Genomic DNA, 72,089 nt, shown 5'->3' with positions numbered 1-72,089 from the left:
TCTTTTCTATACGTGTTGCGTTACACAGCTCATGGTATAGAAATGTTAAAACTGCACTACCCCAACTATAAAACTTTGCATTATCAATATCCCGGAGCAGTTGCAAAAACATGAGTCTAGCAGACAATCTTTGATAGTTAGGGAACAATATTCCTCCAATAATTATTAACGTTATGCAACGGATATGTTTCACAACATCTACTTCTGAATTATTATTATCAACAAGGTTAGACATGCAATGGTCGTGTAGTGCAGTCATAGACAAATGACCACCTTTTAAATATGTCGATGATGGCACAAATCCCAACAAATCCAAACATACATGTTGTCATTCATCAACTGTATGTGATACATCTATTCTAGTCACTACTTCACCATCAGTTGTTAGACCCAAATGATTGAAACATCTTGTAACGTGACATTTGCTTCACCACATGTAAAATGAAACGTGTGTGTCTCGCGTCGCCAACGTTCAAGAAAAGCAGTAATCAAATGATTATCAAAAACTTGTGAGCCACATTCTAAAATCCATTAAAAAAACCCCATATGATTCAAGTATGCAAGTACACGATTGTGTAGAAAATTATCAGTGTATAACTTCCAAATCAAATTGTCTGACCTCTTGACTTTGACAATATCATCAACGATTACGGAAGAAACTGTAGATTACATATGTGTCGCATGTAAATAGAGGACACTGGGAATCCGTGCTTACAAATAGATGCTGTCTACGGATGATGAGGTGACGTGGAGTGGAGAATCCGTGCTTACAAAGCACGGATGATGAGTATACGAAGATTCCACGTAGACAACATCTGTTTTTTTCGACAACGTTTTAAAGTAATTTTGAAATTTATTTTATTTTGAAGTATTTATGAAATATTTTTTTATTTTTAAATTAATAAAAAAAAAGCCAAGAGCAAGTGCCCAATATTCTAAGCTACATCTCTAATTATTAAGTTGACTTAATTTTAATTTATTATTATATGTACTTTAAAAAAATGTATATAAAAATAAGACTTTTAAATTTTGCTGTGGGCCATCTCAATATAGATATGTCCTGATGTGTGGCATGCCAACACTCATTAGTATTTTCAGTCATATTGAAGAAACAAACCAAATTCTTTTTTTGTAAAACAATATTTTTTAATGTCAGAATGAAATTTTTTAGATCATTTTAAATTATGAAAATATCCAAAATAATTCAAAATTTAAAAGTATGATCATTTTCTTCTTCGAATAGATCACTTATGAGATGGTCTTGAAAATCTATAACTACAAAACAGGTCTATTCGATTTATATTTTTTGACATACAAAATAATATTTTCCATGAGTTGTGTCGGGTCTGATCGAAAATAAATCTCATAAAATTGACTCATAAAATAATAGTCTTTCTTTTATGTTCACATCTTTAAAGAGAAAAAAGAAAGAAAAAATTCTAACCATCACTTTTGACATAACTACTTTACCTTATTAAAAAAATTATAAACTATTTAAACCATTAGAGTATTGATGGAATATTTATAAAGCTAATTTATATACTATTAATTAAAGTTAAAACTATTTATATTAATCAACTTTTGGTTAGTAGTTGAAATTTTTCATAATTCCGAAAATTTCTTTTAACTAATCAATTTTATATTTTTTATATCTTTTCATCTTATCTTTTATCCCATATCATTTGAATTTCAATACTCGATAACTTTAAGTTAGAATTGATGTTGTCCAACTGTACTGATATGTTGATCAGTTGACTCCTGATCAGTTAGTCACGTCATCAGTTGTAGTATCAGTTGACAGACTGACAGTTCGTACCAAAGCAGAACAGATGAAATAGAGCCGAACAGTCTGATACTTCGTACTACTGTCAGATAAGTCATATACTTGGATTAAACGACGATTCAAAGGATATTAGTCATAAAATGCATTCAATGTGACCGTTGGAATCATAAACTATATATAGCTGATCGATTCAGTTGAAAAAAGTTGGTGAAACATAATGAAGAAATTATCTACGATTATTAATCAGTTGCGATACACTCTCAACAATTCTCAGTTAACAGCTGTTATTTCATTGTATTTATTTGTAGCATTCAGGCTACTCTTTAAGAGAGATTCAATTATCTACTATAAGGTATTGAAAAACTAAGAGTTTCAGTTTGACAGTGTATAAGTCCAACTGATGTGGATTATTATAATATGTTGTAATACATTAGAGTCTTTTATTGGAAAACTTATCTTTCTGATAGATAGAGTGACGTAGGAGCATTTGAAAACTCCGAACATCCATAAAAATCGTGTGTTCTATTTTATTATATATTCAGTTTTTACAGTACATCATCTTTAGTATTCAATCTATATTTTATTCTAATTCCAAAAAATCATTAGTTAACTGATTTATATCGACAAACAAGATTTTATGATCAGTTTAATTAAAGAACTGATTCATATTCAAAAGATTTCAAAAAGTCAAAGTGTTTATCCAACTCCCTTCTAAACACTCCAACTGCATTAACTGATCCTATCAATTACGTATATTAATCATGATCATTAATAAATCGAGTTGATTCATAAAATTTTATTATAATTTTAAATTATTATTTGGATAAGGATCATTCAATTATATTATATATGTGATTTGTGTAGATAATATTGAATTTTTTAATTTTTAAATTATTTTAGATATTATAATTATGAGTAAATTATAATAAAAATATTAGTTATCTAAATAAATATGTTATTTTGTAAAAACTAATTGGTGTTATAAAATTGCAACACTAAGGACATCAATCTTTATATATACATATATATATATATATATATAGGCGGAAAACTTATCGTAAAGTGAGACTCATTTTGTATCCGTTGCATATTGAATTTGCTCTTTGGACTTTGTGTCTTGACCTTACGACTGCCTTTCTGGAACGTTTTTCTTTAATGCTCTGATGTAACGTCCGTTATTGTCCTTTAACTGGACAATTACTTTGTATCTTTGTGTATAGCTGGAATCTACTTATTGAGTTTGTGTTCATCTATAACTGAAAGATTCTTAACTGACACTCCGAACTAGTCAGCTGAACTGATCTTCAGTTGGGCTGATGAAATCAGTTGATTCATCAATTGAACTGATTTCACTCTCGTTCATCTGAACTGATCAGCTGGGCTTCTTCATCAGTTGAACACTCTTTCGGCTGGCCAGGCTTCTGAGGTTCTCCTGCTGATCCACCTATCAACTGGACGATCAGCTGAACTGCTCATTTGACATATCAGTTCGCCTGATTCAGTTTGTGCGAACAGTCGGGTCANAAGACTTGAAAGCTGTCGAAATACATTTCTTTTTCCATCAATTTATTTATTCTAACAAAAGTCGTTTTTAAAATTTATTATATTAAATAACAAGATTAACCCATTAAAAACGTCATTATCCAAATCTCATTACGTTCTCTCTATTCCCCTTGTCCTTTTGTACCTCATTCATGTGCATGAAATCCTACCACATAACAACACTACAAAATAATACTTTATCCTATTTCTAGATAGAATGAATTGTTTGAACAAAGTTTTAACTTACCTTTATTTTAAAATTTTAATTTTAATATTCTTTACATATTGAATATGCATTATAATATATAGAATATTACAATACTTAATAAGCCAAATCAATATTCTATTATATTATATTATTAATTATATCATACATAGTTGACTGATTGCTCACAATAATGTATATTATATAATCTCACAGGGACATAGAGAATGCAGACTATTTCTCAATACGTGATCAACAAAAATAATAATTTTTTCTATGTAATTTTTTATAATAAAAGAAATAAACATTGTTAGAATATTTTAATTGACAAATAACAATATCGACTGGCTTACAATCCAACCGTTTACTGGTTGTAATTACATGTTTTTTCGACCACGGGATCAAGTCTGACCATTCTGAAATTTATCAAAACTCAAGCTGTAGTTCATATGTCTTTTGACTTGACCATGTATTAAATAAATTGCTGAGCGCAAATTTTATATTCCAACCACACTGCAGCCGATCAGATATGAGCAAGTCAAGGAGGATACATTGAACTCAAGTCATTTATGTTAAAGTATTATGGGACAATATCCTACCAACTCCAAATGACATAATGTTTCCCAAATAGATGTCCAAAGTCAATCATCTTTTCAAAGGCTCTAGGGGCTAAAGCAGAAAAAAGCAAATGAACATTTATTGAAATTTATTACAGTGTACGACGATGATAGTAACAATGCCATTTTTTGGTTAACAAGTAACATGATTGTTGAAAAACAATATCTGAATTTGAAAATTTTCAACTATAAATATGCACTTGTGACCGAAGAAGCAGAAGAACAACGATTACATGCTTGCAAACATATTTCAATATGCATTATTTCAAGATATTTGAGCACACTTAAGCAATCATACTTAAAGCTACTCAACTTAGCACATGCATATTAAAATTAATCAGATCTTCAAGGATAAATTAGCGCTACCTATCTGTAGAGGTCCGTATTTTGTATTCGAAAATAAACTGATAAATAGGTTTAACTTTAAAATAACAGCGGAAGTAAATATTGTGTTCAAAAGCACAACTTAAAATAAATTCAACATATTAAAACTAAGTTTGAACATAAAAAGTAAATGATGAAATGTGAGGTCCTCGGGTTCCTACTACTGCTGACCCAAGCTAGCTCACTGGTCCCCGCCCTCGGTCTCGACCTCATCAGTACCTACAAAAATCAAGTCTAGTGAGTCTAAAGACTCAGCATGCATATATCGTGAATAACGAGTAAATGTATCATAAGATCGCATGCAACGTAAAAATAGCGTATCGTAAAGCGTAAGGTGAAAATCGTGTCATGGGTAAATATAATTACGTGCATAACTGAAAATCATACGTAAAAAATTTGCTCGATAGAGCTCTGTCATAAAATATCATACTGAGATTTTTCTGGTAGAGATAATGTTCAACGCAAATGGCCCGTTACATAACATGAACGTCTTATCAGACTAAACCACAGTATACTGGGCGGTATAGATCACCACAGCCCTTGGACTGGATGTCCGTACCCATACATAAACATAAACCGGTCGTAAGTCACCGGGTAGAGAGATCTCATAAGCGTGATGTGGCCACAAGACATATCGCATATATCTAAAAAAAATAAACATTTTATATTGTATGCACGTAATATAATTATAACCTTGTTTTTTACCGAATGAGTTTGATCGTTTGATAAGTGCAATTTATTGTACTTTTATTACTTGTTTTTAACTTAGAATTTTGTGATTCTTGAGCAGGTTTTATGTGATTTGTTGTTGTTTTTGTTGTTGTAGTTTGGAAGTTTAGAATAAGAGTTTGGAGTAGTAAAATGTTGAATTGGAAAGTGCAAAAGATAAAAATTTCAGACGCTCCAGCGCACCCGCGCTAACACCGGCTCCGCACCCGCGGTGGTTGACAGACAAAGTCCGGAAATTCTGAAATTTGTTGTGCTGCGCATGGGAGTTGATGACTTTTGTGTTTTGCGTGCAAAGACTTGTCTAGGACTATAAAAGGCTTCTATTATTCACTATCTAGGTTATGGGGGGAGCCAAGGAATGAGTGGAGGCTGCTGAAAAAGAATTGAAGATCAAGTTCATCAAGTTCTTGAGAAATCTTTTGCACAAATTCGGGGACAGAAACTGCACTTCAAACTCTTGTTCTAAGTTCTTCTTTCTTTTATTTTTCATTTGATATTTCTTGTTTTGTAACTATGTTTTGTTGTTTTGATTGTGTTCTTATGAACTAAGTTTTATTTCTAGAGGAATGATGGAACAAAACTAGAAACCATGTGTTGGAATCTATGACATAAGTTATTTAAGTTTTTCATCTTGTTCATTTGTATTATTCCAATCTTAATGCTTTCAATTTATTGGCCATAAGTTGAATGATTTATATGTTTACAATTTATCACTCGGAAGAGGAAATTATAAACAAGAACATGAACAAATACATCATTAGTATTTATAGAGTTCGGGAGGCCTATAATGCTATTGAAGCCTATAGAGAATCTAGTGCTTGAAATGTTATTTATTTATAGATTATTGATGGGAATGTCACAATTCATTTTTAGATAACCAATATATACTTATTACTTGGAAAAGAGAGTAAATAATATTAGGATTCTTGGCTAATGAATAAGAAGAATTTAGAATTTTTATAACATAGCTAATAGGAATTACACATGGTGGATAGTTGCGTGAAATCAAACCTCTAGATCTTTTATTCCATTGTTATTTGCTATAAAAAGTTTGGTGTTATATTTTACTTAAATCCATTTTCAATTTAGTTATTCTTGCAAACAAAATTTCAGCAGCCTCCACTCATTCCTTGGCTCCCCCCATAACCTAGATAGTGAATAATATGAGCCTTTTATAGTCCTAGACAAGTCTTTGCACGCAAAACACAAAAGTTATCAACTCCCATGCGCAGCACAACAAATTTCAGAATTTCTGGACTTTGTCTGTCAACCACCGCGGGTGCGGTAAAGATGGCACCTCGGGTGCGCTGCTATTTCGGGGAAAACTTTCATTTTCGAACTTCAGTGACCGCGGATGCGGTAGAACAAGGACCGCGGGTGCGGTACAGCTTCGGCAGAACTTCTGAAATTCCATTTTCAATTACCGCGGGTCTCTATAGGCTTAAATAGCATTATAGGCCTCCTGAACTCTATAAATACTAATGATGTATTTGTTCCTTTTCTTGTTTATAATTTCCTCTTCTGAGTGATAAATTGTAAACATATAAATCATTCAACTTATGGCCAATAAATTGAAAGCATTAAGATTGGAATAATACAAATGAAAAAGATGAAAAACTTAAATAACTTATGTCATAGATTCCAACACATGGTTTCTAGTTTTGTTCCATCATTCCTCTAGAAATAAAACTTAGTTCATAATAACACAATCAAAACAACAAAACATAGTTACAAAACAAGAAATATCAAATGAAAAATAAAAGAAAGAAGAACTTAGAACCAGAGTTTGAAGTGCAATTTCCGTCCCCGAATTTGTGCAAAAGATTTCTCAAGAACTTGATGAACTTGATCATCCTTTTTCAGCAGCCTCCACTCATTCCTTGGCTCCCCCCATAATCTAGATAGTGAATAATAGAAGCCTTTTATAGTCCTAGACAAGTCTTTGCACGCAAAACACAAAAGTCATCAACTCCCATGCGCAGAACACCAAATTTCAAAATTTCCGGACTTTGTCTGTCAACAACCGCGAGTGCGGTAAAGATGGCACCGCGAGTGCGCTGCTATTTCGGGGAAAACTTTCATTTTCGAACTTCAGTGACCGCGGGTGCGGTAGAACAAGGACCGCGGGTGCGGTACAGCTTCGGCAGAACTTCTGAAATTCGATTTTCAATTACCGCGGGTGCGGTGCCTGTGTTAGCGCAGGTGCGCTGGAGCTTCTGAAATTTTTATCTTTTGCACTTTCCAATTCAACATTTTACTACTCCAAACTCTTATTCTAAACTTCCGAACTACAACAACAAAAACAACAAAAAATCACATAAAACCTGCTCAAGAATCAAAAAATTCTAAGTTAAAAACAAGTAATAAAAGTACAATAAATTGCACTTATCAAACTCCCCCAAACTTAATATTTTGCTAATCCCGAGCAAAACAAAACAACACGAACAAACAAATCATGAAATATTTTAAAGAACTTGGCCTCAAGATAAATTAACAAACTCTTCATGCATTCACAAGTCAAATTAATCCAACCAATTTTTCATCCGGATAAAATCATGCAATCGGTTAATTTTCTTAACTTCTAATCTCTTCAACTCATGTTTCAAAACATTCTCAATCGATTTCAAAATTTTTTTTTTTTTTACAAACACAAATCAAGAGGTCTTTTCCGGTAAAGATTGGGTTCAAAGCCATATTCATTCAAGAAAGGAATACCCAATAAATATTTGATGCAATGAGGTGTGTGTAAAATTGATCAAGATTCATACTCAATGGAAGTGTTTATCGATTGTCCATAGGCTAGATCCTCCCAATCATTCTCCACTAGTATATTGGACAACTATGACTTGGTCAATAGGATTTGCAATGCTTGTAATGTTAGGCCTTGGCTCATGGCTACAAATGAAGATTATGAATTCAAATAAGGGAGTAAGTTGAATTTTATCTCTTTTGCAAACTCCATTTTTTTCTTTCATCTCCATTTTTTTTTGAATTATTCATTTCATCTCTTTTTCTCCCATTTTTCTCCAACTTCTTCGGAAAAAAAAAATTATTCATTTTTCTTTTCTTTTGTAGGAGAATTTCCTTTAAATTCTTACTCCCTTGAAAAGGTAGGAAATTTATGTTTAAGATATTCAACGGGTAGTAAATGTGGGATATTTGAAAGGATATCGAATGGGGGTCTTTTACACATATTTACGTGTGCCATTCGAATTCATATAGGCTACAAAGAGGTGACAAATGATAAATTAATTTTATTTGGTAGCTTGAAAGGCTCAATCGATCCAAAAATCACCTAAATCATTCCTAAATCATAGTTTGTCCGTATTTCGCCTCGAGTGTTGTTTGGATAGTTCTAGACAAAATCTCAATTCACCAACACAAAGTAGAATCTAATCATTGTGAAAAGTGGTGTCTCAATGCATCAAACAAATACATATATATTCAAAAGAAAAGTGCTTGGCTTCCAAGAAATTTCAAGAACACAATTATTTTCTCATATAGGCTCAAGAGGGCTTCAACTGAATATTTATGAACAATATAAATAGGTCCAAATAAAATCAAAGATTGCCTCAATCATATATGTGCTTAAAAAAATTTATTTCAATGTCAAATGAAAATCACAGAGTTGTATAGAAATTATAAGTCTCAAATTTACCAAATCTCATGATTGTTCTTCTAAATTTTTCAAATTGATCGATTAACATGAATGTAATACAAGACTTTTCTTCTTAACACAAAATTTTTTCTTTTCTCATCATTGGCCATTAAAAAAAAATATTTCATGACTAAAACACTACAAACACACAAGCAAACAACTCAAATAAAACTAAATAGATAAATAAACACAAATAATAAAATAAATAAAATAACATCTCCCCCAAACTAAAACATGTGCATCGTCCTCGATGAAAATAAACATGAAAAATAGAGGAATACACATACCTCGGGCAACGACCGTCAGTAGTCATTGCCATCCTCATCATCTGGTTCATCTTGTGGTTGTTGGAACTCCGGCGGTTGGTATATGGGTGGCCATTGTGGAGGAGGTGGGAATGGATTACCAGATGTTGAAGCTGCTGGAAATTGCTGAGCCAAGACAGACGTAAAATCCATCATATAGTCCATAAATGTATCGGTCCTAAACCGAAACGCATCCATGTCTTGACGTTGATTTCGCATTTCCTCTTCTAAATGGGTCAACCTATCTATCATATTTCCTGGTTGCGGTTGTGGTGGTGGTTGTGGATCTTGAGCTTGAGCATGGGCACGTCTTTGTGCAGCTCTTCTGTTGAATTCCCTTTCAGCTCGACGTGCCTCAGCTTGTTCACCTCTCACTGCCCTATGTGGTTGAATTAGCACAATGACATTTTTCGGCTTTAACAATTCTTCATTCACATCCCAATTCACTCCCGCATTCCGGCATAATGCAGTGATAAGAGAAGGGTGGAGGAGTCCACTAGGAAAGTTACCATTTGCATAATCAAGCATCAAACTCTGTAGCAATTGACCTAAATCAATTGTCCGTCCCGTCATGATGCAAAAAGTAAGGATAGCCCTCTCCTTGATGACAGTGGTGGTGTGTTCGGTAGGCTTAATCCTAGCAGAAATAAATGAATATCAATCTTTGGCAACACTTTTCAGATCAGACTTTGCTAGGCTAACATGCACATCTTCCCTCATTCTCCACTCCGCTCCCTCTATGCATATTGGTTGAAGTATATTATTATAATCAACTTGCTCAGCCCGGTATTCTTCATACTCATCATGCATAACTGGAGGGCTACCATATAACATATTGATCGTATGTGCATCAAAGGCTACCATTTTTCCTCTCACCAACACCTTCAATTGTTCATGCCTAACCTTGAGGTTAGCATAAAATTCTCTCACCAACGAAATGACAGCATCTTGTGGCTGCCTGCCAAACTCCTCCCAATGTCGAGCAGTAAGCATTAATCCAATTTCGGATCGGGAAAAACTCAGATCAAATCCCCTTTCTTTTATAATGCTTTTGTTCAAAATTCTTCCATAGTTTTCCTCCGCTATCTCGTTCCAAAACTTGTTTGCATCATAATTTGTAGATGATGATGCACCCTTTGCTTGTTTCTTTCTTGGAGACATTTTATCAAACACCTTCAAAACACCAACTTTCTCTTCACTCTAATTCACAAAACTAGATGATTCTGCACTCCTCCAAACTTGTTAACCACAATAACACCACCTCAACAATATACACACCAATATAATCCACAATATCAAGAATGTACTCCAATAAATGTCAATTTTTTTTCTTCCATAGTAAATAACACCAATAATTTTGAATCTCAACAAATGTACTATGGATTTGCTCACCTTGAGTGTAGAAATGTTTCTTGGAAGAACAAAATCGAAGCTCTAATCAAATCTTGATGAAATTTTCGAGCCCCTTTCAAATCCTAGGTTTGGTGTTGATTGTATGAAATGTAGATGGAAATTTTAGTGGAGTTTTTGAAGTTATGTAAGTGTGGAGTGTATTTTGAGTGGAGGAATGTATATTGAGTGGAGGAATTTCGAAGTGGAGGAGAGAAATTTGAGAAGGGTTCTTCGTTTATTCGTCATTTCTGCCCCATTCTGATTTTAAAAACCACGACCGCGGGTGCGCTCAAGAATATACCGCGGGTGCGCTTGGCTTTCGGGAAAGTTTCAGTATTTTGTATACACCACAACCGCGGGTGCGCTCCAGTTTTACCGCGGGTGCGCTTGGCTTTCGGGAAAATTTTTTTTTTTCCTGAAAAGAAAACAATTGGGATTCATTAAGATTTGGGAAAAAACAAGCACACAATAATTCAAAAATAAACAACCTAAAATAAGAATACAAGAAAAAAAACAAAACCGAAAACAAAATGCAGTAAAAAAAATAAATAAATAAAATTTGGGTTGCCTCCCAATTAGCGCTTGGTTTAACGTCGTCAGCCCGACTATACCAGTTTTGTTCACGGTGGTTCGCTCAACCCAATGATGTCAATGTTCCTTACTTCAGTCCCATAGTAAGGCTTAATCCGCTGTCCATTTACCTTGAAGGTTCTTCCTTCGTTGCATTTTAACTCGATAGCTCCATGATGGTATACTATTTCTACAACAAATGGCCCTGACCAACGCGACTTTAGCTTACCAGGGAACAACTTCAAACGAGAATTGAACAATAATACTTGTTGTCCTTGCTTGAAATCTCTTCGAAGAATATGCTTGTCGTGCCATTTCTTGGTCCTTTCTTTGTATATCTTAGCATTATCGTATGCATCATTTCGGAATTCCTCCATTTCGTTCAGTTGCAACAGTCGTTGCTCGCCAGATGCTCCCATATCAAAATTCAACTTTTTCACAGCCCAAAATGCTTTGTTCTCCAGTTCCAAAGGTAAATGGCAAGCTTTCCCAAAGACCAACCTATAAGGTGACATTCCGATAGGTTTCTTATATGCAGTCCTGTACGCCCATAACGCATCATCTAGCTTGATTGCCCAATCCTTCCGGTTTGTCTTCACAGTTTTTTCTAAGATCTGCTTGATCTCCCGGTTGGATATTTCTGCTTGCCCATTAGCTTGTGGGTGGTATGCCAGTGTCACCTTGTGATTCACATCATATTTGGCCAAAAGTGAGTTAAAAATTTTGTTACAGAAATGCGTACCTTCATCACTGATTATGGCTCTAGGTGATCCAAATCTTGTAAAGATGTTCATGTGGACAAACTTAACAACAACTCGAGCATCATTAGTACTGGTGGCAATTGCTTCCACCCATTTAGAAACATAATCAACAGCAAGTAAAATGTAAGATTGACCAAAAGAGGATGGGAATGGACCCATAAAGTCAATACCTCATACATCAAAAAGTTCCACTTCCAAAATATTTGTTAGTGGTAACTCATGGCGTCTAGAAATATTGCCAACTCTTTGGCATCTATCACAAGACTTTACTAAAGTATAACTGTCCTTAAACAAATTAGGCCAATAGAAACCTGACTGTAATACCTTAGCTACTGTTCTAGATGCTCCAAAGTGTCCACCATATGGTGAAGAATGACACTGCTCTAGAATCATCCCTGCTTCCTCCTCTGCTACACATCGTCTAATTATCTGATCAGCGCATCTCTTGAACAAGAAAGGGTCATCCCACAGATAAAACTTGACATCATGAAGAAATTTCTTCTTTTGGTGATAAGTTAAATCTGTTGGTAATTCTCCTGAAGCAAGAAAATTAGCTATATCTTCAAACCAAGGATGTGTAACATTTACCTTGATGAGTTGTTCGTCTGGGAACGACTCATTGATAACTCCACCTTCGGTCTTTTCTTCCAGCTCCAGGCGTGACAAGTGATCTGCCACCTGGTTCTCACAGCCTTTCTTATCTTTGACTTCAAAGCCAAATTCTTGAAGTAGGAGTATCCATCGTATCAACCTGGGCTTGGCATCCTTTTTGGCAAACAAGTAACGAATAGCTGCATGGTCAGTGAAAACAGTTACCTTGGTACCAATGAGATATGTTCTGAACTTGTCGAATGCAAACACCACTGCTGGCATCTCTTTCTCAGTAGTTGTATAGTTTTGTTGGGTTGCATTAAGTGTACGACTTGCATAGTAGATAGCCTTGAACATCTTGTCTCGCCTTTGTCCCAATGCTGCTCCCACAGCATAGTCACTAGCATCGCACATGAGCTCAAAGGGCTCCTTCCAATCAGGCACTATCATGATGGGTGCAAAAATCAGTGCTGTCTTGATCCTGTTAAATGCCTGCAAACAATCATCGTTGAAAATAAATGTAGAATCTTTCTCTAACAAATTACATAAAGGTCTAGTAATTTTAGAGAAATCTTTAATATAACGACGATAGAACCCAACATGTCCTAAGAAACTTCTTACCCCTTTCACATTCTTTGGCGGTGGGAGGTTTTCAATTGCCACAACTTTGGCTTTATCCACTTCCATCCCTCTATGCGAAATCTTATGCCCAAGCACAATACCTTCTGGAACCATGAAGTAACATTTTTCCCAATTCAGCACTAAATTCTTCTCTCGACATCTCTGCAAAACAAGCGTTAGATTATGCAAACAGTGATCAAATGATGAACCAAAAACAGATATGTCATCCATAAAAACCTCAATTATTTCCTCAACCATGTCAGAAAATATGGCCATCATAAACCTCTGAAAAATAGCAGGTGCGTTGCAAAGACCAAATGGCATTCTTCTGAAAGCAAATGTACCATAGAGGCAAGTGAAGGTAGTCTTCTCTTGATCCTCCGGTGCTATGAAAATTTGATTGTAACTTGAATAACCATCTAGAAAGCAATAATAATGATAACCACCTACTCTATCAAGCATCTGGTCAATAAAAGGGATGGGGAAGTGAACTTTCGTAGTCGCATCATTCAATTTCCTGTAGTCTATACACACTCGCCAACCAGTCACTGGACGAGTTGAAATCAATTCATTATTCTCATTTCTCACCACGGTTATACCACCCTTCTTAGGCACTATTTGTACTGGTGAAACCCAAGAACTGTCAGATATAGCGTAAATAACACCATCATTTAACAATTTTAATACCTCAGCTCTCACAACTTCTTTCATGGCTGGATTAAGCCTCCTCTGATGATCAACATACGGAGAATAAGATTCCTGCATCAAGATCTTATGCATACAAACAGTAGGGCTAATCCCCTTTATATCAGCAATTGTCCATCCCAAAGCAGATTTAAATTCTCACAACACCCTCAACAACCTATCTTTCTCATCACTAGTAAGAGCAGAAGATATAATTACCGGATATGACGAACTCTCGTCTAGGAATGCATAGCACAAATGACTCGGTAAATCCTTCAATTCAGGGGATGCTTTTGGTACCTCTTTACTTGTGTCTTCAAGTAACTCTTCATGATGTGCATCTACCTTTTCTTTAGGTAGCGTATTGAGAGCAAGTAATTCCTCTCGCACATCCCAATCCTATTCATCCAAAATAGAAGCTGATTCCAATAAGCATCTCTCCAAGGAATCTTTTGTCATCCTACCTACACCAATATGAGATACACATGAATCAATTATATCAATACTATTACAAGTACTTACCTCATTTGGTCCTCTGATGGTGTTGTAGATGTTGAACATGACTTCCACTCTACCTACTCTCAATGTGAGCTCGCCCTTGTGCACATCGATCAAAGCTTTTCCGGTGGCCAAGAACGGCCTTCCAAAGATAAGTGGCGTCTCCTGGTCTTCCTCCATATCTAGAATGACAAAATCAGCAGGAAATATGAAATTGTCTACCTTTACCAGCACATCCTCCACTATGCCTCGTGGATATGTAAGTGATCTGTCCGCCAGCTACAGAGTAATAGTGCTAGGCTTCACCTATTTTTCATCTTGTTCATTTGTATTATTCCAATCTTAATGCTTTCAATTTATTGGCCATAAGTTGAATGATTTATATGTTTACAATTTATCACTCGGAAGAGGAAATTATAAACAAGAAAAGGAACAAATACATCATTAGTATTTATAGAGTTCGGGATGCCTATAATGCTATTGAAGCCTATAGAGAATCTAGTGCTTGAAATGTTATTTATTTATAGATTGTTGATGGGAATGTCACAATTCATTTTTAGATAACCAATATATACTTATTACTTGGAAAATGGAGTAGATAATATTAGGATTCTTGGCTAATGAATAAGAAGAATTTAGAATTTTTATAACATAGCTAATAGGAATTACACATGATGGATAGTTGCGTGAAATCAAACCTCTAGATCTTTTATTCCATTGTTATTTGCTATAAAAAGTTTGGTGTTATATTTTACTTAAATGCATTTTCAATTTAGTTATTCTTGCAAACAAATCTTTTAAGTGATTTTTCTAAATAAAATTGAGACTATTTTAATTACAAGCATTAATATACATTTAAATACATACTCCTCGTGGGATCGATACTTGTACTCGAAAATACATTTTATTATAACTTGACGTCATGCACTTGCGAGCAATTAAGAAAACACGCAACATCGTTCCCAGGCTTGCTGCGACCTAATTCTAACATTAGAAACATGCAAATAATCTCAACTTGACAAAAACTTCATATCCGAACCAAAAACGAGACAAACGAGACCAACAATCTAATTTCCAACCATGACTCCGTACCAACATCGAACCACGTTTAGTCATGATCAAAATGCACCTAAGATACTGAAATAATATCCCAAAGGATTGAAATCCATGAAAATTAGTGAATGGAGGCCAAAATCATAAACGCTTTTTCGAGAGTCACTTTGGCACATTGCACCGAAAATTCTCGTATGACCTCTAAACTTAACCAAATCACAAACGGCCAAAAACATGACCTTCTTAACTCATTGAGGTACTATCCAGTCCAAGGCCATAGGCTAAAAGCAAACCAAGAACTCAAACATGACCTCTAAACCAAAGCCATGCTGCTGTCATAACACAGTGGCAGCAGCTGTGCTTGTTTGATCAATTTATGAAACCAATGGCCCTTGGGGCTTGAACCACCGACCAGAGTCTCTTACCAACATCCTAAGGTGTGGCTTGAACCATGACTAAGGGCACTAAAGCAACCACAATCCAAGCAAACACCTAGAACAACACAAAGCTTCAACCGAGAGCATCAAGATTCTGTGTTGTGCGATTATTTGAACTGTTTTGCTGTCTTGTATCATTCCAGTGGCCATATGATCGACCATGGCTTGATCTAGACATCATGAGGTATTGTATGAACCATGGTTAAGGGAAAAAAGACAACCAAGATCCACCCCAAACCCTCAAAGACGAAACTCACTCACACCAGAAACAATAAAACCGAGGGGCACTTGTGGTGTTGTTTAAAAAAATGCTGATGTATCCGTGAACCAAGGCTGGAGAGGCCATCTTGGTCACGTCTCAGTCGTGCTAAGGGAAGGTTCTAACCATGGTTACAGGCCCTGGACCAACCAAGATTCGAACCCTCACCTTAGACAACCAAACTCCAAGAATCGAGACTCAAACTTGCAACTATGGGAGAGTTGCTGTCAAGCCTTCCTCTTGCGTGCATGGGCTTGAGCCAAAGAACCAACATGACCCTAACACACTCTAGTACATGCCTAGATGTAGCCTGGAGTGCCTGGAACTGAGCCAACCTCCTGAAATCACAGAAACACCCAAACCGTGAAGCTTAAAGCCAAACGACAAGGAACCGAGAAGGGCTGTGCAGAATTCTTCTGTCTTTTTGCTGTCATATTTCGTTTGTTGCTTAAACCATGAATATATAATGTGTAAAAATATCTATAGGACTTGATTGAAGAGAAAAGAATCGATATATACATGCCTGAAATTTTGCTTAGAAGAAAACAGAACAATACGACGAATACGACGCGGCGGAGACGGAGTTTTCTTTTCTTTCTTGTTTTCCTGCTATTACACGATTCTTGCTGCTTGTTTATGCTGAGATTTTTGAATTAGAGGGTGGAGAGAATGCTAAGGAATGAAGGGGAAGATTACAAATTAAATGGGTCAAGAATGCATCTAGATGGAAGTTTCATATGAGGAGATTGAATGGCATTAGGAAAGGTTTTATTTTCCTTCTAGCTTGAACGAAATGTGAGGGATTTGCATGCTATGTCAGTGGGTTGGGGGAAAATTAAGTGAATAATGGTGCTAGTATTATCACTAATTGTGAGTTAAGGGTGAGGGAAAATTATCATTCCATAAAGGCAATTGAGGGGTGTTTCAAATGGAGAGTTGCCAAACATAAAAGAGTTTATTTAAGGGGTGGCCAAAATTTACTAGCAATTGTAAGGAAAAATATTGTTTTAAATCTTGTATTTTAAGTCCTTAAAGTTTACAACACTCAATATGTATTTTAGTGAATTAACAATTTATTTAGGATAAAGATATCTTGCATGGCATGGCTTGGTCTTAAAATAATTATTAAAAATGTTAGGTTATCATTTCTTGAATATATTAGGCCTAGATAAATTTTATCCCAATTANTCTTATCTATAATCTCCTAACTTCATTCCGGCCTCGCTTATTTATCCTAAAAGATAAAACTAAACACACGCGTTTAAAATAATTAATCATGACTTAACAAATTTTAAAATGAATTAAACACTTCATATATATATATATAAATAATTTTTAATTTAAATAATAGCAATTATGCATGACTTGTACGTAATCTGATTTTTCGGGTTCTACAACCTTCTCCCCTTAAAAGAAATTTCGTCCTCGAAATTAAAACTTACCGAATAACTCGGGATATCGACTCTTCATTTCTGGCTCAGACTCCCACGTAGCTTCCTCCTCCGAATGATTAAGCCATTTGACTTTCACTAGCTTAACCAATTTGTTCTGAAGCTTTTTCTCATGCCTGTCTAAGATTTGCACTGGTCTTTCCACATAGGCCAGGTTCGGAGTGAGATACAACGGCTCATAATTCAAAACATGCGAAGGATTCGTCATATACTTCCTCAGCATAGAGACGTGGAACACATTGTGTACTCCGGCCAGATTCGGTGGAAGAGCAACACGATAAGCTAACGTTCCAACCCTGTTGAGGATCTCAAATGGTCCGATGAATCTCGGACTGAGCTTTCATTTCTTCCCGAACCGCATGACACCCTTCATAGGTGCTATCTTCACGAAAACATGGTCGCCAACGGCAAACTCTAGATATCTCCTCCTCTGATCCGCATAACTCTTCTGTCGACTCTGAGCAGTCCTCATTCTATCACGGATCTTGACTACTAAGTCGACAGTCTGCTGAATAATCTCCAGACCCAATTCTGATCTCTCCCCTACTTCATCCCAATGAATAGGCGATCTGCATTTACGACCGTACAGTGCTTCATACGGAGCCATACCTATAGACGACTATAAAACTGTTGTTATAGGTGAAATCCACCAATGGCAGTTTCGACTCCCAACTCCCTGAGAAATCGAGGACACAAGCACGGAGAAGATCCTCCAAAATCTAGATAACTCTCTCTGACTGACCATCCGTCTGAGGGTGGAAAGTTGTGCTAAACAACAACTTCGTACCCATAGCTGAATGAAAACTCTTCCAAAAGGAGGAAGTAAATCTAGGATCTCGGACAGACACTATAGAAACGGGAATACCATGAAGTCTGACTATCTCTCGGATATACAACTCTGCATACTGAATCATGGTGAAAGTCGTCTTAATAGGCAAGAAGTGTGCTGATTTGGTAATAGCATTTGACCCTCTGACTGACTTCGGAAAACCGACAACGAAGTCCATGGTAACATTCTCCCACTTCCACTCGGGAATAGGAAGAGGCTTGAGCATACCTGCTGGTCTCTGATGTTCCGGCTTCACTAGCTAACACGTCAGACACTCGGATACAAAACGTCTGATATCCTTCTTCATTTCGGGCCACCAATACAACGACTGCAGATATTTGTACATCTTCGTACTCCTAGGATGAATAGAGTACGGCGACATATGGGCCTCAGATAAAATATCTGCTCGAATAGAACCGCCGCTAGAAACCCACATTCTGTCTCGATATCTAACAATACCGTCGCTAACTGTATACAAGATACTGTCCTTGGCCTCATCTCTCTGCCTCCACTTCGTCAACTGCTCATCTGCTGGCTGCCCACTGCGAATACGATCTAGAAGAGAAGACTGAATCGTCAAAGTAGATAGACTGGAAACTCTACCTCGAAGATATGTCTCTAGATCAAACCTCTGCATCTCAGACTGAAGGGGTCTCGGAATCACCAAATGAGCCATTACTGCGACTTTCCTGCTCAATGCATCCGCAACTACATTAGCTTTGCCAGGGTGGTAGCTAATGTCACAGTCATAGTCCTTCACTATCTCCAACCAACGCCTCTAACGCATATTCAGATCTTTCTGCGTAAAGAAGTACTTGAGGCTCTTATGGTCGGTAAAGATCTGGCACTTCTCTCCGTACAAATAATGCCTCCAAATCTTCAAGGCAAATACTACGGCTGCCAACTCTAGGTCATGGGTAGGGTAATTCTTCTCATGGATCTTCAAATGACGAGAAGCAAACGCTATCACCTTCCCATGCTGCATCAACACTGCGCCTAAACCGAGTTTCGAAGCATCGGTATACAAAACAAAACCTCCGGGCCCTGACGACATGGCCAATACTGGCGCTGAAATAAGAGCTTGCTTCAAATAATCGAAGCTCTTCTGACACTCATCGCTCCACACGTACTTAGCATTCTTCTTTGACAACGACGTGAGCGGAACTGCGATAGAGGATAATCCCTGAATAAACCTCTGATAATATCCTGCTAGCCCAAGGAAACTACGGATCTCTGATGCATTTTGCGGTACAACCCAATCTCTGACTGCTGCAACTTTCGCTGGGTCTACCTCAATACCGCTGCTAGAAACGATGTGGCCTAAGAACGCCACCTTCTCTAACCAGAAATCGCATTTACTGAACTTCGCGAATAGCTTGTGCTTCTATGAGGTCTGTAAAACTGCGGTCAGATGTCTGTTGTGCTCCTCATGATTCTTTGAATAGACGAGAATGTCGTCTATGAATACTATCACGAACTGATCGAGATACGGCTGAAATACACGATTCATGAGATCCATGAAGATCGGTGGCGCATTCGTCAAACCGAAAGGCATCACAAGGAACTCGAAGTGGCCATAACGAGTCCTAAAAGCAGTCTTGAGAACATCGGCATCTTTCACCTTCAACTGGTGATAACCAGAATGCAGATCAATCTTGGAGAATACCGAAGCTCTCTGCAACTGATCAAATAACTCTTCGATCCTCGGAAGTGGGTATTTGTTCTTCACTGTAACTCTGTTCGATTCCCGGTAATCAATACAAAGCCTCATCGATCCATCCTTCTTCTTCACAAATAAGACTGGCGCACCCCAAGGTGAAAAACTCGGGCGAATGAACTCCTTGTCAAGAAGTTCCTGAATCTGCTTCTTGAGTTCTGCCATCTCTGTCGGTGCTAATCGGTACGGTGCTTTTGAGATCGGTGCGGTACCTGGCATAAGCTCAATAGAAAACTCCACTTCTCGCACCAGTGGCATACCAGAGACGTCATCAGGAAAAACGTCTAGAAAGTCCCTGACAATTGGGACATCGGAGGCAGACTGACTGGGTGCTTCGGGAACAGATACAAAAGTTGCTAAAAACGCTCGAAAACCTCTATGCATGAGCTTCCTAGCCTGGACACAAGGTATAATACGCGGTAAAGGAATGTACATGTCTGGTTCGAATAAGAACTACTCTCTTCCACTAGGTCGGACTAGAACAGATCTCTGCTGGAAGTCAATCAAAACTCTGTTCCTTAATAGCCAGTCCATTCCCAGAATGATGTCAAACTCTGGCATCGACAATACGATAAGATCCGCATAAACAAGATTACCATGAAGTTCGAAGTCTCGGATCACATTAGCGGCTGCCAGCTCCTCTCCAGAAGGCAGTACTACCGAATACGCTATATCTAGCCCAATGGTCTTGACCTTGAGGAAATTTGCAAAGAACTCTTAAATGAACGAATGAGTAGCCCTTGAATCTATCAAGGCATTCGTAGCTGAACCAGCTACAAAAATTCTCCATGAAAGGTTGAAACATCATGTTGAACCCAATAATTACAAGAACTAAACTTATAGACATGCGAAGGTCAAAGTTCTCCTACTCTAAATTCCCGAAAATAACACTGATTAGAGCATGCAATCCTATCACAAATTCTAAGTTCGAAACCTTAACCCAGACTCCCAAAACATTGAATTTCAAATACAAACTTAAATCATTACGATACCTATCATGAGCATTGTCTCTGGGTTTGTCTCCGCTGCATGTAGAGAAAAAACTCTGCCTTGGGTAGGCAGACTCCCCTGAGGGCACTCCTTCAGTAAGTGGTCAGGACTACCACACTTGTAGCACTTGCCCGAACCATATCTACAAACTCCAGCATGACGGCGTGTGCACTTAGCACAGACTGGATACTCTGAGGTCCTCAGGACTACACGTCCCTGCTGCTGCTGTCCTCTGTTCCTGGATGGACCGTGGAAAGGCTTCTTACTCTGATGCTGCTGATGAGGAGGGCGGTGCGGCGCTTGGACTGGTCGCTTGCCCTGGCGATCTCTCTCAATATCATTCTGATCCTGTTCTGCAGCTAGAGCTCTGGAGGCAGCGACATCATAGGTGGTAGGGCCAGCCACCCTAACATCACGGCGCAAGATCGTCCGTAGACCATCCAGAAAATGCCTCAACTTGGCTCCAGCATCATTTGCAATCAGGGGTACAAAATAGCAACCCCTCTCAAACTTACGGATAAACTCCGTAACAGTCATGTCTCCCTGCCTCAGGTTCATGAACTCCCTGTTCAATCTGGAATGCACCTCGTCAGTAAATATTTAGAGTAGAATACCTCTGTAAAGCGCGTCCAGCTCAGAGTTGCCAAATTCAAGGCTACAGATGCTCCTTCCCACCACAAGCGGGCGTCTCCTACAAAAAGATAGGTCGCACAACGAACCCTATCCTCATCCCCAAGCTCCATGAATGCGAAGATAACCTCCAGGGATTTAATCCAACCCTCGTAAATCATAGGATCTGTCGTCCCTGAGAACTCCTGCGGTCTCGTCTTCATGAACCGCTCATAGGTAGCCTCAGGCCCCGTCTGCCTGGCTACCCCAGCATTGTTCCCCGCAAACTGTGCGAAGAATTGAGTCATTCCGGCTAACATCTGGGCGTTCATGTCCGGTGGAGGGGGTGGTGGTAAATCTCTCTCTTGCCTATGATCCTCACCGTCCTCATGACGATGCTCATCATCTCTCATGCGATCATGAATGCGTCTAGGAGGCATGTTGTTCCATATATAACCCATACGTAACCAACATGCATAATTCCATTATTTCTTTAAAATTAAACAAATACCGCATAATCATAATCTTGACATAAAACGTTTCATGAAAACACGCTGTTAAAATATTTCATGCTTTAAACGAAGTGCGTAAACGTAAAACTTACAGACCGAAGCCGTGACTTCATGAGCTTCTCGAGGTCAGTAGTAGTACAACCCTTTACAAGAACATAGACTCTGATACCAACTGTAGAGGCCCGTATTTCGTATTCGTAAAATAAACTGATAAATAGGTTTAACTTTAAAATAACAGCGGAAGTAAATATTGTGTTCAAAACCACAACTTAAAAATAATTCAACATATTAAAACTGAGTTTGAACATAAAAAGTAAATGATGAAATGTGAGGTCCTCGGGTTCCTACTACTCCTGACCCAAGTTAGCTCACTGATCCCCGCCCTCGGTCTCGAACTCATTAGTACCTACAACAATCAAGTCTAGTGCATATATCGTGAATAACGAGTAAATGTATCATAAGATCGCATGCAACGTAAAAATAGCGTATCGTAAAGCGTAAGGTGAAAATCGTGTCATGGGTAAATATAATTACGTGCATAACTGAAAATCATACGTAAAAAATTTGCTCGATAGAGCTCTGTCATAAAATATCATACTGAGATTTTTCTGGTAGAGATAATGTTCAACGCAAGTGGCCCGTAACATAACATGAACGTATGATCAGACTAAACCACAGTATACTGGGCGGTATAGATCACCACAGCCCTTGGACTGGATGTCCGTTCCCATACATAAACATAAACCAGTCGTCAGTCACCGGGCAGAGAGATCCCATAAGCGTGAGGTGGCCACAAGACATATCGCATATATCTCAAAAAAATAAACATTTTATATTGTATGCACGTAATATAATTATAACCCTTTTTTTTTACCGAAAGAGTTGGATCATTCCCAGGCTTGCTGCAACCTAATTCTAACATGAGAAACATGAAAATAATCTCAACTTGACAAAAACTTCATATCCGAACCAAAAACGAGACAAACGAGACCAACAATCTAATTTCCAACCATGACTCCGTACCATCCCGAACCACCATCAAACCATCGTTTAGTCATGATCAAAATGCACCTAACATACTGAAATAATATCCCTAAGGATTGAAATCCACGAAAATTAGTGAATGAAGGCCAAAATCATAAACGCTCTTTCGAGAGTCACTTTGGCACATTGCACCGTAAATTCTCGTATGACCTTTAAACTTAACCAAATCACAAACGGCCAAAAACATGACCTTTCTAACTCATTGAGGTACTGTCCAGTCCAAGGCCATAGGCTAAAAGCCAATCAAGGACTCAAACATGACCTCTGAACCGGAGCCATGCTGCTATCATAACACAGTGGCAGCAGCTGTGCTTGTTTGATCAATTTATGAAACCAATGACCCTTGGGGCTTGAACCACCAACCAGAGTCTCTTACTAACATCCTAAGGTGTGACTTGAACCATGGCTAAGGGCACTAAACAAACCACAATCCAAGCAAACACCTAGGACAACACAAAGCTTCAACCGAGAGCATCAAGATTCTGTGTTGTTCGATTATTTGAATTGTTTTGCTGTCTTGTATCATTCCAGTGGCCATATGATCGACCATGGCTTGATCTAGACATCATGAGGTATTGTATGAACCATGGGTAAGGACTAAAGCCAACCAAGATCCATCCCAAACCCTCAAAACCGAAACTCACTCACACAACAGAAACAATAAAACCGAGGGGCACTTGTGGTGTTGTTTAAAAAAATGCTGATGTATCCGTGAACCAAGGCTGGAGAGGCCGTCTTCGTCACGTCTTAGACATTCTAAGGGAAGGTTCTAACCATGGTTACAGGCCCTGGGCCAACCAAGATTCGAACCCTCACCTTAGACAACCAAACTCCAAGAATCGAGACTCAAACTTGCAACTATGGGAGAGTTGCTGTCAAGCCTTCCTCTTGCGTGGATGGGCTTGAACTAATGAACCAACATGACCCTAACACACTCTAGTACATGACTAGATGCAGCCTTGAGCGCCTGGAACCAAGCCAACCTCCTGAAATCACAGAAACAACCAAACCGTGAAGCTTAAAGCCAAACGACAAGGAACCGAGAAGGGCTGTGCAGAATTCTTCTGTCTTTTTGCTGTCATATTTCGTTTGTTGCTTAAACCATGAATATATAATGTGTAAAAATATCTATAGGACTTGATTGAAGAGAAAAGAATCGATATATACATGTTTGAAATTTTGCTTAGAAGAAAACAAAACAATACGACGAATACAGCGCGGCGGAGATGGAGTTTTCTTTTCTTTCTTGTTTTCCTGCTGTTACACGATTCTTGCTGCTGGTTTATGCTGAGATTTTTGAATGAGAGGGTGGAGAGAATGCTTAGGAATGAAGGGGAAGATTACAAATTAAATGGGTCAAGAATGCATCTAGATGGAAGTTTCATATGAGGAGATTGAATGGTATTAGGAAAGGTTTCATTTTCCTTCTAGCTTGAACAAAATGTGAGGGATTTGCATGCTATGTCATTGGGTTGGGGGAAAATTAAGTGAATAATGGTGCTAGTATTATCACTGATTGGTGAGTTAAGGGTGAGTAGGGGTGTCAAAATACGACACGACCCGTCAACACGACACGACCCAACACGAAAAAAATGAGGTTCGGGTTGGGGTTTTTCGGGTTCGGGTCGGGTGGGTTCGGGTTAGTGTCAGGTTAGACGGGTTTCGAGTTGGTTCGAGGGTTGACCCGAAAACTTTTTTTTTAAAAATATTACCTATATTTTTATATATTGTATGTTTGAAAAAAATTTATTGTATATTTATATGATAAATTTTCATCATTTAATATTTATTTGTATTTTTTATATTTTTTTAACAATTGTTTATTTGATTTAGTAAATATACTTTTAATTTTCTACAATTAAAATTTATAATTTAAATCGAAAATTTTGTTATTATGTGTTTAAATTAAAATATTACTATTATTTTTTATTTTTTCGAATTTTTTTCATTAATTTTTTTAAAAAAAAAATAAAAAAATTCGGGTTGGACGGGTTCGTGTTAGGGTTGGGGGTTTTCGGGTTGCTTCGGGTTCGGGTTGGGAAAAAAATTTAAAAAATTCACGGGTTGACCCGACCCACCCGACCCGATTGACACCTCTAAGGGTGAGGGAAAATTATCATTCCATAAAGGCAATTGAGGGGTGTTTCAAATGGAGAGTTGCCAAACATAAAAGAGTTGATTTAAGGGGTGGCCGAAATTTACTAGCAATTGTAAGGAAAAATATTGTTTTAAATCTTGTATTTTAAGTCCTTAAAGTTTACACTCAATATGTATTTTAGTGAATTAACAATTTATTTAGGATAAAGATTTCTTGCATGGCATGGCTTGGTCTTAAAATAATTATTAAAAATGTTAGGTTATAGTTTCTTAAATATATTAGGCCTAGATAAATTTTATCACAATTGGTGACACATTTTAATTTAGGATTTAATTAACTATTGAACATAAAAGAACTTATTTAATAACTTATATCCAATTAATTCAAATAAATCTTAAAACATTATTTATCAATAAAATAAATTATTCATTGGCTTAAATTAAATTTAGGAATATTTTCTTATTATTAATTTTTATCTCAATTCTCCAACTCCAGTCCGACCTCTCGTATTTATCCGAAAAGATAAAAAACTAAACTCGTGCGATTAAAATAATTAATCATGACTTCACAAATTTTAAAGTGACTTAAACCCTTCATATATATATATATAAATCATTTTTAATTTAAATAATAGCAATTATGCATGGCTTGTACGTAATCTGATTTTTCGGATTCTACACTATCAAACTCAACCGTCAAGGCGAGGGTTCTTAAATAATCAAAAACTATAAAGTGCTTACTAAAAGTTTCAATTTAGGCAGTGATAAATCCTAATTGAAGTGAGCTGTTACAAAAAATTGTGAAATCAAAGTATTTTATTAGATTCTTTCCTAAGTGGAAAAAGGTATAACATATGAATATTTATCTCCGAACATCCATAAATATATGTCCTATTTATATTACGTAATTTACATTTTTTCTTGTTTGCATATCTATTTGTTTCTTGTTAACTGTTGTTTCATTAAAAAAATATAATTTATCACTAATCAAACCAGATCGTTTCTGCCTTTGTTTATCTTTCAGTGGTCCATGAAGCTAGTCGTTTAAGAATTTGTCTTAATAGCCTAAAAATTGTTAAGGGCAGCTCGATTTCAAGAAATTTTTTAAAAGAATTTAATCACTCCCATTTAAACTATATTTCAATTCCAACAAACGGTATCAGAGAGATTTTTCTTGAACTCTGATAATTATATATTTAATGGCATTCTATAAATATTCCAATGTTTTCGAAAGAAGATTATGATGATTGAAATATTCAAATACAGGCACACCCGTCTGAATGGACTGTAAAAGACAAAAAGTAAGAAAATTTGGACAATGTGGTCAAGGACATCCTACAAAAAACCTTTGACAAGAATATGTTTAACTAAATCAAGACATGGTCAACCGGTAAAGAAATGTGGGAGAAGCTGACCCAACTCTGTGAGGGCAAAGATAAAACCAAAGAGAACAAGATAATCGTGACAACTCAGAAGTTCGACAATGCCAAGATGAAGCCAAACTAGACTCTCAATAAGTTTGATGAACTTTTTAGCAGTATTATTATTGAGCTTGCATCACTTGGTAAATAATACTCTAACCGTGAACTTGCATTGAAAATTATGATAACACTGCCAAGAGAATAAGATGTAAATACGATAGCTATGAGGGAGTCCAAGGACCTCAACAAACTCGAGTTGCATGATCTCTTTGCTTACTTTAAAACTTATGATTTTAAACTGAGGATTCGGATAGAAGATGAGTCATCCGCTCTACAACCCACCAAAGCTCTAGCCACCAGAACTTCAACTCCAACCACTAGCGAAGAAGCTTCCAAAAGAAAATCTGCTGACCTGATAAGAAATGAAACAATGTCATTCGTTAAAAAGTTTGACAATATATGAGAAAAAAAATAGTCTAAATTGAATTATTATCGTAAAAAAGATCAAACTGATCATATTCAAGCTTGTTTTAACTATGAGAATAAGGGTCATTTTACTGCAGATCGTAAAATGCCCAAGAAAGATGATAAGAAGTCATTTGAGAAGAGACAGTCCAAAGATGAGAAGATATTTTACAAGAAAAAGAAGGATCACAGGTGTTAGTTGCTAAGGAAAGAAATTGAAAATGAGTTAATTCAGATTCAGATCAATCAAGCTCAAAGACCTCAACTAGTTAGAGTGATGATGATAAGGTCCAATGTCTCATGGCTGATGTTGAGCTGAAGACCACGCCGCTCTTCGAATCGCCAAAACGTTTTCGTGCGTAAAACACCCAAAGGCACGCCTTAATCCTTTTTTCTCATCCTTCACGCCATAATATATACTTGATAGATGTTTGCATGCAAAAACATGATAAACTTGTTATATTTTCGTTTTTATGGATACCCAAGCATATAACTCATGATTTGGTGGTTCCAAACTTGATTTACTTAAGCCCAAAGGGGCTGTCATGGTAGGATAACTTGTAGGGACGTTTTTACAACGTGTTGAGGGTCCATAGAAGCCTAGACAAGGGCTGCACAAGTAAGGGAGATGACTTGAACGAAAACCGCATGCCTTGGGGTAGTAGGGTTTCGGCTAGGGCTTATAGGGGCATGCGGCTCCTTGCTGCTGATTGGGCACGACCAGAGGGCATCAGGGGGTTGCGTGAGGATCCTAGGCAGGCTGCACGGTGGCTGGCTCGAGGGCTAGGCACAAGCCGCGCCTTGGAAGGCCGCGCGAGGGGTCCTAGGGCACGGGTGAAGGGCTGCGACTTCTAGGTGGTTTAGCTTCTGTCCAGTAGACTGTTGGGGGTTTGGTTAGGGTCATAGGGTCGATGGTTAGGGGCTGGACTCGCTGGTTAGGGCTGGAGCCGAGGTATACTAGGATTCAAACCACTTAGAACTAGGACTCTTTGTGCAGAAAGTTTCAATAGGCATCCTAGGGTGTTCGAAGGTCTTACGAGGCTTGAATTGGGTTGAAAATAGTTTAATTATGTGTTTTTAAACTTTGGTCCAAGTTTGGTAAGTTTTGGTTAAGTTTCGAGTCAATACGAGTCAAAACCGGGATGTACGTCTAAGTTTAAAAACGAATCGAGGAAATTATCGAAAAGCTAAATTTGAAGCCTAAGGAATATTTAAGGGATTGTTTTAAGGTAATAGGTTAAGTTTGAAATGATTTAGGACGTCATTTCAAGGTCTAAAGATAAATATAGAAAGTTAGGGTTTCAGGGGCAAAACGGTCATTTTACACCTGAAAAATGTTAGACGTCCTGACAGTGCCCTGAATGTTGTAAATAATGTTGATATGTTTAGGAAATAATAAGATGAAATGTTAATGCTAAAAGACATGTTGCATGCTTGGTTTTAAAAAAAATTATTTATATATGCATGAATTTTTATAAGTGATGAAAATATAAAACATGAAGGAGGTGAACTAATTGCAAATAATTGTAAGGCCCCAAAGAGAGTCCGTTTACAGGAGAAGGCCCCAGAGTAAGCCCAACGATCATATTTCCATCAACATGATATGATGTTATGTACGGCCAAGACTTAGTTGACGGGTAAGAGTGTCGCTGATGTCTCCGCCGTCAAGTACTGTGGTTACACGTAGATAGATCCATCGACCTTCAGTTGATACGAAAGTCACAATTAACGATCCAAATTCAATAAAAGAAAACGTATACGTATATGATGAAAAAGAAAACGTATATGTATATGATGAAAAAGGAAAATGTATATGATGCAAGGAAAAATGTTTAAGTTTATGTATGTTCATGAAAAGCTATTTTAAGTAAAAGTATTTTCACTGTTGCATGTGATTGTATTTGTATTACTTGTTATCATAGTTAAGGGTTGCTGAGTCAATAGATTCATTAGGTGTGATCAATACAGGTGAGCTTGATAATAATGGATGTGTTGATCATTGAACTAGCTGGACTGAAGGTGCACACAACCCGAGGACCAACACTAGTTTTTCCGCACTTACGTTATGACTTCTGTTTATGACTTACGCTAATGATTTAAGTTATTTTTAAGTTTTTATAACTTATGATGATTTTGAATAGTTTTTGAGAGGGTGTTAGAGTTAATTTAGTTTTGAAAATGTTAATGTTAGGTTTGTTTGACGATTTACGATTTTATGCTTTGAATTTCTTTCTTTTGGATTTTTCAAATAATAGTTGGTGGAATTATTTTAAATGGGGCAAAAGTATTTTTTTTGTAAAATATATATGTATGTATATTGTAGTTCGGCCGAAGCTTTTTTTTCTAAAAAAAAATTCTAGTATTTTTTAAGAAAAGCGAGTAGTGTTTCATAGGCAGTGATATGTCCTTTTTATATTACGCACTTCACATTCTTGCTTGCTTGTATATCTAGTCGTTCCTTATTAACTATTGTTTTCATTAAAGTATATAACTTATCACTAGTCAAACTAGACTATTTCCTCACTTGTTTATCTTTCAGTGGTCCAATGAAGTTAGTCATTCAAGAATTTGTCTCAACAACCTAAAAAATGTCAAGAACAACTCGATTTCAAGAAAAAATTTAAAATAGTTTATTCACCCTATCTAAACTCTATTTCGACCCCAACATACATTTTCCTTAGCATCCACTTCCTCCAATATAATTCATGGAATTGAACATTTATTTTTATCAAAACGTGCATATGGTGTTGATTTGCCTATCAAATTTCGTAAATCATATAGAAACTCATATGCTACGTCTCGATTTGACAGTAACAATTATTGCTTCCCAACATCTCTCTAAATAAATTGTAGTGATAATCGAATCTGTGACTGACTTTGACATTTAGGTAATGTTTGCGAATGCTTAATAAAATAATTATGGACATTTTCTTTACAAATTTGCAAAACTTTGTAAAAGAAAAGTACATATTCAATTTTGTAAGTGATTACAAGCACTACTTAATTGTAATATCAAACACTTGTTATTTTATCAAAAGCTAAATTTGATCATAACAGTGTAATTTTCAATTTTTTTTTGTTTACAGCGGAATCAATTATCTAAATAAAAATGTAAATTGACTAATTGATAGATTAACAAGTTTAGTTGAGAGGATGGTTCATCACATTTTGAAGATGACTTTTTTTGCATTTGAATAATATTAAACTTTATTAGTCCACCAAAAAGTTATATTATCCTTTATTATTATTAATATTTTATTATTATTATTATTATTATTATTATTATTATTATTACAACATTTATATTTATATTTTTTATATAAAAAGAATGATGATGAACTAATTTAAGGAAAAAGTCACCAAAGGCTGTGGGAACGGGGGCGAGTCCCTACTGTAATAAATCCCACAAAAGAAAAATATCTGAAAATACGACCACTTAATAATGTCTACACCTCCCCTCGCCATTTGATCTTGGGAATCACTCACTATTTCTCCGATATTTTTTGTTTTCATTTTTTTCCTGCGCAATCTGAGACTGGTAGATGATTTTGTCAGTGAATTTTTGAGGTAGATTGATTAATTTTTTGTTCTCAATTTCCGGATTTTCCGTCTGGCTCTCTTTAATTTCGCAGAATTTTGTGATATATATATTTTTTGGGAATAAATGCTACATGTCAGCAACATTTTGGTATTCTTGTTTTTGGAGCTATTTGTGTTGATCTTGAATTGAATTTTTGGTATTTCGAGTGGTTTAGGTTTCAAATTCTTTGTCTGATATGACTCCGCAAGCAAATTTGATCGCTGGATTGGTTTCAATTTTCTGTAATTGATGAAAATTTCGAAGATCAGAATTTTCACTTACCATATTGGGCAGCTGCAAGTTTTAGTGAACTCCTTCACAAAACAGGCAGTTCCACTATCCTTCTTTATTTAGCAGACAAGCTAACTTCCATTTCTTCCATCTTATGGAATCAGCTCATAAACTCCTTTATAAGCTTCTTGTTTGATCTCCATAAACTATAGTCGCCAAATTTCAACTCTTTGAAATTTGAATATCTCAACGGGAATACAGAATCCGGTACTTGTGCGACCTTCAATGGTTCAGGGATACAGCTAGCAGTGGGTTCATATATCTATGTGATTCAGAATAACATTTATTCTTATTCGTGCTTATCCTAGTTAGCCCCATTCTTCTCATCAACTCCTTGATCAAGAATGTCAGAACTCATTTCTGATTGCACCCATCGTATCATGATAAGAGCGTCTAGTAGCATCGCCCCATGATCCCTTAGGTATCACTGATAGTGCCTACAAGAACCTTTAGTCATGGTTAGCGTACAATACGGTCCCTTCAACACATATATCCCGATCGAATACGCAACCATTGGTATATCGAGAGTTGCATATGAATTCGATAACTATACGATTTATCTTTGAGTACTAATAGTTGAATGGTATGTGCAACTAGGAAAACACCTTTCCCTAAAGCACATTTCTTGCTCTGGCCAGAGACTCCTTGCACTATTGACTCATCAGATCATATAGGATATCTTCACCCTTAAGCGAACGGTGAATCCCCAGCCGCAATGCATTTGCTCCTACGTATTTGGAACTACACCCAACCTCGCCATCAGATGACCCTCAATGGAGTCGGTAAACGGATCAAAGTGCATGCTAGTACGTATAGGCCCTACATTTTCCCGGGTCAAAAGACTAATGGTGTACAACCCTAACTACGGACTATTCCACTCAATAAGTGAGAACCACTTGTACAGTTCGAGTGAGGGTTGTTCAGTGCATCATCACATGATCACCCATCTGTGTGAAGGGACATCTCCATGCCCTTGTCAATGAAACATGCATTTACATCAAAGATGCTAGTCTCGAGCTCGAGCGACCTTTATCCTTGTTTTAGGCGACAGATTCGACTAAGAACCTATTTAGAATATACGGTACACTTCTTAATGAGTTTCATGATCTTGCGCTGCGACGCAGACCTCATGGTACCTATTGTATATTCAAAGACTTTATCTATGCAGCTAGCATGGGTATACAGATAAAGTATAATGCCTTAATCGAATAAAATCGTAAAATATTATTAAAATAAAGATTGTTTTACATTATAGTCAATAAAAGCCCTAGCCACAAGTTGGCTTGCCGAGCACTTATTCTAACATATATATATATTATGGGAAAAAAAATATGTAGCAATGATTTTTAAAAATTTTCAAGGGCCACAGAGATTTGCCATTATTAGGTAAATCAAGGGAACTCACCACCAATAAATATATATTGAAGTATATATATAGGAACTCACAACCGATAAATTAATTTTTATTTCATATTTTACTTTTTAAATTTTAATTTACAGTCCATAAATTAATTTTTTTTGATATTTTTCAATTTGATATGTCCACGCTTAAAATCAATACATCATAAATACAAAAGTCCAATCACTTCAATAAAAAGGTTAATCTGAGATTAATAATAGAGAATGAAATTGGTAAAAACAAATAGATTAACCCAAGATAAACAAATTTTTGGAACATTTCATGTTCGCAATCTTGATTTTGATTTTAACAAAACTTGTTATTTTGGTGCTAACGATTAATCGAGGCTTCGAACTGATCAGTTAATCGAGCCAAAACTAAAGCTTTCGAGAAGCAAACTGATAATGTCAATTGATTGTCCAGCTGTCAGGCAGTTCAGCAGAAGACTTTCAAAAGCCCGGTCAGCTGATGAAGTACTTAACTGATGAAGAGCCCAGCTAACCAGTTCAACTGAAAGAGTGAAATCAGTTCAACTGACGAGTCAACTTGTTTCACCAGCCCAACTGAATATTAGTTGAGATGACCAGTTAGGTACATCTGTTAGGAATCAATCAGTTGCAAATCAAGACAAGCTTATCTAAGTGGATTCCAGCTACGCACAACGATACAAAAGCTATTGTACAATCATAGAACAATAATGGACGTTGCAGCAACACTTAAAGACAAAATGTTCCAGCATAGATGTCAGAAAAGTCGAGACACAAATCTCAAAGAACGCATTCAAGCTACAACGGATAAAATTATTGAGTCTCACTGTACGATCAGCTTCCCGCCTATAAATAGAAGATCAGTGAAGACCAATAAGTGTGTGAAGATACAGAGAAAGAGCACGTATATTGCATATCAGCTTACTAGAAGCAATCATCCCAGAGGGAACACTTCATCGTGTTATCAGCTTAGATTAGAAGTATAATTCCCTCATTGTGTGATAACACTTTTGTGTTGTACTCAGATATCAGTTCTCACACACACATACACCACCACTCAAATATAGTCTTGCACAAAGACAATAAACTTGTGTATGTTGTATTTGACACACATGCGTTAAACAAGTGTCGACTGGAAGGTGCTGCCTTCAGTCTAGTCTAGGAGTTTAGTTAGGCAGTAGGGTAAGTCCTAAGCTGAGTGGGTTTGTATAAATCAAAGTCTTCTAGTGGATCCTACCCGAGGTGGTAGAAGGGGTGACGTAGAAGCGGTTGAAGTCTCCGAACATCCATAAACATATCCTGTGTTATTTAACTGTTTAACCATTGTTTTCAAACTGATTTTATCAGTTAGAGCATCCGTCAGTTCAGTTTCTACCATAACAAAACGGATATATGCCAACAAATGATTCTCTTAATCTTTCAGTTATTCAATTTCACAGTATATAAAATATATCAGTTTTTCTTAACGAGTGATTACTTCGAGTGTTTTCCGCTTGATTTATAATCAAACTCGATTTAATTCATCGGTGTAAACATTCTTAGAACACGAGCTATTGCAGCTCATTGATTTATTGTGTTAAAAGCACAAGGTGCCGAGCACACGATCCATCACAAATAAATTAAAAAATTGAAAACAAAATTGAAAATAGAAATAAGGCTATCAAACAACATACCTCTAACAAAGGGCAAGGGGTCTTTTTTATTATTAATTTAAAAACAAAAAAATATTTCAAAAGTACTTTCAAAATAAAATAAATTTCAAAATTACGTTAAAACGTTATTGAAAAAACGGATGCTCATCAAATCCGCCCACCTCAGCAAATCCGTGCTTACGAAGCACGGATGATCGCCAACACACCAAATCCTTGCTTCATCGTCCACCTCACCAAATTCGTGCTTCGTAAGGACGGATGTTCAATAAAACTCAATTATTTTTTTTGTTCTTTTGCGTTCAATAATTACACTAATTGGATATGCAATACGTTCATTTTGTTCATTTCATTGAATAATTGAATCTTTTGTCAAATTTTTCATGTGATTTCTGAAATATGTCGGATCAATCAGTGAAAATTATACAATATATTTTTAATTTTATAGACTCGTATTAAAATCTATAAAATATTGTGAACGCTGATGATTTTTCAATGAGTTGTAAATTTTATTTCATGAAAGATATCTTTTTCGAGCTTTCTGCTTAAATTTTCTCTCAAATTTCTTGGGCAAAATGTCTATTATTGATGTACTCTTATATTTTGGTGGTCACGTAGTTATCGATAATGGATCGGTCGAATATAGTATTTTATGTATTAGACCGATACGAGTATTACGATGTATTAATTTGTTGGAGTTGGTCAAATCATTTAATCATAATAAATTTCAAAATTCATTTAATCAGAATAAAATACTAAACAATCAATAATACCTCATTAATATTTATACGATCTAGAGAATCTCTTATAATTCTTACAGCATGTGTGGGCGAATGTGTGTAACTAAATCCAATTTTCCACCTACAATTTAACAAAAATACAATTACATATCAAAAAATTATATGAGACATACATGATATTACGACAATAAATTTTAAATATTATCGTGCACCATATGGAGAAACTGGAATAATAGCATCTGGGTCAATGGGAGGTACAACTAATGTTAACCCATCTCGGTCGGGATTAACACATTTAATCATGTTTCATGTTCATATCTGCTTATAATAATAAAAATAGTTAGACAAAAGTAACCAAAAAAAGTGTTAAATAATCACAATACATTATTTATACATACAGGATATATAAACGTCCAGTCAATGTAGTCTTTTCTATACGTTTTGCGTTAACAGCTCATGGTATAGAAATACTAAAACTGCACTACCCCAACTATAAGACTTTACATTATCAATATCCCGAAGCAGTTGCAAAAACACGAGTTTAGCAGACAATCCTTGATTGTTAGGGAACAATATTCCTCCAATAATTATTAACGTTACGCAACGGGTATGTTTCACAACATCTACTTTTGAATTATTATCACCAACAAGGTTAGACATGCAATGGTCGTGTAGTGCAGTCATAGACAAATGACCACCTTTCAAATATGTTGATGATGGAACAAATCCCAACAAATCCAAGCATATATGTTGTCATTCATCAACTGTATGTGACACATCTATTCCAGTCACTGTTTCACCATCAATTGTTAGACCCCAAATGATTGAAACATCTTGGAACGTGACAGTTGCTTCAACACATGTAAAATGAAACGTGTGTGTCTCGCGTTGCCAACGTTCAACAAGAGCAAAAATCAAATGATTATCAAAAACTTGTGAGCCACATTCTAAAATCCATAAAAACCCATATGATTCAAGTATGCAAGTACACGATTGTATAGAAAATTATCAGTGTATAACTTCCAATTCAAATTGTCTGACCTCTTGACTTTGACAATATCATCAACGGTTACGGAAGAAACTGTAGATTACATATGTGTCGCTTGTAAATAGAGGACACTGGGATCTTCTGAACCTCGATTATCTGAAATTCTGAAATAAGTGAGAGAAGAGAGTGATGGAAGAGAGAATTTTCGACGGTGAGTGAGAAAATAGAGTGAAGGAAGAAGAAGGAGATGGGTGAAGGAGATGGTGAAGGAGATAAGGCGTGGGTGGAGGATGAGGATGGAGCATTCGTGCTTTGTAAGCACGGATGTAATGTGGAGTGATGTAAGCACGGATGGTGGTGAGGTGGAATGGAGCATCCGTGCTTTGTAAGCATGGATGATGAGGTGACGTGGAGTGGAGAATCCGTGCTTACAAAGCACGGATGATGAATACACGAAGATTCCACGTAGATAGCATCCGTTATTTTCGACAACGTTTTAAAGTAATTTTGAAATTTATTTTATTTTGAAGTATTTATGAAATATTTTTTTATTTTTAAATTAATAAAAAAAAAGCCAAGAGCAAGTGCCCAATATTCTAAGCTACATCTCTAATTATTAAGTTGACTTAATTTAATTTATTATTATATGTACTGTAAAAAATTGTATATAAAAATAAAATTTTTAAATTTTGTTGTGGGCCATCTCAATATGGATATGTCTTTACGTGTGACATGCCGACACTCATTAGTATTTTTAGTCATATTAAAGAAACAAACAAAATTCTTTTTTTGTAAAACAATATTTTTTTTATGTCAGAATGAAATTTTTTAGATAATTTTTAATTATGAAAATATCCAAAATAATTCAAAATTTAAAAGTATGATCCTTTTCTTCTTCGAATAGATCACTTATGAGATGGTCTTGAAAATCTATAACTACAAAACAGGTATATTCGATTTATATTTTTTGACATACAAAGTAATATTTTTTCATGAGTTGTGTCGGGTCTGATCGAAAATTAATCTCATAAAATTGACTCTTAAAATAATAGTCTTTCTTTTATGTTCACATCTTTAGGGAGAAAAAAGAAAGAAAAAATTCTAACCATCACTTTTGATATCAACGTCCGTTATTGTCCTTTAACTGAACAATTTCTTTGTACCTTTGTGTATAGCTGGAATCCACTGAATGAGTTTGTCTTCATCTATAACTGAAAGATTCTTAACTGACGCTCCAAACTAGTCAGCTGAACTGATCTTCAGTTGGGCTGATGAAATCAGTTGACTCGTCAATTGAACTGATTTCACTCTCGTTCAGCTGAACTGATCAGCTGGGCTTCTTCATCAGTTGAACACTCCTTCGGCTGGCCGGACTTCTGAGGTTCTTCTGCTGATCCACCTATAATCTGGACGATCAGTTGAACTTCTCATTTGACATATCAGTTCTCCTGATTCAGTTTGTGCGAACAGTTGGGTTTTCAGTTTGCGATTTAGATTCCTCAAAACTGATCCTAACTTCTGCACACTTAAGANAAAATTTATTATATTAAATAACAAGATTAACCCATTAAAAACGTCATTATCCAAATCTCATTACGTTCTCTCTATTCCCCTTGTCCTTTTGTACCTCATTCATGTGCATGAAATCCTACCACATAACAACACTACAAAATAATACTTTATCCTATTTCTAGATAGAATGAATTGTTTGAACAAAGTTTTAACTTACCTTTATTTTAAAATTTTAATTTTAATATTCTTTACATATTGAATATGCATTATAATATATAGAATATTACAATACTTAATAAGCCAAATCAATATTCTATTATATTATATTATTAATTATATCATACATAGTTGACTGATTGCTCACAATAATGTATATTATATAATCTCACAGGGACATAGAGAATGCAGACTATTTCTCAATACGTGATCAACAAAAATAATAATTTTTTCTATGTAATTTTTTATAATAAAAGAAATAAACATTGTTAGAATATTTTAATTGACAAATAACAATATCGACTGGCTTACAATCCAACCGTTTACTGGTTGTAATTACATGTTTTTTCGACCACTGGATCAAGTCTGACCATTCTGAAATTTATCAAAACTCAAGCTGTAGTTCATATGTCTTCTGACTTGACCATGTATTAAATAAATTGCTGAGCGCAAATTTTATATTCCAACCACACTGCAGCCGATCAGATATGAGCAAGTCAAGGAGGATACATTGAACTCAAGCCATTTATGTTAAAGTATTATGGTACAATATCCTACCAACTCCAATTGACAGAATGTTTCCCAAATAGATGTCCAAAGTCAATCATCTTTTCAAAGGCTACAAGTGCTAAAGCCGGAAAAAGCAAATGAACATTTATTGAAATTTATTACAGTGTACGACGATGATAGCAACAACGCCATTTTTTTGTTAACAAGTAACAATGATTGTTGAAAAAAAATATCCGAATTTTATATTTTCAACTATAAATATGCGCTTATGACCGAAGAAGCAGAAGAACATCGATTACATGCTTGCACACATATTTCAATATGCATTATCTCAAGATATTTGAGCACACTTAAGCAATCATACTTAAAGCTACTCAACTTAGCACATGCATATTAAAATTAATCAGATCTTCAAGGATTAATTTGTGCTACCTATCAAATTCAACCGTCAAGGCGAGGGTTCTTAAATAATCAAAAATTATAAAGTGCTTACTAAAAGTTTCAATTTAGGCAGTGATAAATCCTAATTGAAGTGAGTTGTTACAAAAAATTGTGAAATCAAAGTCTTTTATTAGATTCTTTCCTAAGTGGAAAAAGGTGTAACATATGAGTATTTATCTCCGAGCATCCATAAATATATGTCCTATTTATATTACGTAATTTACATTTTTTCTTGTTTGCATATCTATTTGTTTCTTGTTAACTATTGTTTTCATTAAAAAAAAATATAATTTATCACTAATCAAACCAGATCGTTTCTGCCTTTGTTTATCTTTCAGTGGTCCATGAAGCTAGTCGTTTAAGAATTTGTCTTAACAGCCTAAAAATTGTTAAGGGCAGCTCAATTTTAAGAAATTTTTTAAAAGAATATAATCACTCCCATCTAAACTATATTTCAATCCCAACAAATGGTATCAGAGAGATATTTCTTCAACTCTGATAATTATATAATTAATGGCATTCTATCAAGATTTCAATGTTTTCAAAAGAAGATTATGATGATTGAAATATTCAAATACAGGCACACCCGTCTCAATGGACTATAAAAGACAAAAAGAAAGAAAATTTGGACATTGTGGTCAAGGACATCCTACAAAAAACCTTTGACAAGAATATGTTCAACTAAATCAAGACATGGTCAACCGGTAAAGAAATATGGGAGAAGCTGACCCAACTCTGTGAGGGCAAAGATAAAACCAAAAAGAACAAGATAATCGTGAAAACTCAGAAATTCGACAATGCCAAGATGAAGCCCAACTAAACTCTCAATAAGTTTGATGAACTTTTTAGCAGTATTATTATTGAGCTTGCATCACTTGGTAAATAATACTCTAACCGTGAACTTGCATTGAAGATTATGATAACACTGCCAAGAGAATAAGATGTAAATACGGTAGCTATGAGGGAGTCCAAGGACCTCAACAAACTCGAGTTGCATGATCTCTTTGCTTACTTTAAAGCTTATGATTTTGAACTGGGGATTCGGATAGAAGATGAGTCATCCGCTCTACAACCCACCAAAGCTCTAGCCCCCAGAACTTCAACTCCGACCACTAGCGAAGAAGCTTCCAGCAGAAAATCTGCTGACCTGATAAGAAATGAAACAATGTCATTCGTTAAAAAGTTTGACAATATATGAGAAAAAAAATAGTCTAAATTGAATTATTATCGTAAAAAAGATCAAACTGATCATATTCAAGCTTATTTCAACTATGAGAATAAGGGTCATTTTACTGCAGATCGTAAAATGACCAAGAAAGATGATAAGAAGTCATTTGAGAAGAGACGGTCCAAAGATGAGAAGATATTTTACAAGAAAAAGAAGGATCAAAGGTGTTAGTTGCTAAGGAAAGAAATAGAAAATGAGTTAGTTCAGATTCAGATCAATCAAGCTCAGAGACCTCAACCAGTTAGAGTGATGATGATAAGGTCCAATGTCTCATGGCTGAAGTTGAGCTGAAGACCACGCCGCTCTTCAAATCGCCAAAACGTTTTCGTGCGTAAAACACCCAAAGGCACGCCTTAATCCTTCTTTCTCATCCTTCACATCATAATATATGCTTGATAGATGTTTGCATGCAAAAACATGATAAACTTGTTATATTTTCGTTTTTATGGATACCCAAGCATATAACTCATGATTTTGTGGTTCCGAACTTGTTTTAATTATGCACAAAGGGGCTGTCATGGTAAGATAACTTGTAGGGACGTTTTTCCAACGTGTTGAGGGTCCATAGAATCCTAGACAAGGGCTGCACAAGTAGGGGAGATGACTTGAACGAAAACCGCATGCCTTGGGGTACTAGGGTTTTGGCTAGGGCTTGTAGGGGCCTTCGGCTCCTAGCTGCTGATAGGGCATGACCAGAGGGCACCAAGGGGCTGTGTGAGGATCCTAGGGAGGCTGCACGGTGGCTGGCTCGAGGGCTAGGCACAAGCCGCGCCTAGGAAGGCCGCACGAGGGGCCCTAGGGCACGGGTGAAGGGCTGCGACTTCTAGGTGGTTTAGCTTCTGTCCAGTAGACTATTGGGGGTTTGGTTAGGGTCATAGGGTCGATGGTTAGGGGCTGGACTCGCTGGTTAGGGCTGGAGACGAGGTATACTAGGATTCAAACCACTTAGAACTAGGACTCTTTGTGCAGAAAGTTTCAGTAGGCATCCTAGGGTGTTCGAAGGTCTTACGAGGCTTGAATTGGGTTGAAAATAGTTTAATTATGTGTTTTAAGCTTTGGTCCAAGTTTGGTAAGTTTTGGTTAAGTTTCGAGTCAAAACCGGGATGTACGTCTAAGTTTAAAAACGAATCGAGGAAATTATCGAAAAGCTAAATTTGAAGCCTAAGGAATATTTAAGGGAGTGTTTTAAGGTAATAAGTTAAGTTTGAAATGATTTGGGATGTTGTTTCGAGGTGTAAAGATAAATATAGAAAGTTAGGGTTTCAGGGGCAAAACGGTCATTTTACACCTGAAAAATGTTAGACGTCCTGACAGTGCCCTGAATGTTGTAAATAATGTTAATATGTTTATGAAATAATATGATGAAATGTTAATGCTAAAAGACATGTTGCATGCTTGGTTTTAAAAAAAATGATTTATATATGCATGAATTTTTATAAGTGATGAAAATATGAAACATGAAGGAGGTGAACTAATTGCTTGTAAGGATCCAAAGAGAGTCCGTTTACAGGAGAAGGTCCAGAGGGAGCCCGATGATCGTATTTCCATCAACATGATATGATGTTATGTACAACCAAGACTCAGTTGACGGGTAAGAGTGTCGCCGATGTCTTCGCCGCCCAGTACTGTGGTTACACGTAGATGGAACCATCGACCTTCACTTGATACGAAAGTCACAATTAACGATTCAAATTCAATAAAAGAAAGCGTATACGTATATGATGAAAAGGAAAATGAATATGTATATGATGAAAAAAGAAAATGTATATGATGCAAGGAAAAATGTTTGAGTTTATGTATGTTCATGAAAAGCTATTTTAAGTAAAAGTATTTTCAATGTTGCATGTGATTGTATATGTATTACTTGTTATCATAGTTAAGGGTTGCTGAGTCAATAGATTCATTAGGTGTGATCAATGCAGGTGAGCTTGATAATAATAGAGGTCTTGATGATTGAACTAGCTGAACTGAACGTACACACAACCCAAGGACCAACACTAGTTTTTCCGCACTTACGTTATGACTTCTGTTTATGACTTATGCTAATGATTTAAGTTATTTTTAAGTTTTTATGACTTATGATGATTTTGAAAATTTTTTGAGAGGATGTTAGAGTTAATTTAGTTTTGAAAATGTTAAAGTTTGGTTTGTTTGACGATATACGATTTCATGCTTTGAATTTCTTTTTTTGGATTTTTCAAATAATAGTTGGTGGAATTATTTTAAATGGGGAAAAAGTATTTTTTTCATAAAATATATATGTTTGTATATTGTAGTTCGGCCGAAGCTTTTTTTTTTTTTAAAAAAAAATTCTAGTATTTTTTAAGAAATCGAGTATTGTTTCATAGGCAGTGATATGTCCTTCTTATATTACGCGCTTTACATTCTTGCTTGCTTGTATATCTAGTCGTTTCTTATTAACTATTGTTTTCATTAAAGTATATAACTTATGACTAGTCAAACTAGACTGTTTCCTCACTTGTTTATCTTTCAGTTGTCCAATAAAGTTAGTCATTCAAGAATTTGTTTTAACAACCTAAAAAATGTCAAGAACAACTCGATTTCAAGAAAAAATTTAAAATACTTTATTCACCCTATCTAAACTCTATTTCGATCCCAACATACATTTTCCTTAGCATCCACTTCTTTCAATATAATTCGTGGAATCGAACATTTATTTTTATCAAAACGTGCATATGGTGTTGATTTGCCTATCAAATTTCGTAAATCATATAGAAACTCATAAGCTATGTCTCGATTTGACAGTAACAATTATTGCTTCCCAATATCTCTCTGAATAAATCGTAGTGATAATCGAATCTCTGACTGACTTTTACATTTAGGTAATGTTTGCAAATGCTTAAAAAATAATTATAGACATTTTCTTTACAAATTTGCAAAACTTTGTAAAAGAAAAGTACATATTCAATTTTGTAAGTGATTAATAGCATTACTTAATTGTAACATCAAACACTTGTTATTTTATCAAAAGTTAAATTTGATGATAACAGTGTATTTTTCAATTGTTTTTTTTTAATCGCGGAATCAATTATCTAAAAACAATTATAAAAATGTAAATTGACTAATTGATAGATTAATAAGTGCAGTTGAGAGGATGGTTTATCACATTTTTAAGATGATTTTTTTTTTTTGCATTTGAATAATATTAAACTTTATTATTCCACCAAAAAGTTATATTATCCTTTTATAATCTTATTATATTTATATTTATATTTATATAAAAAGAATGAAGATGAACTTGTTGAAGGAAAAAGTCACCAAAGGGTGTGGGAACGGGGGCGAGTCCCTACTGTAATAGTTCCCACAAAATAAAAATATCTGAAAATACGACCACTTAATAATGTCTACACCTCACCTCGCCATTTGATCTTGGGAATCCCTCCCTATTTCTCCGATAATTTTTGTTTCCATTTTTTTCCTGCGCAATCTGAGACTGGTAGGTGATTTTGTCAGTAAATTTTTGAGGTAAATTGATTAATTTTTTGTTGTTGGGTGTGGTATTGGTGGTGTTCTTGTGGGTCTTGGGCTGAATTCTTGTTTGTTTGGACGTAAAATTTGGTTTGCCGTTCTTGGGGGGTCTCAATTTCAGGATTTTTCGTCTGGATCTCTTTAATTTCGCAGAATTTGTGATATATATATATTTTTTGGGAATAAATGCTACATGTTAGCAACATTTTGGTATTCTTGTTTTTGGAACTATTTGTAGTTGATCTTGAATTGAAATTTTGGTATCTCGAGTGGTTTAGGTTTCAAATTCCTTGTCTGATATAACTCCGCAAGCAAATTTGATCGCTGGATTGGTTTCATTTTTCGGTAATTGATGAAATTCCATCTGTTTCTGATACTGTAGAAGTAAGCTGTTACCATGATTTTTGGTTCCATGATTAGTTTGAGACTTGGGGAGTTTCAGTCTTCCTTCTCTTTTTCCACAGAGGAGACCTCGAGCTTTTCTGAGACTGTGATATGTGGTTGACTTGTGACTGGAATAGTTAGTCAATAACAGCTAAAGCAAACGTGCAATCAATTTATAATTCTGGAATTTCCGTTGGATTTACCATCTTGATTATATGACGGGTTGCATTTTTTTCCATTAATGTGCTTTCGATGTCGAATTTAATGGTTTTTGTTCATTTGATGTGTGAAAGTGAAGGATGTTTATGTGGTTACATTGCTTAATTTTTAAGTAATTTCATTTGTTCTGATCATTGACTTTTTGGTCTTTGAAACTATCTAGGAATTTCGCCTGCACATGATATAAAAGTTGGTGGTGAGTTCTCTTTGTTTTCACTGATTAAAGGGTTAAGAAAGGAGTCGATGGGAGCTAGATTGAGTCTTAATAGTGACAAGGTGAGAGCCAGTGACCTCTTTGAGGTGTCCCAAATTGAAGCATGTAAGAGATTACGGAGATTTGACGGTTTTTGGGATGAAAATCCACGTTTGATTCCTAGTCTACCCGATGAGTTATCAATTCAGATTCTCGCGCGGCTCCCAAGAGTTTGGCATTTCAATGCAAAGCTGGTTTCAAGAAGCTGGAAAGCTGCTTTAACGAGTGGAGAACTTTATAAACTAAGAAAAGAACTTGGTGCAACTGAAGAATGGCTATACATATTGACTAAGATTGATGGTACTAGACTTGTATGGTATGCGCTGGACCCGGTCTCCAAGATATGGCAACGGTTGCCTCTAATGCCAAATGTTGCTGCTGAAGATGGAACGAGATGGGGCCTATCTGGTCTTCGATTGTGGAACATGGTCAATTCAAGCGTTGTTGCAGATGCCGTAAAGGCATTGTTTGGGAAGAAGGATGCATTAGACCAAATCCCTTTTTGTGGTTGTGCAATCGGAGCTGTTGATGGCTGCCTATACGTTCTTGGTGGATTTTCTAGGGCTTCAGCCATGAAATCCGTCTGGCGTTATGATCCTGTTGTAAATTCTTGGACTGAAGTGGCTCCCATGTCTACTGGCAGAGCTTATTGCAAGACCGGTGTCTTAAACAACCAACTTTATGTTGTTGGCGGGGTTACTCGGGGACGAGGTGGGCTTACTCCTCTTCAATCAGCAGAAGTTTTTGATCCGTGCTCTGGTATATGGTCCGAGGTACCTAGCATGCCGTTTTCAAAAGCTCAGGTGCTGCCAACCGCTTTTCTAGCTGATCTACTGAAACCTATTGCAACCGGGATGACCCCGTATCGGGGGAAACTATACGTTCCTCAAAGTTTGTATTGTTGGCCGTTTTTTGTTGATGTTGGAGGAGAGGTCTATGATCCAGAGACAAATTCTTGGGTAGAAATGCCATCTGGCATGGGCGAGGGTTGGCCTGCCCGGCAAGCCGGAACCAAATTAAGTGTCATTGTTGAAGAGGAGTTATATGCATTGGAGCCATCTAGCTCTCTAGATAGTGCCAGGATCAAAGTGTATGATCATCAAGATGATTCTTGGAAAATAATTGAAGGGGATGTACCCATTCGCGACCTTGCTGATTCGGAATCCCCATATCTACTTGCGGGTTTTCTTGGAAGATTACACGTGATTTGTAAAGACGCAAATCATAGTATATCAGTGATGCAGGCCAGTAGGCAGAACCGGCTTGATCTCACTCCATCTACCTCAAGGGCTAATCTAGGTGAATCTTTGCAAGAGTCCTCAGAATCTGTTTCAGGATCATGGGAAAATATTTGGAAGGTCATTGCCACTACAAATACTGGATCTGCAGAGCTAGTTAGTTGCCAGATCCTTGATATCTAGCTCCAGCACTCGACCAAGTAAAATCTGTGTCCTAATCTTGCACACTGAGCTTCTGAGCGGTCAGTTTACAAATTTTACATAATAATATGACCGTTGTGAAAAAGATTCAGGCACCTTAGAATAGTAAATATATATATCCTCGATGTCTAAATATATCGTCTCTTGGAATGCATTTTCTGCCCGATTTCCACGTCTGGGAGAGCTACATTTTTACTCGGGCTATCTTGATTTTGAATGACATTCTGAGAGAAATTGTATAGAGAGATGCATTCAAAGAGTTTATTCTAAAGATATTCAGTCGATATATGCACATTGATATATGCAAAGATACTATTGCAAAGATGAATATTTACATCTATGACATAAAATGGTCACCAAGCATTCAGTGAAATGACAGCCATGTCTAATTCATAACAAGCATATATAATCTTCTTCTGTCGACTCTTTCCATTTGTCTATGAAATAAGACTTCTCAGCCTCATTGAAGCTTCAATGATGTTTTCTATGTGACGAAATGCAGTAACCCTTATAAACTCTTTTCCTGCTGGTCCAAATCCAACCCCTGGACTGTTTTTATGCGTGCTTTCTCAAGTATTTCATTAAACACATCCGCAGAAAATGAACCCGGAAAATGAACCCAAAGATAAGGCGCATTTTCACCTCCATATGCCTTGAATCCCAATGATTTATAAGTCTGCAATAGTATCTTTGCATTCTCCTTATAGTAATCAACAAGGGAGAGTACACTCCGCAAACATCGACTTTTATGAACTGGTCCGATAGGCCGATAGGGGGCGGGCTCAAATATCTGATGGAGTAACTTAATGAATTCTAGGACAAAACTTGTATGATTTGGAAAAAAAACATAATATTTTATAAAGATAATATTTAGGAGTAGAGAACAAGTACCGCTTCTTGTATAAAGATAGAGTGGCGATAACAGATCTAAATATTCGGGAAACGGGGGACGAGGAGGGCAAGATAGAGCTATTGAATGGAATTTTGGAGGACAAAACTTGTATCTTTAGAAAAAGAAAATTAAATTTGAAATGAAAATCCACTCGACGGGTGGCAATCAACCTCTCTTTCACTCTTCGACAATGCCTAATTAGAAACCATACAAGGCTGAAAGACGTATAATACAAGGTCTTGCGAGATTCGATACAATGGACTCCTCTAGTTACTTTGTGTACATCCTTATTATGCAGATATGTTTAACCCATTTTCTAAGAGATGGTCTGATAAACTCATGCAACAACCATATTACACAAGGAGCAATTTTCCTTCTCAAGGAGAATAACATATCTAAATAAAGCTCGACGATTACCGGAAAAGTAGGATCTTGGGCGGCTACTGACATATTCGACCCAAATTGCAGCTGCAAGAAAATAAAAACACGAATTAACATCAACCAACAGAGAAAACCATGCACCTTCAACTCCTAGTTATATCCAATACATACCTGAAGGCGAGAGAGATCACATTGAGCACCATCCGATACAAATACTTCCATGTCATTTATACCCATTTGTCTATTGAATGTAATAGCCTTTCTTAGTTCTTGCAACATTAAAAACAAAATTTACACGACTAAACAAACATAAAAGGATTTCGAGAATTTAGCTTTCATTGTTGACCGATATGATAAAAATAAGAAATTCAACTAAATGTCACTACTTTTAACTAGCAAAACATATGTCAGTGAGTTCTTTTTACCTTGCATCCTTGTTCAGCTCCATAGCCTCTATAACCTGTAGGTGTCAGAAAGGCCCACTGCATACTGCAATATAGAGTGTCAAAAGTAAATTGTTTAAACCGGTTCAATGAAATTAATGACAACATAGTTGTCTCAACATAATGGAAAGCTAAAAAAAAAAAAAGAGATTTTGCGCGTTTATTTCGTACTTTATCACCAAATCTCCATTTTTATGTATGCATATGAGAGAGCAATCATAATTTTCAATAATTCCAATGGATCATCAAGATGAGAAAATCCAACAAATCAACACTCCAACATAAGAGCACAAAATGGAAATAGTTTGTTTTCTATTGCTGATATGGACGGTGATACTATCAAGCAAATTTCTGCTAAACTGCAGGACAAAAACAATTATGGATCCCTATGCTGCTTCCGTAGCAGCGCGAACCATCTCTAAAAGAGGAAGATTAGAAATCTTCAGAAAACTCAACTATTATCATTCGAGATTAAATCTGAGACATTAATGAAGCTGCAACCTTTTAAATGGGAAATTATTATGAAGGTTAATAAAAAGCCTTTAGAAAGATTAAGTATAGACTTGAAAGTTCTTCTTTTTAAGGATATACATGGGAGGAAAATTTAAGCTTACTCTCAAGTTAGATGCAGAGGTGAATTACTAAGATACTTTTGTTACTGAAAATCTCCTATATTTAGCATATTGAAGGAAGCGGATCATCTCCTCACTTTTCATTAATGAGTTGTTATGACCTTCCCACTTTGAGACCAAATTGGTAAACCAATTACAGAGCAAGTATTTCAGTCCTTGCATAAAAAAAATGCATGATTTCGAAACAAGAAGGTGTTAGAGTAGGTGTCCGGCAAGCCAACATGTGGCTAGGGCTTTTATTGACTGTAATGTAAAACAATATTTATTTTAATAATATTTTACGATTTCATTCGATTATGGCATTATACTTTATATGTATACCCATGCAAGCTGCATAGATAAAGTCCTTGAATATACAATAGGTACGATGAGGTCTGCGACTCAACGTAAAATCATGAAACTCATTAGGAAGTGTACTGTATATTCTAAACAGGTTCCTAGTCGATTCAGCCGCCTAAAACAAGGATAAAGGTCGCTCGAGCTTGAGACTAGCATATGTGGTGTAAAAGTCATGTTTCATTGGTAAAGGCATGGAGATGTCCATTCACATAGATGTGTGATCATATGATGATGCACTGAACAACCCTCCCTCGGACTGTCCAAGTGGTTCTCACTTATCGATCGGAATAGTCCACAGTTATGGTTGTACACAATTAGTCCTTTGACCCAGGACAATGTAGGGGCTATACGTACTATCATGCACTTTGATCCGTTTACCGACTCTATCGAGGGTCATCAGGTGGCGAGGTTGGGTGTAGTTTCGAAATACGTAGGACCAAATGCATTGTAGTCGGTGATTCACCGTTTTCCTACGGGTGAAGATGTCATATGTGATCTGATGAGTTGATAGTGCAAAGAGTCTTTGGACAGAGCAAAAATGTGCTTTAGGAAAAGGTGTTTTCCTAGTTGCACATATCATGCCACTATTAGTACTCAAAGATAAATTGCATCGTTATCGAATTCAAATGCAACTCTCGATATACCAATGGTTGCAAATTCGATCGGGATATATGTGTTGAAGGGACCGTACTGTACGCTAACCATAACTAAAGGTTCTTGCAGGCACTATCAGTGATACCTAGGGATCATGGGGCGATGCTACTAGACGCTTTTACCATGATCCGATGGGTCCAATCAGAAATGAGTTCTGACATTTTTGATCAAGGTGTTGATGAAAAGAATGGGGCTAACTAAGGTAAGCCCGAATAAGAATAAATGTTATTCTGAATTACATGGAGATGTGAACCCACGGCTAGCTGTATCCCTGAACCATTGAGGATCCCACAAGTATCGGATTCTGTATTCCCGTTGAGATAGTCAAATTTCAAGGAGTTGGAATTTGGCGACTATAGTTTGATGGAGATCAAACAGGAAGCTTATAAAGGAGTTTATAAGCTGGTTCCATAAGATGGAAGAAATGGAAGTTAGCATGATTGCTAAATAAGAAAGGAGAGTGGAACTGCCTGTTTTGTGAAGGAGTTCACTAAAACTGGCAGCTGCCCAATATGGTAAGTGAAAATTTTGATATTCGAAATTTTCGATTTTCATTATATGAACAATACTTGTATCCTTGGTACATCGGCGCTCTCGGATCGTCGATCGGGGTTCTAATGAGTTCGGAATCATTTTTTTTTGGTGAATTTTGAATTTACTAATTAAATGATTGTGCTAGTAGTGGTGACTACTAACATTCACAAATTCTCATAAATATTCTAGAGGAGTCTAGAATTAAATTAACCAAAGAGTAAGTTTATAAATTAAATAATTGTTATTTAATTTCATATACATATACATGTATATATTTTATATGGTGATATAAAATATGTGTATATGATATTATTATGTCATGTATTATTAAATGTTAATAAATACATTATATATTATTTATATGGGAGTTTAAATATAATGAAATTAATAGAGTCCTTGTGGGAGAGAACTCCTAATTAGATTAGGAGTCTCACTCTATAAATACACTATAAGAAGGCATAATTCAATAGAGATTTTATTCCATAAAATCCACAAAATTCCTTCCCCAATTGCATACACATGTCTCGGCCACCATCTTGAAATTTGGAAGAAAATTTTTGGCCAAAAGCAAATTAGATTTGCTTAATTATGGATTAAGAATCTATAATATTTGTTAATGATTCCTTAAGAATTAATTAACATAAAAACCATGATTTTGATTCATGGAGCTCTCGGCCATACTTTCAAAAGATTTGGAAAAATTTCGGCCATATGATTTTCTTCCACCGCTACACCGCTTCGTCTCCGGATTTTGGAAATTCGGATGCTATAGTCTCAACGCATAAATCTTTTGTGATTTCTAGTGCAATCCAAGCGAGGAATATAGCTTTCGATCGTGGACTTAATTAGGCGATCAAAGGAGAAGAGTCGTTCGTAGGAAATTATAAAAAGGACTATATCCGCCTAAACACCGGAATAGTTTGGAGTCTAGCGTTAAAAACGCAAATGTATAATTCTAAACACCTTATGGATGTTTTTAAACACACGACGCCCAAGAAACAAAATTTTTTAAACTTCCGCTGTGTCTTTGGTGCGAGAAAACGATGTCCCAACAGAAACTAGATGTAAGCGACATATGAGTTGTATTTGACGGATATGATTTAGATGGCTATTTTAGACTATTTATGAATCAACTTTAATTAATTTAATTGAAGAATATACAAGTTAGCCGGAAAATTATGCATAGAAACTCCAGAAATTGAATTATTCCATTATGAACTGTTAACTTGGATGATATAGATTGGTGCATGATTGACTGCCAATTTCAAATATGAGAGCAGGAATGATTAAGGTGCAAAGAACTATAGCCAACCTTCATTAAATTCTATTGAAAATAAATATAAATGCACTAGAAACTACTGAGTGCAGTCCACTTTGAAACTACTCCATCTCAAATCATGAAGATTGTATTAATATATTGCTGATTAATGAATGAAGTGCATACCATAAAGAGTTCCTTTAACGAAAAGGATTGCAAATAAACTTACATTATTGATAATATCCGGGTGAATTGGATATAAGATAAGTGGACAATCCACCGGATGATGAGGATAATTTTGTGTTTATGAAATTTGAGTAAGGATAATGGCTTCCACTGTAACCTGTAATCAAGCAGAGGAACTCGTGAATGGGCGCTGGAGGAGTGACCGGTGTATTCACTCCGATGCTTAAGTCAGCAGGTGGAGAAGAAAGGTAAAATAGCTTGTATATTTGAGAATATACGTGAGTGTTCGAGAATTCAGAATTTTCAGAATCTGTAAATGAGAAGTATGCTTGCTATTTATAGGAGAAAATCACATCATTTCCTTGTTTTCAGTGCCCACCTGTTAAGTATGGTAAGGTTGCTGCTCATACCCTACTTCTGATGACTTCTTTAACACGTCAAACCAATGTCGCTCTGACAGATAAGATTGCCCATACAGATACACTCGAGTGTGGTGCGTTTCTCGAGGTAACCCGGGTAGAGAGTTCCCGTGAACTTGAATGAGTGCCCGGGCTCCTGGTTGCCCGGGGAGATAACATCCCTGGCATCTCCATGCCCGATTGCTGAGGAAAGTACTCTGCATACAGCATACTGACTCTAATTTGGACTATACATTTAGTATCTCGGGTCATCTATGACCCGGGGTCTCATGGAGATATCAATTATATTAGCCATGCTCGAAGCTGTGACATTGGGCAATGGCTGTTTGGTGTCACCAATGCCGAGGCTTATGACTTTTGCATCAGGATGCTTTTTGATGTGTTGAAGATCACGTGCAGAAATCTGTGTAAGTAATAAGACTTTAGATTCATGATAAATAATCAGTAATTGAATATTTTCTGGTGATCTTTTATTGATTTGATGGCTGGTTTAATTGCAATCCATGAAATACCTGTAAGATAAAGGGTGATTGTAAGGCAATAACACAAGAAATTCACCAGATAATTGGGCCGATCAATCTCGATTATGTTTGGAAAATGAATTTCAAGCTCTGTTGCCATAAGAAGAATTTTTAGGATGCAACCAAAACAACACACAAGACTTTATCTCACTAAGTGGGGAACACATATGTGTTTATATTTGGAAAATTAATTTCAAACTCTACTACAAGAGAAGATCTCGCAGTTACTTTGCCCTTTAATAATCCGAAGTAGCAAGCAAAAACAGATTCCAACAAAAATTGCATGGACAAGGAATAGAACACTACCAACCGAACAAGTGGTTATTTTGCAGCCTCTCCAAATTTGGATTACTCTAAACTTTTGTGACCATGCATCAAAAGTTAGAGTAGATACCTTGCAAGCCAACGGTTGGCCAGAGAATTTATTGAATAAGTGTAATAAACAATCTTTATTTTAATATAATTTAACTTTTCATGGTTTCATTTTACTTTATCGTAATACCCATGCAATCACCATAGATAAAGTCTTTGATTATACTTTAATACAAATGAATCGTAATTCAATGTTGAAACTCATTTGAAAACACTGTATTATCTAAATTCGTTCTTAGTCGATTCAGCCGCCTAAAACATGGATAAATGTAGAGCCCAAAATCAGTACACATAAAACCCATGTAATTATTTAAATTGTTAAATTGTTTATTTAAGTTTAAAATGATTTTTAACGGTTTATGACTTACGATTTGCATTATTTTAAATTACTTATGTTTATTGATGCACGTTATAATGTTTTCTTGAGTTTCATGTTTCAAGCGAATATTCGATACGGGACCGGGAAAAGAGACTAGCGACGATTTAGACAATTTATGAAAAATATGGTATTTTATTTCAAGTCAATAAATTAGTATTTTAAATGATTTATGATGTTTTAAGTATTTTAAAACCTAATTTAATTATTAGGTGATTTTTAAGATTTTAAAGTTTCAAAGTTATCACTTGAGTATTTTATTATAAATTATGGGATTTTTAGTAAAGTTAATAGTGGGTTAGTATTGTTAATTAACAAGTTAATTATCAATTAAACCTTTAATACCCCACTAACCTACTAATCCACCACCTCATTAACACACACATGCACATATATACACACACACTTGGCCTTTGCTTACACACACATCTCTTGCACACTTTCATTTCTTTTTGGAGAGAATTTGGAGGGTTCTTAGGCTCTTTCTTCAGCAGCCCCATCTCCACCTTTCTCCTTCAAAATTTCAGCAACCACACGTTGATTTTAGTAGAAAAATCGTGCCTCAAGTCGCCCGGATCGCTTCCCGCACCGCGTTGCTTTGTTATTCATCGTATCATGAGTTTTAATGATCAAAGGCATGTATATTCTTTCATTTTCGCATCGATCTTGTCATAATAATTATTTTGATGTATTTTGTATGAAAAACATGTGTATGCTATGCAAAAGTTTGGGCAAAAATGTTTGAAACGATTTTGGATCAAAATTTTGGATCTCAAAAACTGAGTCTGCTTTATTTTTGAACACGGCGAAGTTTGGGTCAATTTTCTGGAAAACTTTCAACATGTAAAACATAGGAATTTTTGATTCCTTTGATTTGACAGTAAATTCATAATTTTTGGATGAGAAACGAGTGAGTTATGATCATTTTTGTGGGACTGCACAAGCTGTGAAATTTCTGTGTCATAAAATCCGTCACCTTCTGTTATTTTAAATTCTGCGACTTATAGGTTGGTTTTCTGGAAATTTTTCAACATATGATTTGTAGTACTCTGTGTTATCTTTGATTTGACAGTAAATTTGTAATTGTCTGATAAGAAATGAGATAGATATGATTTTTAAGTATGTTCGACGTGCAAAAAGAAAATGTTTTATGTTTTTGAGGTATGCGAAATGTCTCGTGACCAAATATGAACGGGTTTGGAAGTCGGTGAATGTGGCCGAGGACCTCTCCACCCCGGTAAAGCATGATCGAGTTTAGATCAGGATTGGAAAGTGGTAAAGCATGACCAAGGACCAATCCACTCGGTAAAGCATGATCGGAGATTTCATGTATGTGGTAGTGGACATCCCTGCCAGCTCAGTACTGTGGTTTAGTCTGATCAGGCGCATTTATGTTACGAGTCACTTGCTTTGAAATATTTCTCTACGCAAAATGATGTTATGCATGTTCAAATACGTATAATGCAAGTATGTTTGTGAAAAGTTTTACCATATGATGGCACGTCTATGTTTATGTAAGTATGTTCAAGTTTCAGTATGTATGTCCTATTTTAAAATAAATGTGGTTTTATTATGTACTACTTGTTATTCACAGTTTATACATGTTGAGTCTTTAGACTCACTAGACTTGATCGATGCAGGTGAGGACGAGTATGAGGAGACGAGAGGTGGGGACCAGTGAGCTGGTTCGGACTCCGCAGAGGCTAAACCCAAGGACCGCCTATGTTTTAAGAATTTATGTATGTTGATTCAAATACTCTGATTTTAATGAGTTTATTTTCCGATGTTTAAATGAATAACCTTTTTTGCAAACATTGGTGGTAACTGTTTTTATTCCAAATATTTTAGACGAGTAGTTTATTTTATCGTTCTTTTAAAGTTATTATTTATTTAAGAAATTTTTATTTTTCCGCAAATTTTAAGTAGTTCAAAAATACGGTACGTTACAGTTGGTATCAGAGTGGTGTTCTTGTAAAGGGTTATGCCTATTGCCAGTTGCGAGAAGCTCACGAAGTCACACCTCAAGCCCGTAAGTTTTAAAGTTTGAAATTCTTTCTAGTAGTAAGCATCAAGTCATGATTTCAGCATGTGCATGTTTAAGTTCAAATTGTGTGCATCTTATGATATAGATATTATGTTAATGCATGTTGGTTTATGTGTTGGGTAAATTTTAGGACAATATGCCCCTTAGACGTATGATTGCACATGGAGTAGGTGAAGAGAACAGAGAGGATCAGGACGAGGAGAGGGCCACTACTCCTCGTTCACCGCCAGATATGCAGCTCAGATGTTTGCAGGGATGACTCAATTCTTCGCATAGTTTGTGGGAAACAACGCTGCCGTAGATACAGGTGCGAGGCCCAAACCAGAGGCTGTTTATGAGCGGTTCAGAAGGATGGACTCAAAAGAGTTCTCGGGGACTACTGAACCGATGGTAGTTGAGGGATGGATTAAGTCCATTGAGGTGATTTTTGCTTTCATGGAGCTGCAGGATGCAGACAGAGTTAGATGTGCCACTTTCTTGCTGACAAGAGGCGCCAGACTGTGGTGGGAGAGCGCATCTGTGTCGATGAATTTGCAATCACTGACTTGGGATGGTTTCAAGGAGGTCTTCTACTCCAATTACTTCACTGAAAAAGTACGCTCCCGTCTGACTAGGGAGTGTATGACTTTGCGACAGGGGGACAGCAGCGTCGCAGAGTTTGTCAGGAAGTTTGAGAGGGGATGTCACTTTGTGCACCTAATTGCTAATAACGCCCGGGAGAAGTTGAGGCACTTCATTGATGGGTTACGGTCGATCTTGCTCCGTGATGTGAAAGTTGCTGGTCCTACCACCTATGCCATTGCCGTGTCGAGAGCTCTGACGGCGGAGCAGGACCAGAGGAACATTGAAAATGACAAGCAGAGCAAGAGGCTCTATCAAGCACCTCTGCAGCAGGAGCAGCATCAATTTAAGAGGTCTTTCCAGGGACAGCAAGGGAAGAGGCCATTTCAGGGACCCCAGAGAGGTAAGAGTCCTATTCCACAACAGAAGGCTCCTCAGAGGCAGGAGTACCCAGTGTGTCCGAAGTGCAACCGTCAACACATGGGCCAGTGTTTATGGGGTTTGGGCAAATGCTTTAAGTTCAGAGCCAGTGATCATATGTTGAATGACTGCCTGCATTGGAGGCAGCCTACCCAGGGGAGAGTGTTCGCCATGCAGGCTGAGGAGGCGAACCCAGATACGACTCTTCTGACGGGTAACCTATATAAGTCAGCAACGTACTATTTTTGCTATGCATATTTTGAATTTGAGTTGTGATTATTTGTGTGCTAGTTAGTATTTTTGGTTACTTGTGTAGAGATTTTCTATTATGCTCGAGAGTAAGATTAGTATTTTGGGATATAAGTTTGGTGTGTTGTGCTAACGTCTCTCAGGAAATATTTTCATAAAGAGAGTAGCCACAAAGGCCTTGATAGATTCCGAGGCCACTCACTCTTTTATCTTGGAGACGTTCGCTAATCATTTGGACGTCAAGTCCATTGAACTCGACGTGAACTATTCAGTGACAGTCTCATCAGGGGAAGAGTTATCAGCTACTAGCGTGGTCAGAGACATCGATCTTGAGCTGCAAGGTCACCTAGTGTATGCCGATCTGATTGTGTTGCCGATGCCAGAGTTTGACATTATCTTGTGAATGGACTGGCTAACGAAGAACAGAGTTCTTAATTATTTTCAAAAAAGATCAGTGTTGATAAGACCATTGGGCATGGAGCAATTTTTCTTTGAGCCGAACAGATGGAGAAATTTCCCTCGCATGATCTCTTGCATGCAGGCACGGAGACTTATTCACAAGGGGTGTCAGGCTTTCTTGGCCAGCATTATTTCCGCTCTTGGCGTACCCACTCCATCAATATCTGATGTACCAGTAGCCAGAGATTTTCCGGACGTTTTTCCTGATGATGTCACAGGTCTTCCACCAGAGAGAGAGGTGGAGTTTACCATTGACCTTGTGCCAGGCACTGTGCCAATCCCTAAGGCACCGTACCGTTTAGCTCCAGCTGAGATGTTAGAGCTAAAGCAGCAAATTCAGGAGCTCTATGACAAAGAACTCATCCGCCCTAGTTTCTCACTATGGGGCGCACCAGTGCTCTTTGTAAAGAAGAAGAATGGGAGCATGAGGTTGTGTATCGATTACCGAGAACTGAACAAGGTAATGATCAAGAACAAATACCCATAACCAAGGATCGAGGACCTATTCGATCAGTTGCAGGGAGCTAGAGTGTTCTCTAAGATAGATCTACAATCTGAGTATCATCAACTAAAGGTAAAGGATGCAGATGTTCATAAGACAGCCTTCAGAACCAGATATGAGCACTACGAGTTCTTGGTGATGCCGTTTGGACTGATGAATGCTCCAGAAATTTTTATGCACCTCATGAATCGAGTATTTCAGCCCTACCTAGATCAATTCTTCATAGTATTTATTGACGAGATTGTTATTTGCTCGAAAAGCCATGAGGAGCACAGTCAGTATTTGGGTATAGTTGTAATGCCCGAGCTTTTATTTCGTTAATTTGAAATGAATATTTGATTCATTGATATGATTATAGATAGAGCACGTTGAACTTGGATTGGAGTTATTGAGTTGTAATTATGTGCGAGGACAGAAGGTCTCGCGCATATGCGCGGCTGGTGGGCGCGCATATGCGTGAGCTGTGTGATTCCAAAATGTGCCGAGACGAAGGTCTCGCGCATATGCGCGACAAGAGGCGCGCATATGCACGAGTTGTCCAGAGTAGTGGGCGCATATGCGCCGAGAAGGGGCGCGCATATGCGCCGGCAGATTAAATGGTTATATGCCGAGACAGTAGGTCTCGCGCATATGCGCCGATTGAGGTCGCGCATATGCGCGAGACGTGCAGACCAAAAATGAAGCCACTTGTCCTAGCCATGCATATATAATGTGTACTTAGTTTCATTCCCTCACCATCTCAGCAGCAAGGACCGAGAGAAGATCTGGAAATTCCTACAAGTGCATCCTAGCTTGGAACTTAACTTGTGCAAGATATATTCATCCGATTTTCAATCCGAGTTCAGATTTGTGTTGCTCTCATCAAGCACTTCAAGAGGATGCAAGTTTTATTCATTTCCTAGATAGTTTGAAGTTTAGATGTTGGGGAAATTTGGGTATGATTGAGATTATATGTTCTTATGATTACAAGCAACGTTTATTTGCAATCGGATAGAAGAACGGATAGGATATGTGATGGTTATGAAATTCCAGTTTATATGTGTATGAAAATATACAGATTTTGAGCCGTGTGGATTGATGTTGTTGAGGATTATGATTGATTGTTATTGAGTATTGATATGTGAGTTGGTCGGTATCGAGAAGCTATGCCGTTATGCCGTCGAAATGTACCAAAATGAAATAGTGATAAGTACATGTGTTGATTTGAGTTAGAGATTGATAGAATGCATCTTGAATGTATCATTTCAGATTTATATTGACAAGATTCGACTTCAAGATTTCGATCACGATAAAGACTGTGCAACGAAAGGTATAATTCATGTTGATTCGGGGAGATATAACTCGAATTAGATCTGATTTGAGTTTCCCAGAATCACATACTAGATTGTTATCTTTTTATATGCTGATGCTTTGTTTATAGATTTGTATTCAAGCATTTAAGATAGGAAAGACATTGGTAGACTTGCCAAGCTAGACGTTCGGTGATATCGACGCATAGGAGCGGAATTGACTCCGATTGTAGACATTCGATACAGACATGACCGAAGTCTAGGAATAAGACGTACCGTCACCTCGATTGGGAGGGTAGGTGGCAGACTGTGACATCTTATTCACACCGGGATCCCTAGAGTTAGAGTCGAGTCGAGTCAAGATATGATTTCGATTTCATTTGCATGCTGATATTGATTTGGTTTCATAGACTATGGAACCTAATGCCATTGATTCTATTCATGATAGCATGTTTCATGATTTATATTGTGTATATGCATGTGTACCATGTTTTATACTGGGATTTGTTCTCACCGGAGTATCCGGCTGTTGTTGTGTCTGTATGTGTGCATAACAACAAGTGGGGCAGGATCAGGGTCGAGACGAGGATGATTGAGAGGTGATAGCGTGGTGATCACGGGCGTAGCAGAAGAAACTAGTTGTTGTATCAGACATGTATTAATACTTTTAAACACTAGTTTGATTGTATGAACGAAACAAGACATGTATTTGTTTTCATGAAATGCAATAAAGCTTATGTATGTGTAGTATGTTAAAAGCAAAATTTTGACACACATTTTCTAGCAAAGATCCAATTAATCCCAAAGATAATCGAATTAGAGCCCGGGTCCCCACAACAGTTTTGCAGGTCTTGCCGAGTCGCAAGTTGTTTGCAAAATTCAGTAATTGTGAATTCTTGTTCGAGAAAGTAGCATTTTTGGGTTATATAATATCTAGTAGTGGTATTGAGGTGGATCCAGCTAAGGTGGCAGCAGTTAAGGAATAGGTTGAGCCAAAGAACGCATCAGAGATCCGCAGTTTCCTAGGCTTGGCAGGCTACTACAGGAAATTTATTCAGGGATTTTCCTCGATTGTAGTGTCACTCACTTCATTGACTAAGAAAAATGCTAAATTTGTATGGAGTGATGATTGTCAGAAGAGCTTCGATACTTTGAAGCAAGCTCTTATCACAGCGCCAGTTTTAGCCATGCCATCAGGGCAAGGCAATTTTGTGCTATACACCGATGCATCTAAGCTCGGTTTAGGCGCATTGTTGATGCAGCATGGTCGGGTCATAGCTTATGCCTCCATACAGTTGAAAGTGCATGAGAAGAATTATCCGACTCACGATCTCGAGTTAGCTGTCGTTGTCTTTGCGTTGAAGATTTTGAGACATTACTAGTACGGCGAGAAACGACAAATATTTACGGATCACAAGAGCCTCAAGTATTTTTTCACGCAGAAAGAGCTGAACATGAGACAAAGACGGTGGTTGGAGTTGGTAAAAGACTACGCTTGTGAAATTAGCTACCATCCAGGGAAAGCTAATGTTGTGGTAGATGTATTGAGCAGGAAAGTAGCAGTCGTAGCACAGTTGTCAGTGCAGAAATATCTTCAGTCAGAGATTCAGAGGTTTGGCGTAGAAAAAGACAGAGCACCCAAGTTGTCTAACCTGACAGTCCAGTATTCTTTGATAGACCGAATCCAGAGAGGTCAACCTTCAGATGAACAGTTACATAAATGGAGACTGAAGGATGAGGACAAAGGCAGTGTACTCTATACAGTATCTGATGGTATTGTGAAATACAGAGGGAGGATGTGGGTGCCCAATGTTGATTCGATCAGAGAGGATATTCTGATAGAAGCACATGCATCTCCGTATTCTGTTCATCCAGAGGGTACCAAGATGTATAAGGATTTGCAGATGTTGTATTGGTGGCCAGGTATGAAGCGAGACATCCGCCGATTTGTATCTGAATGTCTCACTTGTCAGAAAGTGAAAGTAGAGCATCAGATACCAACAGGTATGCTTAAGCCACTTCCTATTCCCAAGTGGAAATGGGAGAATATCCCCATGGATTTCGTGGTTGGTTTGCCGAGGTCAGTTAGAGGATCCAATGCCATTTGAGTTATAGTGGATCGACTTATTAAGTCAGCACACTTCCTGCCAGTAAAGACGACTTTCTCCATGACACAGTATGCAGAGATCTATATTAGGGAGATAGTCCAATTACACGGGATCCCAGTTTCTATTGTGTTCGACAGGGACCCGAGGTTCACATCGTCCGTTTGGAAGAGCTTACATGCAGCCATAGGAACGAAGTTGCTATTCAGTACAGCATTCCACCCGCAGACAGATGGCCAGTCTGAGCATGTGATTCAGATATTGGAAGATTTGTTGCGAGCCTGTGTGATCGATTTTCATGGGAATTGGGAATTGAAGCTACCTCTAGTGGAATTTATCTACAACAACAGTTTCAAATCGTCGATAGGTATCGCTCCCTACGAAGCATTGTATGAAAAGAAGTACAGATCGCCGATTCATTGGGATGAAGTCCGTGAGAGATCAGAACTTGGCCCAGAGATTGTTCAGCAGACCGCAGATGTGGTGGTCAAGATCCGAGCCAGAATGAAGACCGTCCAGTGAAACGTCTGCTACTCGTTTTCTTAAAATGTGCTAGAATTATTTTTTTTTACTCCTTAATCTCCATAATTCAAAATATACATATATATAAATACTTTAAAATATCTTGTCACCATTTTAAAAATAAACATCCAACTAACATTTAAAAATCCAAAGGAAAATATTTTAAAGCATAAAATCGTCAAACGTTTTACCAACCTAAAAATATTATTTGAAAAGTATAGACCATACTATAACATCTCAAAAACCACTCATAAACATAAATAAAAAGTCATAAAAATATCTTTAATATAACTTAAAATTATAAATCCATAACTAGTGCGGAAAACTAGCGTCGGTCCTTAGGTTATGTGTTCTTTCAGTCCAGCAAATTCAACCATCAAGACCTCCATTAACATATTATAATAATTACCTCCATCAATCACACCTAGTGAGTCTAAAGACTCAACACACCATAATCTTGATAACAACATAATGCGTATACAGATCACATAAAACAGTGAAAAATACTCATACTTAAAATATCTTTTTCAGGAAGATGCATAAATTTTAAATAAAAATATTTTCATAATAATGCATAAACTTTAAACATAAACATTTTCATAAACATGTAGAATCATAAACCTTTTCATATTATCATAAACATATCCATATCATCATCAACATATACATATTCATATTCATGTTCATATACGTGTTTTGTTGAATTCAGATCGATGGATCCATCTACATGTAACCATAGTACTGAGCGGCAGGGACACCAGCGACACTCTCACCGATCAACTAGGCCTTGGTCTATCCTCATAATATGGAAATACGATCGTCAGAGCTCCCTCGAGGGCCTTCTCCCATAGACGGGCTCCCTCTGAAGTCTTTTCCCACGCATGGGCTCCCTCTGGGGCCTTCTCCCGAAAATAGGCTCTCTCTGTGGCCTTTTCCCCTCACATTATCCCAAAGCATATCATCATATACATATACATATCCGTATCCAAGGAAATACGATCGTCGGGCTCCAACTGAGACCATAACCCTCACGATATCTCCAACATATCATCGTATTAATCACAATCTCTTCACGTCCTTCAACATGTTATCATCACTTAATAAAAATCATGCATTTAGATATCATTTTGATTTTTCGAAACCAACCATGCAACATGTTTTTTAATTTCCATATTAAATCATAAAAATCCATAATCATTTAAACATCATAATTTAACATATAAAAATTCATAAACATTTAAAACCAACATTTTTACATATGAAAATCCATAAACATTTTAACATACCCAAAATCCATAAACATTTTAAAATAAACATTTTAACATATTAAAATCCTTGACAAGCCATAAACGTTTGAAAATAAACATTTTAACATCATAAACATTTAAATCATACACATTTAAAATAAACGTTTTGGTATATTAAATCATGAAAACATCCATAAACATTTAAAATAATCATATTAGCATATAAAATTGCATTCAGGACACTTTCATGACGTTTACTAATTTTTAGGTGTGAGAAGACCGTTTTACCCCTAGACGTAAAATTTCATGTTTTTGACTTTTTCTTAATTCCATTGACTCTAACATGTCCCAAATAATTATTTAAGCCTACATGAATTTTTTCATATTTTTATTTGTCCTAAATCGATGACTTTTAAATTAATATTTAAATAAGACGTATTACTGCGTTTTAATCTCGAATTAAACCAAACCTTAATATAAATTCCAAAATTAAAAACTTGGACTTTTAATAATTATTTAAGTTTAAACCTAATTTTCCATAATTTTATAAAGTTTAAAACCAGGCTTTTCGTTAAATTCATCGATTCGTTTTTAAACTTAGACGTACACCCTGGTTTTGAGTCGTATGGACTCGAAACTTAACCAAAACTTACCAAACTTGGACCGAAGCTTAATAACACATAACTAACCCATATAAAACCAAATTCCAGCCCATTAAGTCCCTTGAATATGCCTAGGAAGCTACTGAATTTTTCTGCACAAGAGTCCTAGTCTTAATATGATTCGAACCTAGGCTAGCTTTGTCTCCAGCCCTTAACCACCATGTCCAGCCTTTAACCACCATGTCCAGCCTCTACCCATCCCTCCTATGCAGCCCACTTAAGTCTAGTGGACCCTCCCTAACCGCAGCTAGCAGCCGTGATCCTCAAAGACTCCTAGTCGAAGAGTCCTTTCCCTTAAAGAGTCTATTTTCGTTTTTATTCCTTCTCTATTTTTTTTAGCCTTTAAACATACACCTAGGGACCCTTAAACATGTGGAAAAACATCCCTTCAAGTACCCCTACCATGACAACCCTTTCGTGCATCATTATGAGGAGTTTTAAAAGATGAAAACACTAGTTTTGTGCATGTATAGCCATAAAAACGAAAATATAAAAGTTGCATCCTGTTTTTCATGCAATCATGTATCAAACAATAATATGGTGTGAAAGATGAGAAAAAGGAGATTAAGGCGTGCCTTTGCGTTTTTAACGCATGAATTCTCGTTGATGATCGCGAAGAACGGGGCAAGAACCTTGGCTTGAACTTTTCCTTGAGCTTTTCTCGATTTTTCTTCCATTTATTGTGTGTGTTGTGTGCTGTGTACTTTGAGTGATTTGGGAGAGAAAAACTCAGAAAGTTGGTGTATGATTGTGTGAAGGGTTTGGGGTGATTAACTTATTTAAATACTGATTAATTCCCTAAATAAGGCTTAGGCCTATTAAGCTAACAATTTAGGCCCATTAGTACTAGATTAGGATTTAATTAAAATATTAAAATGGTTTTGTTAAAATAAGTTTGTGAATTTATTAGCCGGGTTGCCAAAAAGTTCGGATTTTTGTTGAAAAACCAACACCGATAAAATTTACGTCCCGACGTATAAAATCACCTCAAAAACCTCTTATTTTCCAAAAATGTGAAAAAGCATCACCCTTAATTTAAATAATTAAAAACAATTATTTAATAAAAATATTTTCTATTTTTCAGCCCTCGATCTCCGTTCTTCGATCGCAACTCGAATTACCTTTTAAAAATACATTTTAATGCAATAATGTAGAAAATTATATTTTAAACATGTAAATATGCACAACATAATTAATTAATAAAATTAAAATATTTAATTAAAATACAAGAGAATACCAGAGTCGCCAAAAGGGTTATGCTGACAAGAGAAGAAGGGATCTTGAGTTTGCCGTAGGAGATCACGTATTCATGAGAATAGCTCCTATGAATGATGTTATGAGGTTTGGAAAGAGAGGCAAGCTGAGTCCGAGATTTATTGGACCATTTGAAATTTTGACTGAGTTGGGACACTTTCTTATCGTGTAGCCCTACCTCCAAATCTTGCCGAAGTACACAAAGTATTCCATGTCTTAATGCTAAGGAAGTATACAGCAAATCTTCGCATGTCTTGAGTTTTGAGCCGTTGCAGTTTGCTCCAGATCTGTCGTATGAGGAAAGACCTGTCCAAATTCTAGACAGACAAGAGCGGAGGCATCGGAACAAGGTGACCAAGTTGGTCAAAGTTCGGTGGCTGAGTCAATTAGTGGAGGAGGCCACTTGGGAGGCCGAAGCAGACATGAGAAGCCGCTACCCGGAGTTGTTTGGTAAGGTTTAATTTCGAGGACGAAATTTATTTAAGTGGGGGAGGAATTGCAGATCCCAAAATCAGTACACGTAAAACCCACACAATTATTTAAATTGTTAAATTATTTATTTAAGTTTAAAATGATTTTTAATAGTGCATGACTTACGATTTGCATTATTTTAAATTATTTATGTTTATTGATGCACGATAAAATATTTTCTTGAGGTTCATATTTTAGGCGAATATTTGATGCGGGATCGGGAAAAGAGATTAGCGACGATTTAGACAATTTACGAAAATTTGTTATTTTATTCCAAGTCAATAAAATTAGTATTTTAAATGATTTATGATGTTTTAAGTATTTTAAAGTCTAATTTAATTATTTGGTGATTTTTAAGATTTTAAAGTTTCAAAGTTATCACTTGAGTATTTTATTCTAAATTATTGGATTTTTAGTAAAGTTAATAGTGAGTTAGTATTCTTAATTAGCAAGTTAACTATCAATTAAATCCTTAATGCCCCACTAACCCACCACCCCATTAACACACACACGTTACAATCACACACACACACACATATATACACACACACTTGGCCTTTGCTCACACACACATCTCTTGCACACTTTCATTTCTTTTTGGAGAGAATTTGGAGGGTTCTTAGGCTCTTTCTTCAGCACGCCCATATCCACTTTTCTCTTTCCAAATTTCAGCAACCACACGTTGATTTTAGTAGAAAAATCATGCCTCAAGTTGCCCGGATCTCTTCCCGCACCACGTCGCTTCGTTATTGGTTGTATCGTGAGTTTTAATGATCAAAGGCATGTAAATTATTTTGTTTTTACATCGATCTTGTCATAATAATTATTTTGATGTATATTGTATGAAAAACATGTGTATGTTATGCAAAAGTTTGAGCAAAAATTTTTGAAAAGATTTTGGATCTCAAAAACTGAGTCGGCTGTACTTTCGAATACTGAGAATTTTGGATCGATTTTTTGGAAAAAATTTCAACTTGTAAAACGTAGGACTTTTTGATACCATCGATTTGACAGTAAATTTGTATTTTTTGGACAAGAAACGATTGAGTTATGATCATTTTTGTGGGACTGCACAAGCTGTGAAATTTCTGTGTCATAAAATCCATCACCTTTTGTTATTTTAAATTCTTTGACTTATAGGTTGGTTTTATGTAAATGTTTTCAACATATGATTTGTAGCACTCTGTGTTATATTCGATTTGACAGTAAATTCGTAATTTTCTAATGAGAAATGAGAGAGATATGATTTTTATCGTAAACCCACTCAAGATGTAAAAATTTGTGCGTGTTCTTCATGTTTTCTCAAGTTTTGGTTGCAGGCTTCGTTGGGATCTCCTGAATCTTTGCTGCTTTGTTTAGGACAGCATGTCCAACGAAGCCCTCGACGCTTTTAAGTATGTTGGACGTGCAAAAAGAAAATGTTTTATGTTTTTGAGGTATGCGAAATATCTTGTGACCAAATATGAAGGAGTTTAAAAGTCGGTGAACGTGGCCAAGGACCTCTCCACAGCGGTAAAGCATGACCGTGTTTAGATCAAGATTGAAAAGCGATAACGCATGACTAGGGACCAATCCACCCGATAAAGCATGACCGGAGATCTCATGTATGTGGTAGTGGACATCTCTGCCAGCCCTGTACTGTGGTTTAGTCTGATCAGGCGCATTTATGTTACGGGTCACTTGTTTTGAAACATATCTCTACGCAAAATGATGTTATGCATGTTCAAGTATGGATGTTGCAAGTATGTTTGTGAAAAATTTTACGATATGATGGCACGTCTATGTTTATGTAAGTACGTTCAAGTTTTAGTATATATGTCCTACTTTAAAATGGATGTGGTTTCATTATGTATTACTTGTCATTCACAGTTTATACATGTTGAGTCTTTATTCTCACTAGACTTGATCGATGCAAGTGAGAACGAGTATGAGGAGATGAGAGGTGGGGACCAGTGAGCTTGCTCGGACTGCGTGGAGGCTAAACTCGAGGACCGCCTATGTTTTAAGAATTTATGCATGTTGATTCAAATACTCTGATTTTAATGAGTTTATTTTACGATGTTTAAATGAATATCCTTTTTTGCTAACTTTGGTGGTGACTGTTTTTATTCCAAATATTTTAGACGAGTAGTTTATTTTTTCGTTATTTGAAAGGTTATTATTTATTTAAGAAATTTTTATTTTTCCGCAAATTTTAAATAGTTCAAAAAGACGGTATGTTACTATAAAAGTCGCTTGAGCTCGAGACTAGAATCAGTGATGTTGTGTACCGCGTTTCTTGGTAAGGACGTAGAGATGTCCAAACATGCAGATGAGTAGTCATATGATGAATATATCGAACTACCCTCCCTAGGACTTTCCAAGTGGTTATCATTCATCGAGAGGATAAGTCCGTGATTATGATTGTACACTATTAGTCCTTACGACCCGGGACAACACTGAGGCTCTATATGCTAGGACTATGCTTTGACTCGTTTACCGACTCCAGGAGGGTCATCAGGTGCCGAGATTGGGTATAATTGTGAAACATGTAGGAGCCAGTGCATTGTAGTCGAGGATTCATCGCTCACCTACGGGTGTTGATATCCTATGTGATCAAACGAAATAATAGTGCATGAAATCTCTGGTCAGAGTGTGAGATGTACATTAGAGAAAGAGTTATCTAGTTGTACATGTGATGACACTATTAATGTTTAATGATTGTATCACATAACTATCAAATTAATATGCAACTCTCGATGAACCAATGGTCGCAGATTCGATCGTGATATATGAGATGAAGGGAACATAGTGTACGTTAATCATAAGCGAATGGTTCTTGCAGGCACTATCAGTGATACCTAGGGAATCATGGGGCGATGCTACTAGACACTCTTACTATGATTCAATGGGTTTAATCAGAAAATGGTTTCAGGCATTCTCATGATCAAATGTTGGTGAATGAAATGTGGGCAAATTGGGGTAAACCCGAATAAAGGAAATTGTCCTGAATCACAAAGAGTTGTGAACCTATGACTAGCTGTATCCTTAAACCATTGAGGGTCACACAAACATTGGTTTACTTGTTCCCGTTGAGATAATAAATTCAATGAATTGAATTTATAAGAAATAAGTTTGATATGATCAATCAATAAGCTTATAAATAAAGTTTATAAAAGCTTATAGAAATTTTGAGGGCACGACTGCTAAAGACAGTCAAAGAGAGTGCACTTGTCTTATTTAGACATTAGTGATCTCGAAATTAAAGTGTGCATCATAATAACAAACAAGTTAAAATTGTAACATCGATGATATTGGATCGTTGATCGAAATTATGATGAGATTAATGTAATGGGAGTATGGATCATGGACTTGTAAGAATATAAGCCCATCATGCTAATTTATTAAATTTCAAATGGACTTTAATAATCAAATTATATTTTAATTGAGTTAAAATATATCCCATTAAATTTTTATAAAATATGATATTGATTTATGTAATATGGAAATATTCATTATACCATAATTTTAAAAACTTGCACACAAAGTAAAATAAGATTTTGCATGGTTAGTGGGGTGCAATTCTCGTGAGTCAAAATTTTTGAAATTGATTGACTTAATTAATATGATTAATTAAGGAAATTACAATTAGTTAATTAAATTAATAAAATATATGTATTGCATTGAGAATGGTCACCGAAGCTTTTGAGAAAATAAGAAAAAAAAAGGGAGAGAATCACCGAAGCTTAAGAAGCCAAAAGAAGAGGAGAAAGTCTCCTTTGTTTTTGCTCTCAAAAAAGTTTTGAACCATTTTGTTTTCTTGATCTCTGTGCAAAATATCTTCTAATTTTCTAATGTAAGTTAGAAGAAGAACAAGTAATCCGGTCGTGGACCTGATTCGGAGATCGAAGAAGGAGGTTCGAAGAAAGTTCGTAGGGATTTACAACAAGAATAACGTCCGCTAATATCGGAATAGTTGGAGCCGAGTGAATTATTCACTAAGGTATATTACTAAACATCCTATGTATGTTTATTTAAATTTAAACTATACGAGTGTCCAAATATTTTGATTGTCAAACAAAAATTTTTAAACTTCCGTTGCATTTTGGACACGAGAAAACCGATGACCCAACAGTAGTATCAGAGCCANTATTTTCGAATCTGTTCCGGTCAGACATTGTGCTCAGGGTCGTGGGTCGCGCACGACTGCACACACGGTCTGCGCACAGCGCGCGCACGAGCTGCGCACAGCATTCGAGAAGCATGCACGCTGTGCGGATCGTCTGTGCAGCGTTCACACGGCATGCGCACCGCCAGCGCACAGCTGTGGGCACAGGGCGTACATAGAGGCCGGGCAGCGCGGGCAGGTGCTCGGGAATGTCTCGGACACCGTGTTGGGTCGTGTGCTTGAATTGTTCGGGGCTAGGGTACGATTTTTTGATTTTTCAAAATTTTAGATAAAATTGATATTTTACGAAAATTGTTCAGTTTTTCCTTAAAATAAAATTTTGCTAAATTTAAAATTTTCTTGTAAGGTAAATAATTAGAATATGATTTTAATTGTTTATGGTAAAAATATGTTTTACAATAAATCAATTATTATTGAATAAATTGAAAATTAAATAAAAGGTGTTTATTTAATTTATTAATTCTTTAATAATTGTGGTGGTTAGTGATAATATTATTAGATGCATGATTTAATCAATCAATTAAATTTATTTAATTAATTGATGTTAATATTTGATATTAAATGCATGAATGATGATCGAGAGTCTTGACCAATGTGATATGTGTATGTTAGGATATTTTACTGTTTTTAATTCATTTTGTTAATATTTGATATTAATAAAGTGATCCTGGTTTATGGCCCGTTCTCACTCCATGAGATGTATCCCTTATGTGACATGGCTATTTAAATGTAATTGCTGGTAGGAAATTTCTTAAGTTTCAACGCGATCAGATTTGATGGTATGTTTTGTCGCAACGAGGATATTTATTTCTGGTGTAGTTTCGTATGCATTGCTAGATTCCGGAGCTACACATTCATTTATATCTGAATCTTTCATCAAGCTAGTAGGAATCATATCGGAGGCTGTGGATTTGGGATTCAGAGTATTGATTCCATCCGGGGATCAGATGTTTACCTCCCAGATAGTGAAGAAATTGGAGCTTCGGTTACAGATGAATGTGGTGCAGGCGGACTTCATTGTGCTACCATTACCGGAGTTTGATATTATTCTAGGTATGGACTGGCTATCTTATAACGGGGCTGTCATAGATTTTCGAAGGAGATTAGTATCTGTCCGACCGCCCATCGTTGATCCGTCTGTATTTGAGGCAGCCAGATATCATCAGATGTCGCACATCATTTCTTGGATCTGTGCAAAGAAGCTCTTGAGGAGAAGCTTGATGAAACTTAAAATTAATAATTTATTATATGTTAAAACTTGTATTTTAAAATTTTAACTTTTATTAAAATTATAAAATTATGTTATTTTAGTATTGTTTGTTTATATTTCAATGTCTTACTAAATATGTTTTATTTTCATGTTTTCTACGTGTTGGTAAAATAATGATAACTCAAGCTAGAAAATTCAAATAGAGGTGATTCAAACATGTTTAAAATTCTTGAGAAATTATCTACAACTTTGCAGAAGACATGATTGCCTAAAAATTTCATTAAGATGATCAAATTGTGCAAATATCAAAAGGAGGACAAATTTACTTTTACCATGACCAGCATATAGTAAAAAACTCATAACTATTTCAATATTTAACCAAATGAGGTGAACCCAGTAGCGAAATTCATCTACAGACAATTTCCCACATGTTTGCTGTTTTGAGCAGAGTCATAGTCGGTGATTAAAGTCATGGAACAAAGCATTGAAAGAAGGGACATGAAATTGAAGTTGGAGGCCAGAGACAAAGACTACTATTATAACTACATGACATTAATAAAATTTTTGACTATTTCTCTCATTTGGCCTATAAATAGAGGCCTTGTGCTAGCTTGAGAATCATTCTATTCTATTGTAAAATATAGTGTGAGTGTGTATAAAAGTTCTAAGTTCCAATATATTTTTCATTTTCCCAATTATGAGTGATGTTTTTAGTGTTGATTAAAAGTAAACTCATGGAAAGCTAAATCTCTTATGTCAAGGTGAAGAGGATGAATTCTTGGTGAAGTAAGATTGTTTATATTTTGTATATTCTTTCTTTATCACTTTTCATTTTGCTANCTAACATTTAACAATCTAACATTTACTTTATCGCAACTAACTTTTACTTTCTGCATCTAACTTTTACTTTACTGCAACTAACTTTTACTTTCCCGCAACTACCTTATTAAATCATATATTTCATTTAGGCAATAGCGTAGCTTTGCCGGTTGTTCTAAATGAAATATAATGTTTTAATTTAACATTTACTTTATACAATTATATATTTATATAGTTATATGTTCCATATATAAAATATCGGTGAATTCTGTATTTTCTATAGTGGGAACTATATTATATTAGGTGTGTGTTTAAATATTTAATTTTCTTGGAACCATTATTTATGGTGTTTTCTTTGTTTTAATTTTAGTTAAACAATATTACATAAACCAAGAATAAATCCTTGATCCTTGACAAAATTAATAATTTGTAAACTTCATTATTAAATTTGGTAATTTAAAAATTAATAAATTTAAACTTAAAATAACCTCTCTGTGGATCGATCTTGTAGTTACGAAATATATTACTTGCAGACAACCTACACTTGGGTGAATTATAATTTAAGTAGTAGCAAAGCTGCCAGGCGTTTTTGGCCAGTATTGTGACAGTGTCGGAGTCAGTCAGTCAGATGCTAGAGGAGGTCGAAGTGGTCAGGGACTTCCCCAGTGTTTTTGCAGACGACGTTTCAGGCATTCCACCGGATAGGGAGGTTGAAACGTCCACTACTAAATTTTTTTAAATCATAAACTCGAAAATTAACAGTTAAAAACCTCTTAACCTTTCCATAAATCAAAATAATTTAATATTAAAAATCTCAAGTGCATAAATATCCTTAAATCGTCAACTACCCAAAAATCCTACGTCGACCTTTAAAAATATCAACTAATGTCAGAATAAAGCATAAAAATGTCTATAATAAATTCATTAACAATAATCTTTTAAATATTTTATCTATCAAGCTAATGCGAAAAATCAATGTCCCTCGGGAGTGTACTGCCTGACCCGATCCACTCAAGTGTCTGCGCCTCCCTCAATATAATCAACTCCTGCAACATTCAAAACTAGTGAGTCTAATGACTCAGCACGTTCTAAACATGAGTAGCAAATAATACATATATAATCACAAGCATTAAAAATCATACTTTTATTTAAAATAACTTTTAAGCATAAATAAATCATATATCATAAAATTGCAAAATCGTAAAGCTTTCAATCCTTTATCATTTTGGGTGAAGTTTGATCATTGAAGTGACTAGCCTTTTATCCTCTGGTCGATTGATTAGTCTTTAGCTTCACATGGTGCATGGGGACGAGCACTAGGCACCGTCATGTAAATACGATCGTCAGGCTCCTTGTAGGTTTTTTCCCATAAACAGGCTCCCTCTGGGGCCTTCTCCCTCACGACATTCCCATAAAAATTGTAATTTCGCCGTTCTTTCTTCAAACGGATCCCCCACATATCATCTATTTTTTGTCACAATCAATTGACATCTCTCAAAATATTTTTTCTTTTCCTTTCTAAATCATAATATATCTTGACTTTCAAAAATA

General features: G+C 36.3%; 2 protein-coding genes across 8 annotated transcripts; one reads left to right on the top strand and one right to left on the bottom strand.

Annotated features, from left to right (window-relative positions):
- The first annotated feature begins 30,692 nt into the window (after positions 1 to 30,692).
- LOC140973548 (F-box/kelch-repeat protein At1g22040-like) lies at positions 30,693 to 45,744 on the top strand. Of its 7 annotated transcripts, none has more exons than XM_073436444.1 (2): positions 30,693 to 30,791; positions 44,021 to 45,744. In XM_073436444.1, the coding sequence occupies exon 2, from the start codon at positions 44,101 to 44,103 to the stop codon at positions 45,529 to 45,531; it is 1,431 nt and encodes a 476-aa protein (XP_073292545.1). In that variant the 5' UTR covers positions 30,693 to 30,791; positions 44,021 to 44,100; the 3' UTR covers positions 45,532 to 45,744. The 7 variants fall into 7 exon arrangements, with proteins under 7 accessions (XP_073292545.1, XP_073292550.1, XP_073292547.1 ...); XM_073436449.1 differs by having other exon boundaries at positions 30,724 to 30,791; positions 44,084 to 45,744; XM_073436446.1 differs by having other exon boundaries at positions 30,742 to 30,762.
- Positions 45,745 to 45,904: 160 nt separating this feature from the next.
- LOC140972515 (aminotransferase ALD1, chloroplastic-like) lies at positions 45,905 to 53,056 on the bottom strand. The gene is made up of 8 exons (XM_073434929.1): positions 52,997 to 53,056; positions 52,119 to 52,161; positions 51,580 to 51,707; positions 51,493 to 51,504; positions 47,251 to 47,304; positions 46,994 to 47,095; positions 46,859 to 46,909; positions 45,905 to 46,339 (listed from the first exon to the last, which is right to left on the bottom strand). The coding sequence occupies exons 1-8, from the start codon at positions 53,054 to 53,056 to the stop codon at positions 46,058 to 46,060; spliced, it is 732 nt and encodes a 243-aa protein (XP_073291030.1). The 3' UTR covers positions 45,905 to 46,057.
- Positions 53,057 to 72,089: the final 19,033 nt, after the last annotated feature.

Source organism: Primulina huaijiensis, chromosome 3 (genome assembly GCF_012295235.1).
Source record: "Primulina huaijiensis isolate GDHJ02 chromosome 3, ASM1229523v2, whole genome shotgun sequence".
Lineage (NCBI taxonomy): Eukaryota > Viridiplantae > Streptophyta > Magnoliopsida > Lamiales > Gesneriaceae > Primulina > Primulina huaijiensis.
The sequence above is the reverse complement of the archived record's forward strand: the minus strand, read 5'-3'. Positions and strand labels throughout refer to the sequence as shown.

Bases quoted from the DNA above. Each gene is read 5' to 3' on its own strand.
- LOC140973548 (XM_073436444.1), top strand. From the start codon at position 44,101: ATGGGAGCTAGATTGAGTCTTAATAGTGACAAGGTGAGAGCCAGTGAC.
- LOC140972515 (XM_073434929.1), bottom strand. From the start codon at position 53,056: ATGGGGCTGCTGAAGAAAGAGCCTAAGAACCCTCCAAATTCTCTCCAA. The intron at 52,162-52,996 runs GTGTGCAAGAGA...ACAAAAGTTTAG, and splicing joins CTCTCCAAAAAGAAATGAAA to AGTAATCCAAATTTGGAGAG. The intron at 46,340-46,858 runs GTAATCGTCGAG...TTACTCCATCAG, and splicing joins CCCAAGATCCTACTTTTCCG to ATATTTGAGCCCGCCCCCTA.